The following is a 60,948-nucleotide window of genomic DNA, read 5'->3' on the forward strand; positions in this document are numbered from 1 at the left end:
TGTTTTGCGTGGGACCTCATCTGGTCTCCCTCAGGTCAGTGCTCAGAGAAGAGGAGTTGGACCACCCATGAAATCTTCTGGAAATCCCATTCTTTCTGTAATACACATTTGAGCTTGTTCCCATTCCAGGAGAGCAGGAACTTCACTTATTAGTTTTTTGAGGCTCTTTGAAGATAAAGAATGTACTTATTCTGATCTTTTCCACATGCTCCTTTTATTTTCATCACCAAATTTAAAGTCTGATTAATCTTTCAGGAAAAATGTTTTCCAGTTCTGTCAACTTCTCTATCTAAGCTATCTTTCCGTTCAGTTGAGCAGTTTTCACAGGGTTAATGACAGTATTTATACATGCACCAAGTGAAGAATACATATTTAAGCCAAGCAAAAATGCTTTGTAAATGACATTTTTTACTGTTCAGGAAGAGGCCAGTTGAAATTTTACTTTGCCACTCATAAAAGTGCACCAAGATGGTTGCTGAAACATGCATGTCCTCGTACACATGTGCACGCACTCACTAGAGACATAGAAGTTTCTGTTTGAAAACTGCCTCTGATTTTATGTGTCCAGCTTGCATTTAGGTAATACTTTAATATATTGTTAGGTGCTTTACAGCAATGTGCAAAGACACTGTTGTCCTTTTACAGATGAGGATACATGGACACAAGGTCACACGAGTTCCTCAGGAACTGATGTTCCTGCAAATCAGGAACCTGTATCCCACTGACTTCAGTAGAGTTTAGGTTCCTGTGAACCTAAATCACTCCTGAAATCAGTTTCTTGCTTTGATGAATATTGCATTGTTAGTATTACCAAAGTGGTTTTGTTTGTCATCAACACTGTTGGTGGGCATGGGAACATTAAAATTTGCAGGCCTTATTTTGTGTTATATTAAGAACTTGATTTGCACCTGGAAAGAGGAATGAACCAGGTAGCACTGAAACTCACTAGACTTTTCCTCATGCAGATTTTTCTTCATCTCCTTTCCAGTGACTAAATTGAAGCCTCTTTGAAAGTTTCTGCAAACTTCGATAGCTAAATAAGCATGACGTTCCAATGGTATAGATCAGTAGCCTGCAAGCTGTTTCATTTAACCTGAAAGGACTGATAAACGTTTTCTTGGTAAAAGTTATTAAAAGTAATTCAAGATATAGAGCAGAAGCAGAGACGATTCACAGTTCAGTGAATAAGGACTGTACCCAAGTCAGGACGTGTTTTTATTCCTACAGATACCACCCTTGGGGAAGCACATTATTTTCTGTGCCTAACTTGCCTCTCTGCTTTTGTTTGGTTCATGTGTTAGCATGGGAAAAATGTCTGTCACTTGTCTCATACTGTGGATTTCAAAACTGCCTAGTACAATCTCAGCAGGGCTTCTAGGAATAAATGTGACACAAATAATAAGAAGAATGGTTCTCTTCAGAGCAATAATGCACTAGAAGTTTCTCAACTTTTAAAACATGCTTGCCGCAGTGTAACCAAACACAGCACAAAGACATTAACACTGTAATAGCTTTCTACAACACTATAATGTGAATTTTTATTCAATAAGAGAAATAACTAATAAAACATAAACAGCAACATCAGATAGAAGAATACATTTTAGGAGATGGCAGTCCATTTAAACTGTTCTGGGAATCAGGCAAGGAATGGAGGTAGGGATGTACTTCAGTAATGTCAGGCGTCTTGTTCTGTTCTGAAAAGTATGAGTTCTTGTCATGTGTTTATGTCTACAGGAGACCAAGAGAAGTTCCCACTGATCCTGAGAGAAAGTTTTCTTTGTGAATGTTTGTTTCTGAATGATAGTTTGGGATCTCCAGTCAACAGTTTTGGTCAAGATAATGTTGGGTTTTTTTAATTTATTGGTTTTCAAAGGAAAGAGAAGAACAAATGTTGGTTTTTTTCTCAGCACTTTTGTCATTTCTTGACTGGCTTGAGTAACAGGAACACAGAGTCATGACACAATCTGTAGCTTTCCCATTTATTTATTTGTGTATATACATATTTTAATGACTGCTCTATGTAATAGCTTTATCTGCATATCACATTTTAACAATGTTGTTTAAATTTGTGTTTTATTCTGAAAAATAATGTTTCCTTCCTGAGATGTGTGCTTAACCATAAGGCAATTTGTGCTGATGTTGCAACAGGAAACTTGAATAGTATCAGCTGTCATGTTTTCAGTCCAAGCCACAGGTCCTGAGGTCATTCTTGCCTCTCCAAAGCCATAATACACTGAAAACTATGGAGCGACATAAAGTTCTGCCTCCATGACAGAATGGTACATAAAAGATGTACAACTGGTTTGCATCATGAAGCAAGCACCACTCCAGATGCCCAGCCAGTTTTTACTCCCTGCTTGTGAGAATTAGCGCCGAAGTGAGGGTGTCCTCTTCAGGCGGGCAGAAGTGGTCTACAGAAGAGATTTTTAAGTCTGAAGTTAAACAGTGCAGTTCGCTGTTGTGATGAAAACTTCTTTTTGCCCTCTGAGTTTGAAGTATTACCTTTGTGCTCTGGAATACAGAAAATTGAAATATCTTGGAATTTCACCCTTGCTTCTACTCAGATGTATGCATGTAACTTTGTCCTGCCAACCTGAGTATTGAAAACAGTGTTTTCACAACCTGAAAATAGTGGTTTCAGTCTGTCATCAAGCTTGATAGTTTTCAGATCTAAATTTGTTGTTTTAATTTTTTAATATCTGTGGACAAATAAAAACAAAACAGGTCAGATAGCACATGGTGATAGTATGCCAACTCTAAAACACAGAAGTTAAAAGAAGAGTGTTAGTAGTAGAAAATCCACATGCAACCAGGTGTGCACCTGAGCAGCATTGTTAATGATCCTCCTGCACATTACTGTCTCACCCAGCATGGCATGCTGCATTCAGCCCAGGGCTGGCTCTTCATACTGCCTGAAATCGAGCTGGAAGAAAAATGAACCAAATCTTGCAGCTTTTTTCTCCCAAGAGGTGCTTTCAGGACTGCAAGTCCCAGATCATAACCTTCCCAAAGAGCATTTGCAGTCACCGTTCAATCACGACTCAGAACGGGTCTGCCTTTGCATTGATTGTGATGGCTGTGGTTTGTATAGACACCTCCTGGGCTGTCTTTTGCACACAGGAGGCGCAGGTAGTGCTATGGGAGTAGCCTTAGCAGTGGAGCACTCAACATTACTTGCACATCCATCCTGAGAGGATAAATATAGAGACTGAATGGTAAACATATTCTGAAAGCTGCCATTGTACACTGGATCCTGAAGGTACTCCTGCAGCACTTCCCTGATGAAGAAATCCATTGTACTTAGGGGAAAAAAAAATAACGTTAAGATTTCATATCAGTCCCAAATACTTTTCCCCGCTCAAGCCTGGCTGGTTCCTTTCCTTTGTGCTTAAGTTCTCAGCAAAGCGCCTGAGTTGACAGCATTTAACAGGTCTAAATGATGACAGACTGGAAGTGGAACAAGGCATGCCTGAAATAGCAAGATGCTAAAATATCTCTGAAGATACCAACACCAGTGTCAGTCCTTAAACATATGTGTTTCTTGACCAAATTCTGGTCCAGGAGCCTAAGGCTTCATCAGCCCTAAATAAGGCTTATCACTAGTGGGTGTTCAGGCTCCCATCCACCTCCTTCAGCTGTGTACCCTATGCCCCGGGGCAAAGCCCCTGCCTGAGCACAGGACCTAGTGTTATCTGAGACAAGGTGTCACTGAGGGTTGTTAGCTGGGTTTTAAATTGTTTCATAACAATGAGAATTCAAATTAATATATTGTCTTTGATCTCCTGTTGACATAGGTTTTTAAAAAGCTGGTTTGTCCATTCAGTTTCTAATAACACCTTTAAAAGCAGTCCCACCATTGTTACCAAGCTATAATTAAGCAGATAGGAATAGCTCTTTTCTCCCAGTGCTTAATATCACAAGAAAAGATGCCAAAGTTTATAATTCTGAAAACTTGCTCTGTCAAATAGGTGTTTCTTGGTAGTAAGACCACATATGCCCTCTGCTGTCCCTTCAAATTGTGTGAAGACACATTATCAGAATGTTATTGTTATTACTGATATTAATGATTATATGGAAACTATTATAAGGAAATTATAAGGAAAGAGGAGAATTCTGAACCAAAACAACATTCTTTTATTTAGAAATCAGTCTGAACCAAATGTTAGTTTTGTATCTAAACCTTGATTGTTGGGTATTAGGGAATGACACTGAAAGCTCATTGCTGTAAAGTTTAATAACTGAATCAGAATGAAGATATCAGATACTGTTTTTCCTTGCACGTGTTTCCCAAAAGTTTATGCACAGAATGATGCACTCTGGTACAGTATTGCTGTCACATCTCCCTTCAAAGTAGCAGCCCCACCAAGCTCTGCCTCTGCCCTAATGTAAGAATCAACAAAAGCATCATTTTTTTAACGTAATTCAAGCCCCTGAGAATTACCATCGTGTTTTGTGAAAGAGCTGTAGAAACAAAGGATCCTTGCTGAGTATTTGAAGTCCTATTTGTCAGGGAGTACAGAGCCCTGTTTATAGCTGATGAAGGGACCCCGCAGACAAGTTGAAGTTTATATCAGTCTGATCTAACAAGCCCAAGAGCCCAAACCTTTGCATTTGCAGAAGCATGCACACACAGCACAGACCCTTTTCAGCCCTCTGTGGTGTTTCCCTGCATTTTCAGAGAGGAGTTGGCTCTTGCACAGGGCTCGCTGCATGGCTGCCTGCCCCAGGGAAGGTATTGCATTGCAGGGAAGGGTTCAGGTAGCTCCATCTTTGAGTATGCAGGTGGGGTTTCTGGGCTTACACTAGGTGCAGAATTGTATAAGGCAATCCCTTGGGAAAGCTCTGCAGAAATAATGCTTTTTGGATTTTGAGGTTTTGTGCTTCCTAAGCACATAGTCTGATGTGCTTTACAGTTCTGGAAAGTCATTTGCAACAAGATTGTATATGCAGAACTGCATGTCTTTAAAAATCTACAGCAAAACCCTAGACAAATCTCTAAATATAGTGAATGTTACATTTTTTTTCAGTAAACAAACTGCTTGCTCTTCTTATGTGCTGAATTTCCTTGATTTTTCAAAGATGGCTAATCTTGAGAAACTAATTTCTTGGTAGCAAGCAAGCCTTTAACAATCTTGGGTAAACTTCATATGGTGCTTAATTTACTCTAGCAGCACATAATGGAAACAAGGTGTTGACTAGAATGCACTTTTCCAAATTAATTCCTGTCTCCTGACCACGCACACTTTTCTTGACAAAGGTACGTTTCTGAGCACTACTCAAATTGCTCCCTGGTGTTTGAACAAATTGTACTCACAGTATTGGTTTAACCTGTGATGACAGCTGAGTGCATACTCGACACCCTACTTTTAAATTAGAGCCTAATCCAAATCTCATTGGTTTCTGATAACTCTCATTTTGGATGGCACATGAATAACATGGGGAACATGGTGAAATTCTAACAGAACCTAATTTTGGTAACTGGGAGAGGTCACTCAAGAGGCCACCAATTTTCCACGGATGGATGCTAGTCTGACACAGGATGCCACAGAATTGGGTTGAAAAGGTTTTGTTTGAGATATTGTGATTACTTATGGGGACCTTCCCTAACTCTTGGATAGACCCAGAAGTTAATTGCCATGCCTGTCTAGCTAGCTAGTGTGTGATTGTGTGACTACATGCGTGCCTTCATACAGATTATTTCCACTAACACTCTAATTAAAATGCTTCCTAAGTCACTGTTCTCAGTGCCTATATTGGAAATACGCATTGAACGCTCAGCCAAAATTATCCGTTAGAGTGCAATTATCTGTGAGCAGAGCACTGAAACCTGGAATATTTTTGACTAAGAGGTCAATTAGTGCTGGAGGCAAAGGAAGCAGCCAGCCATAGTATGGTCAGAGGGAGTAATCAAGTAAATTGAGCAGTCAGCTGATTAGAAAATAACTAGCGAGAGCAAGATGAATTTTCACCCTGGAAGTGATGAATGTAGACCTGTCTGGAGCACTCAGCTGAAATGAACACTCAATCAGCATTTGATTAACCTGAGCTGCCCCCTAGGTGAAGGCATATAGGTAGGATTTACATACGTATATATATCTCTCTCTCTCTGATAGTCTCATCATATATGATGATCCCAAGAGCTGTCCTATATATAATAAAGCATTAGCAAAAATAGGGAATAATAACAACTCAAAAATATTAACTAAAATTGAGATAACTGTGTGTTTAAGCAAAATATTTTTGTATCAAACAGATGACTCCTTTACCTTGTAACTCATCTGTCCTTAAATTACATTTGTGTTTCAAATCTAAATATCAGAAACTTTTCTATTGTCTAGCAATAAGTCTTAAAGTAAAATAATACTAGGCCTTGAGGTTAATTAAAGTTCACTAGAAATGAACTTTTTACCCTCAGACCTATGCCTTTGTAATTAACATTTAGGATGCAGGGTTAATTACTATTGCCCCCTTTGTTAGTTTGCAATCTAGAATGAAGAAATCAAAAGCTTTGAGTTTGATTTCAAGGGGACCTTTTATTAACAGGAAAACTAACCTGACCCATGAATATTGTGGAATCTCCATTCCAGGTCTGGAAGAAGAGAAAGATAGGTGGGCTTAATGATTTCTTCACTCCCTGGCCTTACTGTTGGTGTCACATCTGCCCCGGAGCCTGGGGACAGTCCTTGCATGGTTGTGGCACTGGGGTGATGCAGTAGCCACAGGTCACTTTCCCCTCTGTGTAGGAGTGGTTGGTTTGGTATCTTCACCAGCTTCAGGTGTGAGCGCTGTGGCTCAGGGGCCTGCAGCTCTGCCCACCCTTCAGCTAAGCAGTGGTGTAGGTGTGGACTGAACTGGAGGATGCTGAGCAGCACAGTCTGGTACCATCATTCTGTTCTGGTATTCAGCTGCAGTCAAGTGACAGGGACAGCATTTCCGCAAAACTGGGGATTTCTTCCAAGCGCTCTAGGCTTGACAGCAGGACCTGGTGGGCACTGTGCTTCCAGCTCTGCCACTGTTCCCACAAGATGTGCAGTGGCCACACAGATGGAGCAGGGCATGCTCTTCTGCACAAATTCCTCCACTTCCTCTGCACAGCACTTTCAAACCCAAACGGAAATGCGTCTGGCTGGTCAAGCGAATGAGTAAGCACGTGCAAGGAGAGGCCTGGCAGGCAGTGGAGCCAGCAGGCTGGAAACTCCTCCAGGTCCCTGCAGCAGATACAGCTGTCGACAGGGCTTGCTTGTCTGAACGTGAGCAGTGAGCCAGCTGGGCCCTGAACCGCTCCTCCCACAGGGAGAGGAGTCTGGCTTGGTGACGGCAACATTTCAGCTGGGCCTTTGCAGACATGCTGTCATTATTTTGCAGAAGGAGCATCAGGAAAACCTCGGGGAAGGAAGAGCTGGAGACATGCTCTTCTAAAGGCGGTCCCAGTTAGTTTCATTTGGTTTACCTCCATGACTCAAAATGTATGAACAATAGTCTATTTGTTTTTTTTAATGAAGTCATAAATGGCATCGCGCCAATCCGAGCAAACGCAACACTTTCTTTACATTAACTGGCTAGATCATCATTCCTCGAAGTGAAAATCATGACTCTCTGTATTTATTTCTTGTCGCTGTTTATATGTGAAGAAGCATTTGTTTAGCATTTGGGATATGTCTTTTAACCCAGACTAGTTCTCTTTGTAAGTGTATTGTGGCATTATTGGATTTTACATTGCAGTTTCCTTTATTAGTACCTCAATCCAGACCAAAGTTGTATTATTTTAGCATGGAGATGGTTGTTCTTTTTTTCCAAAATATTTATATTGCAATGCTTATGCTCCCAAATCTAGTGCAGTGTGGCAGTCACAAGTTTGCTTCTCACATGTATTGATTTGTCAGTGATGAAACCACGTAGATGTTAGTAGACCTACTCATTTCTTTGGAAAGGGCTGTACAAACAAGTCTGATTTAAGATAACAAATCCAGAAATGTTTCAACTGCTATGTACTGTGTGTACATAATTAATATGGAGCCTCTTAATCTTCGAAACCATAGTCTATGTTACTGATGGCACAAATCATCTGGGATGCTACTGTAATAAAATTCTGGAAGGTTTTTCTCATGGTAAAAGGAAAATGATGACACTGGAAGTGTGATTTTCAGCAATGGGGCACTGGCCTGTCCTACTCAAGCTAAGAAGTAGCTCAATTTGTTTGCAAATTACAAGAATATTGCCTTCTACACAGAGACTAAGGAAGGTCAAAACGCCCAGTGAGCAAATGGTTCCTGCATGTCAGATAATACACGGGAGTAATGGTTGTTATGGCTTTCAGGATCCAGTCCATGGCAAAGCTCTGCAGTGTATTTTTTGATTGACACCCATTGCCCACTGTCCCAATTGACCCTGAGATTTATTGGCCATGCCTGGGTGAGGTAGACAGCTTCCCAGCTTGCAGTGTGTCTGGAAGGTTGTGTGGTTATGGGTGGACTCAATGATTTTAAGGGTCTTTTTCAACCTAAATGATTCTATGCTTCTATGTGCTGCACAGAGGCTGCCTCATGCTGCTCTCCCTGCTCAGTAATGCAGAGCAGTAATTTCCCAGGAGCCAAGGAACTTCTTTTCCCAATGCATGTGCTTCCAAGAGCAGTGGTATTAATCTTCTTCAGAAGTGGTCAGTGCATAACTTGTTGAGAGATGTCTACACATTTCTATTGCATGTCCAGTTACTCAGTGCAACACACAGTGCATGTTTGGGTGTGCATTTGAGGAGCTGTACCTGACTCACACTGTCCTGTGGGCAGCGTCTTCCATCATAGTTGCGTAACTGTCCTGTGTGCAGAGATGTCAATTCTCCAACTTTTTCTTGGCTGAGAGTCAAGGCCACTTTTGAAGGATTGCAGTTTACAGGAACACTGTCCTGTTTGGTTCATTAAGTCAATGTTATAGGTAGCCAAACTTACAAAACATGTGAAGTTCCTTTGGCACAATGATCAAAATATGAAGATTTTGTTTTTCAGATCCAAAGTCCATGTTAGGTTAGCTGGTGTGATGATTACAAACTTCAAAAACATTTGCCCTCTGATCTCATGCAATTGTTTTTCTAGGAGGCACAAGATCTTCTTGACAAGAAGGAAGAACTGAAGGGGGTTCAGGAAAAGCATGTCTTCCTGGAAAGTGAAAGCAAGTCAACCAGAGATGTGTCTAGACGAAGAAAAAGGTGAGAGAGTTACTAGAAAAAATCAACTGCTGTTTATTTTATCTCCTCTTTTGGCATACAACTCTTTTAAATCTGTCTTTGAGTGGTCACATTCCAGATTTTTTGAGTTTTACAGTAGGCAAAGAAAGGTCTGTGCCACCAGCCCTCTAATTAGTCCTTTACCTCAGAAAAAAGAATATCAGGTTTGTAAAGGCATCAATGGAAGAGTATTACACCGAAATTTTCTTCTGCTATTGTAATGTTGTGCTAGACACAATTTTGCCTCCCAAGTTCTTAGCAGTTCTTCCTTTCTGGAGAGGCCCATTATTACCCCATCTGATTTCCTAGAGCAGAACATGTTGTTCACATGCTGTTCACTCTTTCGTCCATATCTAGTTCAGAAGTACCTGTGAACCTACGTGGTGAAGCTTGCATTGAAGCCCCGTTTTCTCAAGCTTCCAGCTTGCCCAAGTCCAGCAATTTTAATTCCAGTATTACGTGTACTTTAACTCTTTGCCATGCTCCATTTCCCTTCCCCGCTCAGTTAAACAGGTTTTATTTTGTGGAACCTTTGTTAATATCTGTTCCCTTTGGGGGAAGTAGTTTTGTAAAGCCTAGAAAGGCCCCAACCTGCTCTTAGCTTCTTCCCTCTATTCTTTCACGGAAACTTCCATTCCCCTGCATGCTGAATTACCAGGAATCCTTTGTTTGGGAGACACAGAGACTCCCCAAAGGCAAAGCAGCCTATGTAGTCTTGCCAACCCAACCTCACCCCATCTGTCTGTCAGATACTCCTGACTGAACTCAAGGAGCTCTTTACCTCTCCAAGAAGACTCAGAGTGGGAACCATCACCTGACACTGCTGAAGCTCATACCCAGCCTCCTAACCCAGGCCATCTCACCTTATTTTGTTCCTTGCACATAAAATATTAAAGACAACTGCTTCCTTCTCTTAGAGAAAAGCAAGACCGCCACAAGCACCTGCTGGAAGGGCTGTGTCTGAAAAAGGCAGAGGAAGAACAGTTGTGAGAGAAATTAGTGAAATGACCACGTCAGTTTTCATTCTGCTTTCTCTATCCACTTAACAAGAGCTGTTTGCTCAGGTACCACCTAGCAGTCAGTAGCTGAATTGTGTTGCAGGTTCCTGGAGTAGGCATGAATTTCACTCGTGCAGTTCTCCTCATGCTATTCCCTGTAGTTTGAAACTGCATATGCTTGAAATCTGCAAACCAGAGTGGAAGGAAGGGGATTCACTAACCAGCTGTAGTGCTAAAACCCACAGAATAAAAGGTCGTGTTGAAGGAATGAATAACTTGAAGGAAAATGTAATGGTTGCATATATATCAGTAAACATAAACCCATCTGATCTCTTTGGATTAGAAAGTCTAGAGGAACAAAGAGCAAATTCTCTAAACCTGCTTCAGTGGTCTGATCCCCCTGTCACAAATAGTGTGTTTTACACTGACATAACTTGATTCGATGCAGGAGTGCATGGCCCGCTGAATCTTGCTGACCATTCATTTATTCACAGACATATCTAGGTATCTGTTTGCATAGATGCATAGAATCAGAAAACAGATGTAATGTAGCATAGCATAACATAGTATAATTAACATATTATAAATCTAATTTATGCATTATATAAAGCGAGCCTTAAAGTCTATGCTTTGCTGGAGCCATTCGCTAGCTGATAAACTAAAGACGTCCCTAGCCATTTTAATCAACACAGGCTCATCTTTTACCTTTCTGGCTGGAAACAGCAGAGATTTATGTGGAAAACAAATCTGAGTGGTTTTGGTTGTGATGTGTCATCCCCAGTACTACTGCTGTCATTAGCTGCCTCCTCTAATGCAGGGAGACTTTGGTCCACTCCTCTGATCACAGCATGTAGTGCAGGCATTTGTACTCTAAGCAGTGACAGGGTGGGGTGAACATTTTAAGATCCTCTTGTTCTATCTAGTATGAAGACCACAACCACTTTATCCGTATTTTAGATTTTGTAATGTGTTTTAATGCACAATGCTTGTGGATGACATCCATTGCACAAGCAGGGATTCTGTTTGTTACTAGAATCAGATTGCCAGTCTCTGTGGATGTTTTCTATGAGCTGGCACTTAGTAGAGCCTTGCTCTGGGCTCAGCTGTGCTCTCACTGACACCTGTATAAACCCACAAGTAATTCCACTGAAGTTACTGAAATAGCTCTGGACTCATACGACCGTAGCTGGAAGCAGGAGGTAATTAAGTTCATTTTGTAATTCTCCAACATACAGCAAATGCTCAGCCCTACCCACCCACACAGGCAGCGGCATAGGTACATACATGCAGGTGGAGTTCATAAAATAAACGGCCTGACCAAGTGTATCCGCCCAGATGAAAGCCAGATGCTTGGGAAGGAAACTCTTTTCCTGCCAATGTGGCCTGAAAGCCAGCAGCTTGTATGCTGTCAGTCTCAACTGTGTTGTGATGACCAAAAATAGTGTTCTTGAGAATATTTACAAGGATGAGTACACACACATTTTTTCTTCCTTTGAGGCTTTCAACACATGCTGTTAAGCTTTGAGTTTTCTAATTAAAAGAAGTCCTACATGTGTCAGTACCATATGAGCCGTGGCACTTTTTCTGCTATGCTCTTTCATAGCGTAGATCCAGGGAAGTCCTTAGAGTGCTGGTTGCTCTGTGTGTGCAGGGGGTGCCTCTACATTTACAAGCACATTGTCTTTAATCATGTAAGCTCCTTTAAAAAGTGCATGGTTTAACTTACTTGTCTCTGATAGATAAATGCCTTCATGTTTTCACTGGCTGCATAGGACTCATGGAGCTGCAGTGGCACAGCCCATTAGAGAGGCAATGCAAAGAACTGATGCCTTGAGCAGGACAGAGAAATTATGCTTCAGAGGACAGTAACTCTTGCTTGGGCACCATGCTGTCCTCACAAGACATCAAACTCACACCCTTTTTAGGCTGTTGGAAGAACCCCCACATCTTGTCTCATAAGGCAAGGCTGGATGAGGGACAATACCATGCTTCATCTCCTACCTTCCCTAAACCTCTCCTGCTGTCCTGACTCTGCAGCAGCAGCTCAGTGCCACAGTAAGGAATTTACAAGGTCTCCTGAATGACATAAGATGAACCATGTAATTATTAAAATTCAAGAGAAGGACAAAGACTTTCTTCTGAAAGAATATGGGGAACTCAGCAATTCCTGTGAGATTGTAGTGGAAGATGTTTGCAAACCCAAAGGCCCTGTAGGGTAGCTGCACTGGCAAATTATCAGGAACCTCTCAAACCACTGTCTGGTCATCCTTCTAAGGGAGCAGTCCACAGAGTTGGCATCTAGAAGCATGTCTTGGTTAAAAAAAGTGCAGACAAATCCAAATCCCTTTCGGTGCTCCCAGCAGGATGGATATAAGCCAACTCTAGGCCAAAACCTGATAAGCAATTATATGAGTTAGGATGGGTGCTGTGCTGACTTGGCAAGGTAGCTTCCAGATGCTAACTGACTTAAGTTCATTTGGCTCAGGGAGAAGACACTACTTGCTCAACTCTTGCCTGCTCCTGCCCATGGTGGCATGCAGAAGAGAATTAAGAGTTACAGATTTCAGCCAAAAGCTGTCACAACCTGCCTACAAGAACGCAAAGATCTCATCACAGATATGGACCTGCTCAGATGGCAGGATGTGACAGTCAACCGAGCATGAAGGCACATTAGATAGTACAAGCATATTGCTCAGATCTGAAGATAGGTTTGTTGACTGTATCACGATGCAGTATTGCTCAGTTAGGACTGTGTCCACTTTAAAATGAGGAAGAGGTTGAGAAATCATTCTCCAGGTTAACAGTGATATGACTTGTCCCCATACAAGATCCTGCTCTCATTTTCTTTTTTATTTAGTAGACAAAGAGACCAATGTATGCTTTGGTTTGGTTTTAAAGGTTGTTTACTTGACAAGTTACTGAAGGGTCATTTTTTCATACAGCAGAGACATGATATTCTCCCGGTGGTCTGAGCTATCGGTCGCAGGCTCCATCACTCCAAGCTCCACAGTAGATGGGTCACTGAATTCTTCAATCATGACCTTGGTGGGTTTACCTAATCCTGCCTCTGACAGAAGGACCACAGAGATGCCCAGTCTGGCACAATCTTCTGGCCTAACTCAGGCTTTGCAAAGGAGGTCCATAGGTAAGCCTCTGGAGACTCGACTGCTTTGTCCATACACACACAGTATAAAAATACAACCTTATAGCTTGAGAGGAGGCTTTGGTTATATGCCAGCTATTGGTATGGAACGGCTCACATTCCATTTCACGTCCTACTGTCTGGCTGGGGCTGCTCATGTCTCCAAACATGAGAGTGATAAGTGAGGCCTCAGGTGGTAGAGAATATGCCTGTATTCCCTGGACTAAGTGGTGTTATTTCCTTGTGTTTCACAATGGGTATAGCTGCAGTAGTACTCCATATTGAAAAAGAACTTTTTACTTTCATGCCTTATGTTATAATAGGCTTAGCTTTCCCATGTAGAAAAATCCGCATTTGTGCTCCAAGCAGTACAGAGATGTCTGATGGAGGTTTGTGGAAAGATGCATGCACACGTTCTGGGAGCCATGACTGGCCCAGATTAAGCTGCTGAACAGTGAGCATCCAGCTTTTCCCTGTTGCAGACTTTGTGATTTTTTCCTAATCACAGTCAAGGCTGAGAGCAACACCAATGCCACCAGAGGTTCTGCACCCTCTGCCTCTTTCCCCATGTCATTTTCTGAAGTCTTATGCTGTGAAGCAGAGGGCAGTGACACCAGCCACCTTGCAGCAGGGTGCTGTTGATGGGGCAAAGGCGCAAGCTTTGCACTTGGCCACCAGATCTTTTGGCTTCCACAGAAAGACATGGCAAATCCAAGAAGAAGTGGTGCTGGGTGGGGATTTGTGTGAGTGTTGCTCTGTGTTAGGGAGGCTTATGAGAGGAGGACAAATCTCTGTTACACACCTCTGCAGCAAAATAGAACATTTTTGTCCCCATTTTAAATGCTCTTTAGTTACTTCAACACAGACCAGAGTAATGATGTCAATCGTATCAGGGAGTTTGCTCAACATCCTGCTAAAAAGGGGTGCAGCACAGTCTTGAAACACAGTTATGACTAGACTTTCTTGGCATGGACAATTCTGATACTTTGGCATTTGGTTTAGACCTGAACAATCATAAAAATGGAAAGACTGACATTTTGGGGAAACAAAAATATTTGGATAGTGTCCTCAGGGGTGAGGCCCTATAGATTTTCTAAAAATAAATGGTCAGACATGAGAGATATAGTTAGTGCTTTTATTGAAGAAAAGGTTAGTATGTCCTTTCCTCCTTCCCATTCATTAACCATCAGAGAGCCCACGATGCCAGGGCAGGGGTATGGGGAAGCAGAATGAAGGAGAAAAGTCATTATAAACTTCATTAATTCAGCTGCTGGGGGAACAGCATGTTTGGAAAGGTCGAGATGTTTCATTTGACCTAAACAAAATGCTTGGACATTCTTTAGTTGAAATGTTTCATTCCTGCCTATTGAACCAAATCAAAACACTTAGCTTTGGTGAAGCGCTGTAATGAAGAGCTTGGGAGGGAGCAGCTGCAGCTTATTCTAGCAGCACTTGTCTGCCCCAGGGTTGGGAGAGGGGGTTTGCCAATGTTGATCACTCCAGTGTATTGATGAATAAAGATGGATTTCACCCCAGGTATTAGAAAACAATGAAAGACCCCAGTCTGTCTGCTGTCCAAAAGGAGTGTATGTCCTCCTGCTATGAACAGCTGTCTGAAGAGAGAAAAGGCTGTGAAAATGTTTTAATGGCCTGGTCTTCAAAGGAAAAGGGGCTGATGTGACCTCCCACAGAGAAGTGTGTGAGTGCACATGTGTGTACGTGCTCACATTTGTTTGTCTGTCCTCCCGGTCCTGTCTTTAGTTAATGATCCACTTCAAACAAATTAGGGCATGTTTATACATATGATACAAGGTAGGTATGTGGAAAGCAGTGGGCCTGTTCCACCCTTTGGAGTGTAAACTGGCCACTAACCTCATGTCCTTCCTTCAGGTTCCCATATGTGTATCAGTGAACAATGAAGCATGTTAGGCAGCAGGATTTGTTGTCAGATCCTTTTTCCCCTCCACACCATTGCCTGGAAGTTAAACCAGCCCCCTAAGTGGAAAACTGCTTAAAATCTTTGCACTGATTCAGATACGGTTAGTTTGAACTGAGTGCCTCCGCTCTCTTAGGAAAGCTTTCTAAGCACTCCACTATGAATTTTGGGGTATAGATGTCCTTTGCTGTGGCACAAAACCAAAGCAAAATGGAACCAAAAAAAAAAAAAAAAAAAGGGAGCGCCTGCAGGGCAGAGATGGTGCTCCAGGGTGAACTACCTGAGGTAACTTCATGGCTGAGGGAGACGAGGTTTCTTGGAGTTCGGGGTGCCATAGGAGAGGAGGTTTTGTCTGCCCAACAGATGCTTTCCTGGAGGCTTCCACCACAGAATTTTCCCCTGCTGAGTGTTTGTGGAGCACTACCACAGTTTAGACAGTAGTTAACAAAGGAGCATAAGGGAATTAGTCATTTGATCCCACAGAATTTCAACAGTATCAGGGCCCCTCCTAGAGACTCCCCAAAAGCTCTCTTTAAGGATGCTAGATCCTAGCAACAGCAAAAGCAACCACCGGTCTGATCTCAGAACAGACTGGCTTGTTGACACATCAGTGAAAGGCAACTTCAACACAGTCTGTTCACCCTGCGGCTGCCAGTTCGGCTGTCGCTCTGGGTGTTTGATCTACCAAAGGCTCCAACCCAGAAAAACAAAGCCCAATGTTTCTAGTTCCTGGCTTAGGGAGCTCATTGCCCCTTGCACTGTTTCTCTGCTACCAAAAGCCCAAAGGCCATTCTTTAGTATTTCCTAGTTCGGTTCTTCCTCAGTCAGTCACACATTCAGCTGTAGACCAGCTGTACCTTTCTCTTTAGACCACTTGTGCTGTAGCATTTCACATTTCACTTCTTATTACCCCTGTGCTATTACAGTTGCCTGCCACTAACTGGTAGTTTACGCAGGCAAGTGAACCATCAGCACTGTTCCAGGGCTGGAGCAGTGCTTCCCTAGGTATCCCGAGAGAAGCGATTACAAATGACAGTAAAGAGGGTCTGATGCTGTGCCATCACCATGCCATGATGAAATGCACAAGGAGAAGGGACTACGGAATTTCTAGCACTCTTTTTGGTAATTAAAAAAACCTCTTATGGAAAAAACTAACACTGTAGACAACACTCCCAGGGATCTGGTGAGGCTTATCTGCATTGCAGTAGTGCTGTCTGGCCCAAACACTCATGCAAGTGAAGCTGCACTCCAGTCATTTCAGAGCTAATATGAGCTGAGGGATGCATCTTCCCCCAAGATTAAGGCTGCCCCACCAGATCTGATTAGAAATAGATTTCCTGGTGGAGTGAGCCTCATATAATACATAACATAAAATATTGAAGGACACCTCAAATGTATAGTCTGAGAAACAGGCACTGAAAAGGATTTAGTTTGTTGGAGAGACTTTGATGTGAGAGTTAAGTTTTCCTAGTTGAAAGACAGGTTCACTGGGCATATTCCCCCTTTCTGGTTCTCCCTGCCTTTGCCAGGATGGGGACTCCTTCATAGTCTCTCTTGAACACTTCTATTTGAAAAAAGGAAAAAAAGATGATCAGGGGATGTTATTGCTTTCATTTTGTAATTGGAAGGGAGCCTTGATATATTCATTATCCACTCATAGATGATGCTATGCTGTCTAACAGCACTGAAATTGCAGGATGACAATTACACCACTGATGGCATAATTTATTGTTTCTTCGTTACCCAAGGTAATTCCAATGAGGTAATAAATCTACACGTCAGTAAGAAAATACTCAGTTTACCAGCTGTGCTCTACTTTATAGCCATAGGTTTAACACTTTGAGAGGAGCGTTTGCTAAGCATCACTGCAATTACAGGCAAAGAGGAAATAAAATATTCCATTTTTGTTACCACAAAAAAAAAAAAAAAAAAAGATTTGTTTCTCATAATTTGTCTTTCTGTTAATATTGCATAACTCAGTGTCATTGTCTTTTGCTTGCTCATCAGCTCAGCCCAAAGATGGTACTGAAATACCGAGCTGGAACTCTGCTTCATCAGGAAACCTTAGCCTTTTCATGATGGTGCCAGGACAGAGGTGCTTCAGCTCTTTGTTTACTGACTCAAGGAAAATTGCCCAGAGCCTTAGACAAATGCAGAATCCTAGAAGGAGAAGTTCTACTCACGAGGAGTACCAAGAGTTTGCATCCAGGTACAGGCACGGTTGGGGTTTTCCTTCTGGTTGTAGGGAAGAGATGGTGTTTGCCGTAATGTCTCCTGTACAGGAACTGTGAAGCACAAGCAAACCCTTGATAAGAGACTGAGTTATTGTTTATATTGTTTATATGTTGTTTATATATTGGAGAACATCAAAGGCTTTCAAATGTGAGGATCTCTCTAACTTCTTTGGGGACAACTGGCCCCAAATTGGACTTGACTCTCAGAAAGGCTTAATTACCCTTCTTTCACCATGTCCCTTTCAATATTCATTAACACAAATTCAAAGATCCCTCCTTTGTGAAGGTAGTCCATAAAAGGAGCGAAAGCACAGTACCTCATGGCTGGTTTGGCCTTGTCTTCAACTGATCCCACCTAACTTTGAATCCAAGAATAGAACTGATACTGCAGGGGACTTCAGAGGGTCCTACTATGTGTCCTACATGAAGCTATCTGAGGCGGTGAAAGGCAGCTAAAGGAGTAACTGGGCTGTATGTGGTTTATACCCACCTAGAAATCCCATTAAAAAATAGTTTTGTCTCCTGGAGAAGCTAGCTGTCCTCAAAAGACATTTGCCATCTTTCATTTAGCTTCACATATACTCAGGGTGGGAAAGCCCTACCAAAACAGATCCTCAGCTGATTTCCATTATCTTGAATCTGTCTGCTTCAGAGAAATGACAATGGTTGACAACTCCAGTTTTAAGGCTAGCCCCTATGTGGACACTGTCTGCTACAGACTACTTCCTACTGCGTTGTTCAGTGAATAGGCCTGCACGTGCTTATTGCTAAGGTTGCTTTCACAATACTCAACCTACATTTCCCTTTTACAGTGATACTTAATTGGTGATAGTTCAGCTGCACAAAGCCTTTTCCTTTTGGGGATTTTCCACCCGCATGCTATACCCATTCTGGTATCACATGTCCCTGTGATTATCTATTTAAGACAAGCATTTTAGCTCTTTTACTTTTTTCCCCCCATAAATTAGTCCCTGGATCCTTCATAATTTTTGTATGCTTCTATAGTTCCTTGTTAATTGTCAGTATTTTTCTGGTAATGAGATGTCCTAAAATGAAGCCAGTACATTTTATTCTGGTTTCATGCCAGCCTAAACCCAGAATTTCTAGCAGAGTAGTACTTAAAACAAAATATTATGGATGAGGTCGCATGTTTGGTGCCTCAGGCAAAGATGTGATGAGTTGATGAACTCTATGCTCATAGAATCATAGAATAATTAGGTTTGGAAAGGACCTTAAGATCATCTAGTTCCAATCCTCCTGCCATGGGCAGGGACACCTCACCCTAGACCATGTCACCCAAGGCTCTGTCCAACCTGGCCTTGAACACTGCCAGGGATGGAGCATTTATCACTTCTTTGGGCAACCCATTCCAGTCCCTCACCACCCTCACAGTAAATAACTTCTTCCTTGTATCTAACCTAAACTTCCCCTGTTTAACTCTAAACTCGTTAGCCCTTATCCTGTTGCTACAGTCCCTGATGAAGAGTCCCTCCCCAGCATCCTTGTAGGCCCCCATCAGATACTGGAAGGCTGCTAAGAGGTCTCCACGCAGCCTTCTCTTCTCCAGGCTGAACAGCCCCAACTTTCTCAGCCTGTCTTCATATGGGAGGTGCTCCAGCCCCCTTATCATCTCGTGGCCCTCCTCTGGACTTGCTCCAACAGCGCCATGTCCTTTTTATGTTGAGGACACCTGAACTGTACACAATACTCCAAGTGAGGTCTCACGACAGCAGAGTAGATGGGCAGAATCACTTCCCTTGACCTGCTGGTCACACTTTTGATGCAGTCCGGCACATGGCTGGCTTTCTGGGCTGCGAGAGCACACTGAAGCCAGCTCATGTTCAGTTTCTCATTGACCAACACCCCCAAGTCCTTCTCTTCAGGACTGCTCTGAATCTCTTCTCCACTCAACCTCCACCCAACTATTATGCCTGGTGTTGCCTCGACCCGGGTGCAGGACCTTGCAATATGCATATGTGTAATATGTTGCCTATATTAGAAGTGGGACAACTCTATTTCCTTGCATTTACTCCTAGGAGGAATTTTCTCACAGTCAGTGAAGCCTGGTCACACCAGGCACTGGTGCTTGTGGACATCAGGATCAGTATTTCCAGCTTCCCTTCTCTGCAAGTGCACAAAGGGAATCTTCCACTCTGCGATCCCTCCTCCAAAAGGACAGTGCAGCCTCTTTTGTTCTGTCACATTGCAAATGCACCATTGGCTTCCTCCTAGCCTTCTTTCAGTGTTATTGCTCCCAATACTTTTACCTCCAGTGAATGCTATTTCCCCCCTGTTGAATTAGTGTACCGTTTTCCAAGAGCTGCATCTCACTTATTTCCTGCCTGTATTTCTAAGCTCTCTAGGGCTCTTTGTATTATTTCTCTGGCTCTCATTTGTGTTCCCCTATCCTCTTCTCTCAACTTGATGTTATCTACATATTTTATTAACCAGCTGGTTTATTCTCCCTTGCACAAGTGAAGATGCTTTGTGAAACGAGAGCTACCCCTTGTCCCTATAGGAAACATATGAGATGCAACCCCCTTGTCTATTATTATTCCTTGTTTTCAGTCCTTCAGACAGTTCCTGTGACAGTATTTATGTCTAAGCCAATGGGAGGTAATATTTTGAGAGGCACTTTATCAAGTGCTTTCCTGACTTCCAGCTCTTTGATGCCTGCTGGTCTCCCCGCTTTCATTCATTTTGTAATTCTTTCGACTTTATATGCACTTTTCTCATGGACTTAGTCTTTGTAAACCCATGGTGCTCCTTCCATATGTTTCCATAAAGAGATCTGTGTAATTCTCAGGACATTACACAGAAAGCCATGAAAAGATACCTTTGAAAGCCAGCATGAAAGCTCCAGTTGTGTTCAGAGCTCTAAAGCTGTTTCCAAATAATGAGAGACGCCATAGTGTTTCACTGGGCCTGAGGAGAATAACTCTAGATAAATATTAGGAGATAAAAGAGATCACCTTCCCCTTTATGCATTTCCTTGTATTGTGTGAACTGTTTTCCAGTGGGGATTTAATCACATCTTGTCTCATCCAGAAAGCAAAAGAAGTCATTAGCTCTGCTAATTGTTGAAGATAAAGAGTAAAAGGCAATGACAGTTTGTTTTGTGTGTGGTTAAACTTGTTTAATGCATAAATTAAGCAATTCTTTTGATTTTCATTTGATTCATTACTACTATGATATTCCACTATGCTAGCACACTAGCAGGTTGGGTTTTTTTAACTCTACCCAATTTGTATTTAAACTATACCCTTTCTTGTTACACACATTAGATAAACAAAATTACATTGTAGTACACAATATCCAATGTTTTAATTTTGTATTGCATTATACAACATCGTTTCAGTGTACACAGTATAAATACATAATTTAGTAATACTTCTATAGAGAATTGACAAGTAGTATGGCTGGATCTGGTTTGTCATGAGCCCACAATACTCAAACTAGTAGAAACATGTGGGTTTGGCCAACTAGGATATTCTAGTTTTCTTGTTTATAATTGAGCTTAATTTGCATCCATTTGCTTTTGAGAATATGTGAAAATACTTAAAGCACCTTGAAGGCTATATATGTAATTAGACTGTTAACTACTGTCATGCTGAGAAATGGATGGGAGTTGAGGCATCAGGATTTTCAGAAGCATCGAGACTCACTGCATTAGGATTTTCAGCTATCAGCTGTGCCCTAGGAGGGTGATAGTAATCTAAGATGTGTCCTGGCACTGATGCCTAGAGACAGTTGTGGTGTCTATTCAACGTGAATGTTCCCTGAACCTTTCCCTGACTTTCGCGCCTGAGCAGTGTTAAATCTGCTCTATTTTTGGGGTGTCTGTTTTGCAGAAAACAAGAAAAATAGAAACTGATACTTGAAATTTTGTGCATGGCTATTGAAAATCATCAGTATCTGTTCTGTACTAAGTGCATGTGCTACATACTAAGGATGAATTAAGCTAAAGCCCTGGTCTGTAAAGCACTTGGGATCGCAGCTGAACCTTGGCATTTCAGGCATACAGATGTGTACAGCTATTATGGATGCAACATTTCACAGCCTTTCAGAAAGAGTGATCTGAGCCTTCTCCCAGGACTTTTCCTGTCCTGTCCCTTTAGTACAGTTAAATATGTTGGCATACAAAGAAATAGATTTGTACTTCTGGAGATAACCCTTTCTCAACATAATAATAGTATCAACCTGTGACTTTCTTGAAGACTTAGGAGCTTAGAAAGGCTTGAATTCTTGATGGGTTTTACAGTTAAAATGCCTTGTTGCTACCTCTGTCAGCTCAGAGAGGAGCAGCTCAAATGGCATTCTAATGGCAGGTCATAGGTCCCATGGCTGATGCACCCCATGGTACTGAGAGTACCAACATTTTTTCCTCTCTGCAACATGCAGTGCTGTGTACGTTACAGAAAACTTTGAATTCTGTGCCACCAGAGAACATTAGCATGTAGCAGAAGAAACTACAGCATCAACACAATCCAACCTCTCCTACACACTCTTTAGCACTTTAGCTCCTGTCTCACAGGAACTGGTTCACTGTTTGAAAGGTAAACTAACTTGCTAAAAAAAGCTTTGAAGCCTTCAGTGAACATCTCCTTAGAGAAGTTATTCCCTCATTTAAACTCACAAAAGTCTCTTTCCATCCAGCAGCTAGCTGCCTATACAAGCTTTTAGAGAAATCCTGCAGGTCTCACTTTGCACACAAGCTCCCTCCCTCCTGTTATGCATAGGGCTTTGGAGTGGGACTAAGAGCTCCATGTACATTTAGAGAGAAAGAAAAACCTGAATGGGTTTGGGGAAATTAGCTCAAATGGTGGTTAAGCATTTGGGATTTTAAAGGTCGAGGGTAGGAAGAGCACAGGCTAATGTCCAAATTCCCAATGACACATTCACATGATGTTCATAAATTCAGAGTCTTGTTTGGCAGAAAATAATATACCGGAACATGAAGGCACAAGCATACATATTTTATGACAGGGTTCTTTAAAAATATTTGCTCGTAAAACAGGATTTCCAGTTCAAACAAAGAATCTTATCTTTAGTCAACCTTTAGTTAATTTAGTCACTCTGAATTTCATCAAATGGCAGTTATACCCCCAGGAATTCGTCTGTCAAAGGGGTCCCCAAAAATCTGGAATATTGTCCAATTACAATTTAAAGTCACATACAGCAAAGATGACTGACTGAAGATAGCAGTCTCTGAGGAAAAAAACAGGAAAGAGTGTGAAGATGCCTGTGTGAGAAAGCTTTGCCTTCTCTTAGGAGTAACATGAGAAGAATTATACCTACTCTTAAGTTTGTGGTGAGTGGAGTCAAAGCCCCTGGTTTTGGTGTGGACCTGCTTTCCTTCCTTCCTTCTTTTCTTCCACTTCTCTCTTTTTCGCTATGTGCAGACCCCATACCCATATGAAAAACTGACCTCGATTATTAAGGTTTTTTGGTTTTAGATTTAAATGTATCAACAAAAAAAAAAGGGGCTTTTGACTTCTAGGCTGTGTTTCAGGTGTATGGGCAGAGAATAAATACTGCTGTTAATCCTGGGCTGAGTCACGGATCCAGGACTGGTGGATGGCTTCTCCCAGGAACAAAAGGGAGATGCCAGAGAGCCATTACCTTGGGAATCCCACTCAGAACAGGGTTATCAAGAGCTAACAGCTCCTCCTAGGCCTTTCTAGGTACTGGGAGTTGTCTGCAGAAGGAGGCTGTATTTTTATGCCTGTAAGAATTGTATGATGATGCATTCACATTCCATGCCCACCAAAAGTACTGTGCTCGCTGAGCTGCCGCAGGAGCATGCCCAATTGATTCAGAAGCATTTGATATTGAAGGATGATCAAACCCATTTATTCTTCTTTATCACTAACAGCTCTTGCCATATTCACCTTTAGGCATGGTTGAACTGACCTTTCTGCTTAACTCTTGCAGCTTTAGATCTGACCTTCTCCCACAGCCGGCATGGCTGTGAGGCAGTGGATTGCCTGGACGCAAGCTGGCAGCTTCCAACACCAAATTTCCGTGTCCTATCATGAGCTCCTTTACCAGTCCTATGTGTTGTATCAAAAACTCCTGTCAGCCCCATCTTATGTTCCCAAGTCTCCTCAGCTTCAGTAGGTTCAACCTGAGGTCTTGTTTAGGGAAAGTTACACTACCCTGGACCCTCATTATTCACTTCTTTATCAACCAGGATTCTACTATTTACAATGTTACATCATAAAATGGCCTTTTAAGACCACTTTAGGAGGTGTCTTTCTTCACCTGCTTTTTCCTGTCCTCCTCCTAGATACATTTTGGCACCCAAACTTTTCTTTCGCTTTCCTTGCACAGATAGAAAAAAATGGGAAAGCTGGAAGATCTTTGTCTTCTGCATGTTTTGAAAACCCTCTCCCAGTGACTTAGCTGGCTCTACATCTTTCCAGAGGGTAAAAATATCAGCGATTTCTCTTTGTTGCTGGTGTCATTCTGTTTCTAGAGCCCAGTACAGCCCTAGGGCACTGCTGGAGCTCCAGGACTGCAGTGATGTATGTAGAAAGCATACAGGATTTGAGTCACAGCATTTGCAAAGCTTCTTCCCTTCAGCTGCACTGGTACAGCAGCTTGCAGAGACTGCCAAAAAAGCTCAGGTTAAAATAACATCCCCCCAAAACCTTTTACGCTGAGTTATTTCAGCAGTCCAGCTTAGAGTGTAGTCCTATGAGCAGAGGGGAAGGAGAAACGTGCCAGACTGTGGCAGACAGATGAAAGCAAGCAGCCAGAAGAGGGGGGGAGTCTGAAGACGAAGAGCCCCTCAGCCTGGCTTTGCTGCCAAAGCCCCTCTGAGGCTCTGCGTCTCTGGTGAGCTGTCTCCAGGTCTCTCCTTGCTGACGTGAAGCACAAATAGACCATGAGGGAGTGGTAGGAGGGACGCTTTGAAGTTCCCAAAATTTTCAGGAAGGCAGAGGAGAAGCAGCCAAGTGTTACGTTCGCTATCCATGTCGTCTGTGGCCAGGGAGGGGGCAGTTCCCCACGGCACTGCTTCCAAATCTGTCAATGCCAGAGGCAGCCTGGAGGCAGCCTGGCTGTCGCGAGCAAGTGTGACTCACTGCTACACCACACAGATGAATTATTTGGGGTGGGTGGGCAGTATTTGTCACATTGTGGATGAGGATTTGGCTATGTTAATCAAGCACACAGGCTGTTGGGTCAACCTTCACTATACACACAGAGGTCTATGACTTAAACTTACTGGGACAAGATGAATGTGGCAAGGGCAAAAGCACTACACACACAGAAGACAGACAGGACACTACACCAGTGCTAAATAATTACATTTATTGCAGAAGATGCTGCACCAAAAGCTGAATGATTCTTAGATTTCATTCACAACCTGTCTAAGACTACCTATGATGAGTATTACAGTCTGGGACTGAGTGTTTAAAAGTGCTCCCTTCACATGTGCACTACTTAAAGGAACACTCAAGTGATAAATTTGTTTTCCAGTGCTTAAGGGAGATTGAGTGTTCCCCTGCTCACAAGAAGTCCCCAATCTTACTGCAGATGCAAACCAGACCCTGCGTTGCTGTGATTCTGAAACTAGGGAGGGAAGAAATCTGAGTCTTGTAGCATGGAGCCTCTCTGAGTTAATAAAAAAGTGTTAACAATGAAGATCTGTCTTTCTTCAGGAAGGAAAAAACAATGAGAGGCAGGAGGAGAAAGATATACTGATGGATGAGATGCATTTTCTAGACTTTCAAAGGGAGTCAGCTACACAACTCCCACTAATCATACCAGGCTAAGTACCCAAGGCAGCCTTATGTAGCCTACATAGGTTTAGACAAAACCAAATTGAAATGGTATACTGATGACTTTTGCCCCACAAAGAATCTTTTTATTTCTGTTGGTAATGGATGTTACCTAAATGTGAAAGAGAAATAGAATATTCAAATTTTCATGCAAATGGACTTTTTTTTTTTTTTTTCAGATGAAAGGCACTGCATAAAAGTCGAATGGCAGTGCTGTAAATATTCCGCAGGCAGTATGTTTACTTACTATTGATTACTGACATTTAGGCTAGTTGTTATAAGGAAATACATGTATATTTTCAATTAAGCAATGCTTTTACGCTTTCAACTCAACTTCTGTTCTTTCAGTGCTATTGGAAACTTGAAAATTGCTGAAGTTGATCCAGACGGTCGTTTTGTAAAGATCCGGAACCATGCCCGTGAGAAAGATGAGAACATTGGGGGTTATCTCTTGAAGCAGGATGTCAAAGGTCAACCTGTAGCTGTATTTAGGTTTCCCTCTGAGACCAGGATGGAGCCCAGTTCTACCGTGACAGTGAGTGTGGGGAGTTTGAGTGCCTTTTCTCAGCTGACAGACTAGGGTACTTTCTTAGCCTCATAGTATAGAGTCAAACCTAAGTCTGTATTTTCAGAAAGGCTAACACAAATAATAATGAATTCAGAAGCTGCTGATGTTCATCATCAGTACAAGCCTGGCATTACAAGCCTGGCATTTGCATGACTCATCCTGTATTTTATGTTGCTCAGCAATGGGAAGCTATCCCAGAAAGTTCTTGTTTGATACATTCCTTTTTCCAACCACTGTTCCTGTAAAAAACTCACCATATTGCCAGAATATCAAGTTATGCCAGTGTTTGCCAATGAAGGGTGTGAACCTTGGGTCAGAAACCTACAAATAATAGAACCTGAAAGGAAATGAGTGTATGTGTTGCTACTGAAGCAATTTTGTGTATAGTCTGAGGTACCGCTATAATAGGGTCTGAACTGAAAATAAAAAGAAAAGTGATGCTGCTTTCCAGACTGTGCCCACTTCCTGAAGACAGCCGTTATCCAGCAGAGAAAGCCATAAACCACTGTTTGTGCAATGAGGCTCTGGTGTGGCTTTGCCTTGGATGACTTTAGGTAAAATGATGAGACTCTGTGCCTTCGTTTCGTATTCTGTAAAATGAAGATAATGATGTGCACTCCTTTGATGTTGTGCCAGAGCCATACGTTAAAAATTCAGTGCATGGGCTGCTGCTCTTCAGAAATTACTTCCCCTCCAGCTAGTTCAGATGTATCTTTTTGCCTGTTTGAATAAGAGTTAGAGAGGTAGGTAGGATCTAAGATGCAAAGAGTCAGATGTCTTCATCATACCCCAGAAAAACTTTAAATAGGTAACAATAAATATATGCATCTGATATCCGTGGTTATGAAAAAGGCTTGAATGTGTGAACTAAATATGACCAAGGCTAAGTTGTAGGTGTAGCTGAGGAACATCTGCTGGTGTCTGCACGCAACCTCCAGCAATCTCTGGGAGGTACCCACACTCAGAGCAGGCACAGCCTTTGCTGTGCTGGGTAAAGATGCTGGCTGCTTGGTTGGCTGCAAGGTACCTTGCAGATCTCCCCAGAAATGGTTTCCCGTTAGTTGGCTTTTGTGCCACCCACCCCGAAGTTAGTCCTTTCTGAAGTGCTCTGATCAGTGCTGAAGTCATTGACAAGGTTGCTGTTTCCATTATAATTAAAGGGCTCTTGGGTGAACAACTGACTAAGGTAGAAGGTCCACCACAGCTTCTGTTTCAGCATACACAAGCAGAAAATTTCTGCCTTTCTATTAATTTAAAAGGGTTGTATTGGTGCTGACAACTTTGGCTTGTAAAATTCATGTACAATACCGTCTGTGTCAGATAGCCAGCCAGGGAGGACTTCCAGGCCCCAGCTCCCCAGGAGAGCAACAGATGAACCAAGGCAAAATGCTCAAGTTAGATGCCAGTGTAGATGCTTGTAATATGGCCTGAACCTTTTTTACCACTGGTGCTTCTTTCATTTTCTGAGATGAAAATTGAAGCTTCTCAAAATAAAAGGATGCAGAGTCTACGTTCATCACCAAACTCAGTGCAGGTCAATGCAGCTCTGTGTGAGCCCTCTTACAAGAAAGCTGGAAATGCAAGCTGGTGGGGGCTCAAAAGAGCTACAGTCAATTCTGTCTTCTGGTGTATGTGTGGAAAAACCGCAAAATACACCTTAGCAGAGTGCTGTATGGTGAGCGCTTTTGGAAGAGAGCATTTTATACTTTTTTTCCCTTAAAATTGAATGAGAATTGTTTTGGCTTCCAGGAAATGGTTGAAGCCATTTTCTCACAGATGGCAAATGCTAAATCCTTTAGGAACAGTGTTTGCAAAAGCATGTTGTGGTTGTCTTATGTAAGAGAAATGTTTTCATAACAGGTCCTTTTGCTACTGTATTAGTGATAAAGGTCACAGATAATTGTGTTCAGTTTATAAAGCACAGTGTTGTTAAATCTTTTGTATAAAGATAAAAGTACATAAAATTTCTTGTCTCCAGTAGAGACAGCTTCTCCCTGAACAGAGGGAATCCAAAATCAAGCAGAGGCTGGAATTTTAAAGCTGATATCACAGATCTCTTCCAATGCCCCTGGTAATTCAGAAAATAAAAGAAACTGCCTATTTTTAATCTTACTCACAGCAAGCCAGACCAAAAAGCCCAGGATTTACTATCACACCTCGAAAAATGTGTCTTTGCTAATCTCTGTTAATCCACAGGAGATGTACTTGAAAATAATCGCTATAACTAAGCTGCAAGTCTTGAAATATAGTTTTTTCAGCTTTGATTTCACAGATCGAATAGTGACCAGTGTTACAGAAATCAAAAAGAAAAAGGAAAACCTCATGTTTTTAGTAAGTTCTTATATTGTATAAATATCCAGGAGCCATTTTGTCTTTTATCTAATGACTGCTTGAACTTTGCAGGTTTGGGCAGCAGACACTACAGTGCTTCACAAATTTCCCTCGGATCTTCTTTGGAAGGACCTGAGGAGATTTAGGACAAGCCTTGACTGTGCTACCATTCTCTGTGAGCCTAGTGGCCAAGTGAGTGAAATCACTGCATTTCCTTACCCAGACAGCTGTATCACTGGGCTTCTTTCAGAGATTTAGGATTATATTGTTAAAGTCCTTGTAGAATCAAGCACAAGCAATCCAGACATAGCAAAGCTGTGATCTCTCTCAGTTAACCTTGCTTCAGTGTGGATGTTAATTATTAGGAACTGAAGAATTGAAATAAAACACCACTTGTTGAATGAAAGGCTAACATCCTCACAGCAATTGAAGCAGGGGCTCCACAAGTGTGAATTGCCAGCCCACTGTCCTTTTCCACTGTGTTTCAGCCATGAAAGATCCAGCTATGCCCCTGGCTATTCAGCCCATGGCTGCTCATTAGTAGCTGTCATTGGCTTGGCAACCGTGTTGAATATTTTTAGGCAAACTTGTATTGACTTGGAGATGAGAGAGAGTCCAAGATAATTTTTTACCCTATAGTTGTCCAGTGGCAACTATGGTTTTTGGCCATTTTTATCTAGACAAACTCGAACTACTGACAGGAAAAGACCTGTGGTTTTCATCAACAGTGTAAGTTCTACAGCTTCCAAAAGGCAGCATAATTTACCCCTTACAAACTGTTCAGTGAATGTTGACTTTTGGTCTCGCCTTTTCACATTTACTCCTCTTCTAGCTCAGTTTGGCTATGGTTGTTATTACATCAGTACCAGGGAATCAGAAGCTGAAAGGGAACTTGAGATGTGATTACCTCTGCCAGGGTTGCTCCTGGCTGTGGCTTGCCTAGGTAGTTCTGCAAGACTTTCAGTAATGGAGGCTCCACTATGTCCCCAGGCAATCTGCTTTAGTGCCTCACTCTGTATGCTCAGAAAAGCTTTCTTAGTGCCTAAACTGAACTTTTTCTGCCTCAAGTTTAGTCCTTTCCTTCTTGTCCTATCCGCTGCAGACATGGAGAACAAATTGCTTTTCCTTCCTTCACCAGTCTTTGGCGTACTTGAAGAATCGTCATCTCCTCTTTTCTCTCTTTCTTTGTTTCATTTACTTAATTGAAGCAGTGGAATTTCAAGGCTCTTAGATGAGTCTAACCTAAATATATTTAAAGACTGGAACTGGATTTTAAAGACCAATGAAAAAAAGACAGAATTTGGTGGTTGTGATTAGTATTTAGCTTTCTAATGATAAATAACTCTGAAATACATAGGAGTGTATTTCACTTTCAGCCCTTCCAGTTTGTCTACAACAAACAATTATCTTGATGAAAAGATGTAGAGTATAAATCAGCAGTGATATGTTGGTGGGATTTTTTTCAGGCTGTTGCTTGGTATACTCCTCTCTACTGGACCACCAGGCAAGGATTGATGGCGACAGAGGAAAGCGAAGAACCTGAGAACATTGTTATACCAACTTTCTCTACAACAAAAGAGGGATGGGAAAATGAACAGGAATCTATAATAACTGATACAGAGTGGAACAGGGCTGACTCATGGCAAGCAAGTAAAAAAAGACAAAGCTTCATCAAAAGGTATCTAACGTTTATTGTGTGTACTCTAATTGCAGCATTGTGCCAGACTGGCTCTGTGAGTGAACAGTTTTAAGTGAGCATCTTGGTAAGCAATTCCTGAAAAGCTGGGGAATTTTAAAAATAGGAATTAACCTTAACTTTCAAACAGGAATCCAGACCAAAACTTCTGATAGGAGTGCATTCATTCTGAATCAAGACTAAGTGGAAGGTAAAATTCTTCTTAAAATATACTTTGTTATTATATGTTACCCTTTGAGTCCCAAGTTTTTGGCTGGCACCACTTGGACACCACAACTTGGAAAGCTTTCAGCCAAAAATGTTAAAGTTGGAGAACTGTTTGCCTTTGTCTTGAAAAGGATGGGCCTGGACTCAGTCTTCTCTCAGCCCACTGCACTCTGAACTGAGCTAAGGACTAATAACCATTGCTTTCTAAATTGCTTCAGAACTGCCTTCTGGCCTATGCATCAAACTTAAAATTGGCAGCACTATGAAAAATCGTGTCCATTGGTCTAGCTGCTGCAGTAGTTTAGTTTGGGCACCCAGGTCTCAGTCAGGAACCCCTGAGCTGAGCCATTCAATGTTTTGAAATAAGGAATGCAATATTGATGTTGTTTTCCAAGTCTCTTCCAGAATATTGGTTCCAGGGGCTTTTAAGCCAGGTTCACAACAGAAAAACATGTATTTCAGAAATAAAGGATTGACCAATCTGGATATATTTTTCACAAAAAAAGTGGGTGAATTTTCTTGTGTTCGGGGTAATCGTTCTTCTCCAAATTTCTTCTCCACACTGTGGCTGGAGATATTCAGAAGATGAACAGTTTCCAGCATAGGTTGAACTGGCTGTTTTTCACAAGCTTTGTATCAAAAATGGCTAAATCACTTTTGCTCAAACTCTCCAAAGAACCTAAGTCAGAAGAAGGGAGAAATGATGAAAAAAATCAGTGCAAAGAGTTCAAGGCTGGCAGAATTACAACCAAAGGCAAATGGTAAATTATAATGCATATGTCAAACAATATAGAAGTTACATTTCTTCCACCTACAGCTAAATGCAGAATGTGTCAAATATATGTGTGCTGTTTGTTAGGTATATCACATAAATGTTATGTATGTGAGCATTAACCATGGTAAACCTATGCAAAATACAAGAATAAATATGCTAACACAATGCAATAAATAATGCAGTAATACATAAAATATACATCTTTTTTATATCCTGTTCACATACATGCATGTGCTAAATGTGTGAAATACATAAACTTAATTGAATTTCTATTTACAGGGAAAAAAAGACCTTTGCATCCCTTTTCCCTAATCAGAGTCCCTGGTGCCAAAGTCCAAACGCTCCTACACACCCTCACTTTTCCCTGGCTAGACCATTAACCATGGGGAATGATGGCAGCAGCTTGTGCAGGCAGTCCCGCTGTCAGTCATCAAGGCCTGACCCTGTGCCAGGTGAGTTCAACAGCAGATGTGGTATATGCTGTAGCATGCATAGGGGCAACAGGGTGGACTTTCTGACCCAGACAGTATAAGACTAAAAATACATGCATGTTACCACCTCTTACTTCTATAGCAGCAGTCTCCAAACTTATAATTGTGCACCCATTTCAGTAACAGCATATGTACATTTATTTATTTGTAAATTATATACATTTACAACTGCAATAATACATGATGTACATTGTAAAACATATACACAAATAGAAATTTAAAGGAATAAAGATTTTTTTACACCTATTTTAAAAGTATCTTTAAATTTAATTTTGTTTATTAATATTACAAAAATATTTTCTTCCACACTCCAGTGGATTGTCTTGCACTCCCCCTCGAAGCTGTGAGGTAAGCTGTGAGGAGGCTATTGTTACTAGTACTGATGCATTTGGGAAATTAAATAGGAATCAGTAAAAGACTCTTATATTGGCTGTGAATTGTTAATTAGGCAGTGGTGAGAAAGCCAGTGTATAATTTGGGTACATCAAACCCAGAAAGCTGTGGACACTGCAAAGAGTTCAGGAGAAGATGACAGGGTGAAGAAACATCTGAAGAGATTGGTTCAGGGAGATTAAAAAGAGCTAAATGTGTGTTAGACAAGCGAGGTGATTGTCACGCGAGGGGGTTCAATCACCACAGCAAGAAAGGAAACAGTCTTAGATCCAGGAAACAGAACTAGAAGGAATAGGACCAAGTGAAACACAGAAAGGCTTAGCTTGAATATCTAAATAAAAAGGGGCTTTAATGATCTATAGTACAGTCTTCCAGTTGTGCTTATTGCTTCACTTAGTATTTTAAACCGCTGGCAAGTTTTAAGTGCTCAGCTGCCATTAATTTTAAAGGAACTAGGTATCCAGCTCCTGAAGACAGCTTTGAAACACTCGTTCTTTCTTTAGTGAACATTTAAAACCAGACTAGTTAAATTATTTATATACACTAAGAAGGTGACCCTGTGACTTAGATAGGTGGCTGCACAGCTGTCAGGAGATTTTCCCCCATTTCTAGGAGTGTTAGCCTAGGAAAACCTTTCAGCTTGACCCAGGAAAGCATTTATGCACCTGCTTAGCTTTACACACCTAAATAGTAATCCTACAACCAGCGAGGGCAGTCAGGAAGATCCTTCTCAACTGTTAAATCCAGACAAAGCAGATTAAAACCTGACTGAGCCAGTTGTAATAGACCTAATTTCGTGGTTTGTTTCCTGCTCTGTCTTAATCGCTGGTAGCATCAGCTACCAGGTGTCTATTCTGTATAATCCTGATTTGTCTCATTTACTAAAACTTAGTTTGTCTCATTCTGTGTTGCTCTGGTCTTCTGCAGAGCTGGGGCCCCCATATCTGTTCTGCTAGTTTCCTGGACAGGGAAAAGCTGGGGACAGAACGGGTGCTGGTGGCATCACATGGCTGTGTTCAGAGGTTGTGTTCAGAGCAAATGCTGTGGACTAATAGGAACAGTCTATAGAGTACACTCCTTGATGCTGCAAACCTGGCATCCACCCTGTACATATTTCAAGGGTAATCTACTTTGTCCCAGCTCTAGGCTGATCCAACATGCAATGAGGGGCACCTACTTCTGCATGGCATAGGTATGAAACTTCCCAGGCTGCTATGTAGCCCACTTATGCTCACCACTGGACTGCACAAGGTGGTTTCTGTCTGAATACCTGCTTACAGCTAGAGTGCTTAAGGAATGTCTCCCGAGGACATCTTCTGGCTCAGTTTCATTCAAGAGGAAGCCAGCTTGTGCGCTTGATAGTGGTCTGTGATGTGAACTTGAGCACAGCCAGTGGAAGAAGTGGCATCTCCACAGGTGTACTCCTTTTTGGACCCAAAGCGCTATGGACACATGCAGGACATCCCCCAGTACTTTCCCCAAGCCAAAGGGAGTTTGCAGGTATGACATGGATGACCCGCATGCATGCCTACATTCCCAGCTTCTGTCACATCTCCACAGATGGATGTCCATGCTCTTGCCATGAGATGCATTTGGTTTCAAGATTTATTTTTTTTCCTTGCAACGGTTAAGACTAAAAAGTTTTCCAAAGAAGCAACCAGTATGAAACCAAACCAAACCAGCTCCTGAGACTGTAATGCAGTCACATTGTTCCAGGACACAGGGATGCAGGCAGGGAGAGCGGGCCTGCCTGCAGATTTATCTCCTGAGTGTGGGAACAATGAAGACAGCACTCTCAAAGCAAGGTGGTCTGTCACGTGTTACATATATCTGGGTTTTGTAGGTTTTCACATACAACTTGCATACACTCAGTCTCTCTTTCTCAGATCTTTGCAAAAGAGAATTCAGCTCTATTTACTTATGGCTCATTTGCAGTTCTTTTCACTACCGAATCATGAAATTATTCCTCTTAATACTGCCAGGAAAGTTAATAATATCCAAGATCTCAGATTAAAAATTACGTATGGGTCTTACCATTATTTTCCTCTGATAAATATTCATGTGTAGTACATATTATTGCCAGATTTTTTCCAGAAATTAATGTAGAGATATAAGCATAGTTTTTATTTTATTACAACACAAAAATTACAAGTGCTTTAGTCAGATTTATACAAGTATGCCACTAGACATTATTACTGGTGGTGGTTGAACAATGCTTTTCAAATATATGGTGGAATAACGATATTGAAATGTATGACTACTTTCTTTTTCCCTTTTTGATTTCTCTTTCCTTGCTCAAAAATTTTTAACTAGCAGCCTTATAACTGACAGGAACAACTGGGGTCCACAGTCATATCATTAAAGGCAGTCTTGCTTAGGTCCTGGTCCAAGAAAGCTTCCTTATTCATTAAGGACTCATCGACGTGTTCTTAAATGCTTCATAATATCAAAACTTACAGAAATCAGTATTGTTAAATTGTTTTCCTCTGCAAGCACATTTTTAATCACCATTATCTTTAAGTATGGATAGTTATTTTCCTAATCCCATAACACAGCACAGTTAGATCAATGCCTTTGAATCGAGTTAGTGATTCAAAGTATTTTTTCATTTCCCTTTTAGATACTTAATTTTGCTTTTCAAATCAGTTTAGTATATGCTCATATTTCAGAAGTACAAAGACCCAATCAAAACTGCAGAGATAGGCCTCACAAAGGATACTGTTTGATGGTATTTGCTTATTAGCTTAAAGTATTTAGTTTCTCATACACCTGTTGTATCCTTTCTAGCTCCTAGCTCTCCTCTATAATAATGAAACATTATCTTTTCAATCTCTTTTTTGAGGCATGTTAATAGCAGCAGTGCACAATATTCCAGTAGAAAACAAAGTGTGTTTATTGGCATGATGGTGTTTTGACAACTGTTTGCCTCTCCTCTCCTTATGCAGCTCAGCATTTTACTTTTATAGCTGCTAGAGAACAGGATTTTCTCTACCTGGTTCCAGTGACTCCTGTCACTTTACTCTTGAGTTGTTGCAGTTGAAAAGATGATGGTAAGGTGTGTGATAGCTGTTCCTTTACCCATCCATATAAAATTCTAACTGGCACGTTACTGTTTGTCCTCTTTTGGCTTTTAAGTCCTTCCTGAGACCCTTCTGAACAGTTTTATTTGGTGCTGACAACAAAAGACCTTGCAAGTTACCTCCAAATAGCTTCATTTCTCACTATCTTTAAATTATATTCTTTAACTGTTGGGCTACCTATTTGGTTTCCTCTTCACTCAAGTAGCCCCATTTTCATCTTGGACAGAGAGATAAAAGGGGAAGAACCACTACTGGCATAGGTCACAAAGTTCAAGCTGGGCTTCTACCTCACATTTCCCTCAGAAATGCATCACTGATGATGGTGTTTTTCTGTCGTTAATGAATTTCACTCTGAATCAAAATGCTCAGCTGTGAATTTTGGAAGGAGTTTAAAAATAATGGTGGAGTGTATTGTGAAGAGAGCACTTTGAAGCCTCAGCCAAAACCAGCGAGTTCTGTCAATCCGAATGTTTCCCGTTGCTGAGAAACGCTAATTAAGCTTTCAGTGGCAAATTGAACCTGCAGACAAGGAACATATTTAGTACACATTTCAGTGAAAAAGAGCCAATTCCTACCATCATCTTCTCTAGCCTGCTAGCTTTCTGTTCTTCCCACTGGTTCGCATGGTTTTTGACCCAGAAACTGAGAGTTGAATGAGAGAGATGCACTTATACCATGACGCATTTGTTTCTTGGCTTGTCCCAAGGCATTCCATTGTCTGTGGGACTGCCCACTTAATTTTCTGTGAGCAGTGTGAAATGTTTGCGGATTCTTCTCTTTTGCCTTAGGAGGCGGACATATTACAGGCAAGACTAGGCAATAACATAAGTGATGTACAGACACACAGATGCTACTTTCTGAGTACCAAGAGGTCAGTCAAGATATTACAGTGCTATCCCATTGTAAGAAACTAAGTCAGCTGTTTTCTCCAGTATCTCAATCGACCAGTGTGGATCAATGAACTGTTCCTATCATTACAAAGACAGGAAGTGAAGCATCTCAACTTGCTCATGTCATTTACTCTGGCTGACAGTCAAGTGCTCCACTAGTCTACACCTTTGAGTGTGTTTGTGCCCTCTGCCAGCTTAAGTTCCTCTGTAGCCTTCAAGACCCTAAAATAATTTTTCAGTTTCTCACTAGGTGCAGATTAATTATCTGGAATTCCAAGGTTCTGTGGTGCTAAGGAAGAAGATGATCCAGTAAAGGACACCACTCTGGTGACAGAAATCTATCAAAATACCCTGGCTTTGTCTATTAGGTACCAAATGCTGTACCATCATTTTATGAGAAGCGCAGTAATTCTGGTTTCTTTATCGCTGCTTTCTCAGCCATGATATCTTATGACCTGACACTGTGTTTCCTTACCTGCCAGGAAGGATGCCAGTCTGTCAAAATTATTTCCTTATCTATTTGTTGTTTACTGCTGAAAAACCACTTATGTAATATGCATCTGTGTATTTTCAGTGCTCCATGAAAAACAAAACAAAACAAAACAGATCATTCTGACGTGTTTCTGAGAGAAAAACTTAGGAAAATCAAGGGGATGAATAATAATTCTCTGTGGCCAAATATGGAAATTGCGAAAGGAATTAAAGATTATTGCCAACATCTTCAAATAATATAAACAAGCACAGCTCTTTCAACTCACCTCCTTCTATCATGGTCAAATAAATTACATTATGAATACTTCAGTGTCACTGAAAACAAATTAAAGATTCATCAATGGTTTGTTGAGAGAGAGTGCCTTGGTAAGAGGCTTTCTTAAGAATTCAGGAAATCAAAATACCTCTGCTACTTTTGATGTGGGTAACCAGAGTTGACAGTAGGATATATGTAGCAGGGTGTCCTATGAACTGCCTCAGAAAGTCTGTAGAGTCAACCTGTTTGGCGGCCGTTAGCATCACCTACTAGACAAAATGTTGTCACCATGCTGAGATGTGATAACACATTTGGCATTCGCAAGCTCTGGTTGCCACTGAGAGGAAAATCTGGAGAGCTGCAGTGCTTTTGAGATGTGAACACTGCTAAGCAGAGCTGTCTGAATGAAAAGTACATTTACTGCCCTTTGCTTCTCTTGCAAGCTGATCGCTATGGAGAAACTGTGGTTGGAAGTGTCAGGTTGGCCTGTAAAAAAGCAATTGTCTCCCAGATAATTTTGGCAGAACAACCTGACCTTCAAGAAACCATGACTAAGGATGACCCTTTATCTTCTTGTCATCCATTACAGCATACAGTCTGTGACCGAGTCACATAATGGAGTGATAAAATGAAGTCCAGAGATTCACCTCTGAAAATTGCTCTCATGTAATAACAATACCCAGCACTTATGAAATCTCAAAGTGAACTTGCTTAAAGGTGGTGTTCATGTCAGTAGAGATGTGGAGTCATTTAAAAGCTGATTCTATGGTAAAAGTATGTCCAGGGCTGAGATTAGCGTTGAACACAGCTCAAGGAACTGACAGAAATCCAGGGTCAAGGAGTGAAAATGCTTGTTCCCTCCCTGCCAGGAATTTATGGAGAAGTGCAGGCAGCGAAAACAGGGAGCCAAAGACAATGATTTTTACGCTGAGACTTATGGAGATGGTATAAGGCAGATAGTCTGAGAGCATCAACTATAGGGAAAGTGACAGCGGGGAGGAAAATGATGTGATCTCCATTCAGAGGCTGCTAAGGGTTTGGAAAAGCACATGTTGTTCATGGACAGCCAGCACAACTGTGATTTTGGCCAACCAATGCTTGCTAATATCCAAGCAACTGAAAGTCTACAAAAGAGGATTTGATCCTTTAAAGTAAAGGTATCTTAGTGACAGCTAGTGACCTTGCATGCAATTGTATATTTATCCCAATGTGGCTTTTATTTAAAATGTTCTTCCATAGAGCCAGAAGAAACAGAGGGTTTTTGTTGTTAGCATCCTTGTTTCCTAAACTGACTTTCTTTTTAAAGTAGGTATGTGGAAATAACGACTGTTGTCATCAACAGGCACTCTGTATGCAGGAACTAGCCAGAAGAAAAATCCTTCAGTCCCCAGCTGCGTGAGTGGGAAAGGCAGAAGTCAGCCTCCTTGGTTAGCAGTGGTGAGTAGAGTTGGTACAATACAGTTTTCAAAACAAACACACAAAAAAACAACAAAACAAAGAGAAGAACAATAGAGCTTAGGGAAACCCACAATTTGGAATGCAAGGACTTCTTTGTTTTGTTGGCAATTATTTTAGTCTTCTCTCTGTGAGAAAGGCCTATGCCAGACCACAAATACAAAGCATCTGGATTCAGGAACTGCAATTTGCTCACAGCAATGTACATCGAAGTCTAGACAACTTTATGCCTGCATCTTAGGTTTGCTTTAAGTTGGAATCTATTTGCACTGTTCCTTCTAGGAAAAAGAAGGTTTAAGTGCACACCCATATATATATATAAAAAAATAGATAAAATATAGACAAATATAGCAAAAAATAGAAAAATATAGATAAATAGATAAAATATATATATTTTATCTATTTGAAGACTCTGTTGCTTGCACTGCCCCACCTAAAGACCTGGAATCTGGGGTCAGTAATGAAGGCCTCACATGTAAATATGTAGACGCTCAAACTTCAGTTGCTGCAAGTTCCTCTTTCAAACTTCTTGATTTCTAGATCCTTCCTTGGGAGTTGGTTGCTTGATTTGGCTTAATATCAGTTGCATGTTTCATTGTAATGCAGAATATTTTCTCTATATTTGTGCTACAAAATATCATTAGATACGCAGACATTGAAAATGTCTTATGACATGTTAAATATCATTCCAATTTCCAATCTCTACTTCTTGGGTTCTGTTACAAAAGCTGTAAGAATTGATGGATTTTGTCCAGCAAACAACTTATATATACAACCTAGTGCCATAATTATTATATCGTGCAATATGTATTGATGTTACTTACCATGGTTAGTGTTCTCCAAAGTGCTATATACATTTATATATATATGTATAAGTAATAAGAAGTACAAGAATAGTTAGCCTATCTATATCAGAAAAGAAAGTGGAGGATTATTGCTTGTGTCTATCTGCTCACCGTATGCGTGAAATGGGGTTCTTTGCCCAGGTACAGACTTTATATAAATATATCAGTGCTACAGTTTTACCTTATGTAAAATGAGAGTAATAAGACGTATATCCTAGGGGCAGTGTGAGCCAGCAGTGTTTGTGAAAAAGCTTTTCTATCTTTAGATGAGAGGCACTTTAGAAGTGCAATGAATTAGTATTTTTATCAGCGACACTAGATTAAATGCTTTTTGATTAAGCATCCCACAGTTCCAGAGAAACTTGCTGAACACTCAAGGAAACCATGACCAAGTAACTTGCTTTCTAATCTCTACATTTGCTACATGATATTCAGGGTTCAGTGGAACTATTTCAATAGCCAAATACAACTATGTGACATTTTACAGCTTTATGGAGAGGAAGTCCTTAGCACTATGGCTTGATGCTGGTTCACACTGAAAATTTCACGGCTCAGAAAACAGCTCATCCTGTGACCCGTAATGTTATCAGCAGTAACCAACTCTGTGCACGCAGTTCTCTCAGAGCAAATGAAAACAACGATGTTTACTTTATCTTCAGAAAAAGAGATTTAAAAGAATACTTCAGATTACAGTATGTTAAAAAGTTTGGCTTGACATTAATGTAGCTGTCTTGTAGCAACTCATTAAACCCTGATATCATGGCTGGGTTGTGGAGCCTTAAATTATATCTGCTTCACAGCTGAGTCAAGCTTTCATTCAGGTATTCCTTACAAAATCTTTTTTTCTGATAGAGTTATGCTTTCAGTCAAGAGGGCTAGATCAAATCCCAAGAGAAACTCTCATTTGGGCTGGCCACTTGCCCATTTTGTCATGAAGAGGTGTCCAAACCAGCTGAGACAGGGAGATGCAGATCTGTAAGTTCTTCCAAAGGGTAGGAAATAACAGAGCAGCCAAGTTTACTGCAGCTTAAAGGACTGTGGTACATGCTTCTAAAAGCAAGGTGCATACAGCACCTGTGAACTCAAGTGCAGCTTTGCAGAATGGCCTCTCAAGCACAAGCAAATTCACATGCTAATTCCTTATAATTTTATGTGTTTTACTGCTAGTGATTGTTATAGGCAGTTGTTAATGATTTTCTCAAATTTTGTATGTATTTGTAGTTCTGTAACAATTATTATTAAGATAACATTTGGGTGTAAGGTCTTTTGACTCACTATGATCTTATAGGAACAGTCATAATGCTCATGTAGTCCTAACTTCTCAGTCATGAAATCTCCACATAGTAGACTGGAGATTCTGAGACCAGAAACTGATGACTCAGAAGTACAAAAGACTTAGTCTCATTTAAAGGGGGTTTCAGTGTGGGAAACTTGAATAGGTAAAATTAAACCACTGAGTGCATATTATATGGATATTCCAAACTAGAGCATGCTTTTTCTGGCTTAATCTGTTTAATTTTCAAAATTACATAAGCTAAACAATAACAATAAACAAACTTCTTGTTTGGAATGGAATATCTATAGAGGCAATTAAACCCCTGTGGTCACATTGGCTACACTAGTAAGTTTTCCCATACAGACTACCTTAATAAACACCTTCACAAAGAATGCTATAGGCAACATGTCCTGTACTATATATTAATTGTAGAGGAACATCTGTATGAACTGAGCTCAGATAACTTAATAATGACAGTAAGCTTCTGGTTTCCCAATGAAATGCATCTCCAATTGGTACTGAGTGGCTATCTGGTATTGAGAGGAACTGTGAGTTTCCTGCCAATTCCAACTGGGCAGTATGTGCCAACACAATGAATGGGTTTCCTTCATCTGATGTCTTAGTAGGCAACCAAAAAATGGAGTGGGAAACTCTGTACTGACATCTGCCCCCTTTGTCTCCTGGAGGTAGTTCTGAAGCAAGATGGAAGTACCATGTTAGGATGGAGTGAAGAAGCTTGAATATGATCATAGGCTTTAAAAAATCACTTAGAAAAACTGCACATGTGAGGATCCCACCTGCCTTGCCCTTTCAGTCCATTTCAGAGAGAAGTTCACATCTTAGTACATGCTGCAATTTTACTTTTCTCTAGGAGGAGGAGAAGTCACATATACCTAGTGAACAGTATGATTCCCCAGGATGTGGTATCCAGTCACCAGCTATTAGGAGGAAGGAGAGACAGCAACTTTTAAGACTTGGTTGGCTTAAATAGTAATAACTTGTTGGACCTCAATCTTTCAGCTTCTCAAGACAGGACAAGAGGCATCAATCTGGTTCAGGTGTTTCCTAAGAAGAAAAAATCTCAAAATAAACCATACCAAGGTAAAACAGTCTGCTGCTTGCTACTCACCGCATTCCTAAAAGACATTCATTCCTTTCTCCTTTACCTTTGCTACTAAGCACTGCCTGAGTAATTTCTGTTGTTCTCAAACTGGGGCTTTCATAGCATTTAATGTCAAGAAAATCTGACTGCAATAATCAAGAGGGCTTCCCCTTGCAGTCAGTTGACCAAAACGTGCCTTTTTCTAGATGGAAAATAAGCATTGGGAAAGCTTAGAATATTTGGGAAGTGAAATTTGATTACTTGACAGGGCCAGATCAGAAGTGTAGCTGTCTGTCTAGTGCAGGTGTCTGCTTGGTGGGTGAGAGAAAGCAGGATAGAGAGGACAATGCTGGCTGCCCTCCAAACATTTCTGTGGGGCTCAGTGGGAACCGGAGGATGGGAAAAGAGGCTGGCTTATCTGTGAGTGCGCTACAGGAGTTGGGGCAGAAGGAGATGCCACCTGACCTGCCTCTTTCTCCACTGCAGTGGTCCTCACAATTCTTTCCCATTGAAAGTCTTAGTGAACTGGTGCATATACACTTAAAAACCAGGTTTCAAATCAGCAAGGTCCTGTGGCTGATAAGCAATCCTTTTGCCTTTCATGTTGGTTCTTCTGCACTAGCTACTGTTATGTTCCAAGGTATTGTTTTAAATAATGAAATAGAAACAGTACAAACAATCTGTGTGCAGGCACACAGTCAACTGTCAGAATACTAGTGCAGAATTAATGTTGATATCCTCCTCACTGCATTTCAGGTCACCTGGAATAGCTCAGGAACAAGTGACACTCTACATTACCGTTAGAGAGAAGATGGAGCAGGCAGTCTCTCCTGGTACCCTTTTGTTTTCTCATTTTCTTCCACAGTGCTGAGACTAAATGGCTCCAGCAGTGGTGATGCTAATGACTGGGATTTAACTGTAAAGATTCTCTCACCTGTGTGTCAGCAATGTGATTGTTATGACCCAGTTGTTGTCAAAAGCAGATTGCAGCCTATGTGGGGGCATGTTCGTAAGTTTCAATTTATTCTCTAGGAGAGAGGCAACTGCTTTATGTGCTGCTAGTAGCAAACCTGATAGCAAAGACAGCAACTGCATGGGCACAGAAGACAAGCAAACCTGTGGGACAGTTTTAAGACAAATTATACGGGTAGCATAAAAGCACTCCTTCTACTACTACCCTGTGTTGTGGATTTATGAATTTCTAACATTTAGTCTCCAAGGCTAGCAATATTGCTTCTTTTACAAGCAAAGTGAATGTCAAACACCCCAAAATGGACCGAAACATTTCTAAAGATCCATGAAGACAGGCTTGGTGTAGTGTTATCCCACTCAGTTCTTCACATCCCCCTAAGGCTTCTTCAGACACTGTAGGATAAACCAGGGTGTTATAAAACAAGAAAATTAAATCAATCTGCATGTTATCTCTGATCCCCATATTCCCTATGGCTTACAGTTTTCATGGCATTGAAATCCTTTATCCAGATTTATCCCATTTAACTAATGCAGGACAAGGCCACTACCTATTCTGTTTTACCGTTTAATGAAGGAGATTGTTTCAGAAAAAGCTTAAGAATTAGTTGAGAAAAAAAGTAGTTCTGAAAAACAAGCTGATAGCATGTGGAGGGCTCAATTTCATTCTTAATCCTATGCATATATGTTACAGCTACAGGCAGCATATCTGACCAGGTTACAATACAACTGCCCATCAGCCTCCTTACACGGTGGTTAGAAACAGCAGCACAAAACTGATGGTGTCCCAGGTGATGTTTGTGCACTAACTGCACTCTGACTTCAGAAGACATGAGAAGTTGTAAACAGGTCGCCTGGCTTGTATACAGGACTTGACAGAAATAAGGAAAAGGTGAACCTAGTGGCTATTAGGTAGATTTTAAGTCTTACTAAGAGAATACAGTTATTCCCCTTGGAAGTGAGTTTCAGGCTCTGTCTAATGTGTTTTGATGGGAGACAGGAGAAAGCTGGATTTTTTCATTATGATATTTTAGTAGCTTGGCAAAATGAGTCACTAGCAAATATGGGGCTTGGGTGATGCTGTATTCTTGCATGGAAGGGTATGCGTGCACAGTAAGACAGGTGCAGGGGCCTCTCCAGCATCCAGGTACCAGTTCTTACTTCCATATCATATCACATGCACCAGCAGTTTTTGACCACGGTTTTAGGTCCTAAGCACTTTGTGGTGCAGGACCATCAGGTGCAAGTACCAAACAACAGAAGCACAGACATGACCCTGCTCTGGAGTAACCGCAGCGTCACAAGAGTGCACAGGTAACACATGGTGGATGGAGAGTGCCCTGGTTTTTTTAGCCTGCCTCTTTTTCTGTTAAACAAAATACTTGGTGAATCACAGTTTTGCTGCATGCTCCATCCAGGAGACATTGTAACACACAGTGAACCCCCTACATGGACTTGATGTGAATTTTAAAAATTGGTTGCCCAGTCTGTAGGTTGATATTACTGTGTGTAATCCCAGAGAGTCGGTACATGTCCATGTGTCACTGCACATTTTCTTTAGCTAGAGCTCTGAAAGCAAAGTAGAATCACATGCTATTTATACCATAGTTATTAGAAAGGCAGCAGATGTAATAGAGCTTAGAAAGACAACAGGATTCCTGTGAGTCTCAGGGCACTGTAGAAGCCTACTTTGTAACCTTGCTGAAAGAAAAGGCATTCCCAAAACCTTACAAAAGTGCTGTACTTCTGACAAATCCCTTTTTCTTCCCCACAGTGCTGATAGAAACTTCCCTAACAAAACTTAAAGCCAAAAAAAATTTGTTATCGGGTACATCTCTACAGTTTCAAAGCTCAAGCCATAAACATTGAAAGGATGATTCTATGATAGTAGTCCACACATGTATTTTTATGACTAAATGTATGTACTACCAACTTCATCTGTTCAGCTCAGGGCCCATTTTTATGTTTCACTGACAGTTTTAAGTGGGATGTAACTAAGGGAGAAAATAAGGATTCAGTTCTGACTATATTGCCAAAATGTCCTGATGCATCCCATCAGGCAAGCCCAGGGCTTCCCAGTGTTATGGTGGACTCTACTTAGGACCGTGAAGTGCAAGTGCATAAAACTGCTTGTAAAAGAACTTTAAATGAAAATATATTCCTTGAGTTCAGTGGGGAGAAATTGCACCTTATTCATTACTTCAGTGAAAAATTACGTTACACAGAAAAAGTTACATTAAGAGACTGTTCGTCTTGCAAAACTGTGTGAGCAAGAGCAAAAACTTAGAAATGCCAGAATTAGGACATCCTGTGCAACCTCAGTTTAGATCCCTGAGGAATTACAGCTCTGTCCTTCACCCTGTCGTGTTCTATTCTCAATGCATTGCGCAATTTACGCCTGACCCAAACTTTTCCTAGCAAGGCCCAGTATCCTCCAGGTATGTTTTCCAGTGTTTTTGACCAGACGTTTCCTACCTCTGCTAGCTGGCTCCTGTCCTAGATTCCCCAGTTAGTCCTCCTTCCTTGTTTCTTACCACATTGTTATCCAACTACTCCATCCTCCTATGGGCAATTACTAGCTCCTTCCCAAGTGTGTATCTCAGTCTCTTCCAAATCTTTGTTGAGGTCTCTGCCTTCAAACGTGACTTACACCACATTTTCCACATTGTCTTTGAAACAGTTTATGCAGACATGTACAAAGCCAGTGCCTGTGTGTATGCTGGAAATCCTGTATGGTCCTGGAAAACAGGTGACGCAAGTTGCTTTGCATTGTCACTGGCAACCACTGGGAGGTCACTGTGGTAACTAATGGTAAAGACATAGGAATCCTCTGAAATCAGCAATCCTCTCTATGGTAATTTTTCAAATTAATTGCCAAAAGTTTTGTTAGTTTATTTTGCATTGTCACTTGAAGGGAATCAATATGACTCAAGCAACAGGAAGCATGTTATTTTTCATGCCTCTTTGACTTTCAAAACATGGGATTTGTGTTCATCTGTTCTTTGTCTGCGTAGGATGACATTGGTGTCTTCTTCCATCATAACAAAACTGTATTTTTGTTTCCATTTATCCAAAAGTAACTGAACTGCAGCTTGTGAAACAGCTGGCAGGTAAATACATGCTGTTAAATAGCTTCGTTTCGTTAGCTGACATTAGGCTTTAAGGGTGCCATGTTGTCATTTGCCTTCATTGTAGCTGTTGTAGTGTCTGCTGGACCATTTCACAGTGTATGCTGAATATGAGCATATCAAAAGGCTTCAAGGTAGAAACTAGGCAGAGGGTAGTTTCTTCCTCTTCTTTAATTATGAATTATGCTTTGGAAAGATAGGTCCAATCTGTCTCGGCTTTGGGGGCAGTTCTTGCAGAGCTGTACAAGATCAGTACATGCGTGCGTGGTTCAAAATGACATGTGGGGCAGGAGGTGTTTTATTAAGCCTGCAGCATTGCATCACTGGCCTAGTGACTGTGAGGAGGTGATTGTGCTGGCTAATGATGATTAAATAAATTGTGAGCAGCTGTTTCTTTAGCATGTGGAATTGCAAGAACAAAAGTGAGAAGTGCAGGCAGGAATCCAGAGTGAGCCTGTCACAACGCAAGGCAGAAGGCATAAAGGACATGCAGTATGATCTCTGCATGTGCACAGGAACAGAGCTTGAGAGCTGCCTTTAAAGAGAATTGATTTTTTTTATTATTGTTATTGACAACACTTAATTTTGTATTATTTGATTTTCCTCACTTATGGTCTTATTTTTGTTTGGTTTATTGTTTACACATGCTGAGTCCTACAATCTAAAGAGAGTTCATCTAGCCACAGTACAATCTTGATCACTCTCAGTTAGCTCTTCTGCAGACCCAGTGATTTCCATCTGGGAAGTCAGTAATGAATTCAGAATGCTGTAGTCAGATCTCCTGTCATTCCACTGCTTTCACAACACCCTGCTACAGAATCTATGAAGGGTTATTACAAATATATAAACCTAAACTTACAGCTCAAAATAAATGAACTAAATTCTTCTGGTGGTGTAGTATCACCAACTGTTTTAATCACAACGAGTTGCCTTTCTAATTCATAAAGTTTGTTAAACTTTAGTACATGCAAAACCGAGGGCTCCCCAGAGTGTCCAAGCTGATTTTCCTTGAGACTTCACTTTTATCCACAAAACAGAGGAAGCCTGAGAAATGACAGGATGAGTTTCCTTTCATCATCTTGGCAGTGTGCTGCAAACTGTCCATGATACTTTAGTCTCTGCTGAGAGTGTCAAAAGAGATAACAAAAAATGCCAGCTGTGTAAGAAGTTTATTGAGGGTAAACAATATTTCAGTAAGGGTGGGGTTAAGGGCAATTAATCATTCACAGAGGTCACCAAATAAGCACATTACATAACATTTTTATAGTGCTGGGTAAGTTGTTTGTTTTGAGTGAATTATCCAATAAACTTTGGCCCTGGCTGATTATGCACTGGTACATTACCATGTATGACTTATAGGTAGCCTGTGAGCTTGCCCCTTTTATTCTTTATCCTCTAGGGAGCCAGATTGTTCATATGAGTTTCAAACTGTGATTGAACCTTTAATAAAAAGTGGCGAGCAGCAATGAAGCTTTGGGAATCCTAGGCAATACTGCAGTCTATAGGGCAGCACACAAATTTGGGGTCATTTAGAGAGACTCCCTGACCCTGCCTTGTCCCAGTTCCCCATAAATCATGGCTGGGGGTGTTCCACCCCAGCCAAGCAGTGCTGAACTGACGTGTTATGGTGGGCTGGAACTGGCAACACAAAGCGCTAGGGACTGGAGTGAAATAGAGGTGCAAGTTGGGTACGGTCTGAGCTCTGATCTGGAGGGTGGTGGGGAGCTTGAGAAGGTACCTTCAGCTCATCTCTACCCATTCCTCACTTCTACAATAACATGTAAATCCTGCTCTGCCTCTGACAGTGTGAAGGTGCAGTTGCTGAAATAGAATAAAGAAAAGCTCAGAGCAAAGGCATAAACAGTGCATCAAAAATCATGTAAGTTCAGTTTCACTCAGTCTAAGTCTGATTTCTCCTATGTGAAGCTGGCTGCAGCAGACCGGCTGATCATACGCGACAACCTCAGTGTACTGTACACTCACAATTTTCTCACATATTTTATGAAGTGAGCAATGCACTATCAGACACAGCAGAAGTAACCCTTCCTACACTGTGTGCACCATCACCTTAACTAGACATCAGGTCTCTTGATGCCCATGTTGTGCTTTTCCTGCAAAGCCTGGGGAAAGAGTACAATTGTGTTTTCTGGGGAAGCACAGCCCTCCATGTCGCCCCATATAGGCACCGGTGCTCAACAGATAGTTAAGTTACATTAATAATGCATATGCAGTCATGCAGCCTACAGATAGTTTAAATTCATTCTCAATACCTTGTAGTGTAAAAGCAAGACATAGTTGCTCTTCCCTCTTCTTTCCTGAAGGAAGCAAAACCCAAGGCTGTGTTTCTCAGCCGAAAATGAGCTGACTTTAGCGTATGTTGTGTGCCAGCTAGGAGGCTGGGTCTGGGCTCTGAGTTCAACGGTTCCAGCCTATCCCTGAAAAAAGCTGCTGCTTCTGTCATGTATGGATTCTGATTTCCTTTCAATATATACAAAAAACAACTATAAACTAACAAAACAGTGTCCTTGACCATAGTATCAGTTGAAGGAGAAGCAAAGAACAAGAAAGCTTGCAGTATCATTTATCAAGGCATGCTTCTATCGATCATATTCACTCTAAGGAAAATATCTTGATCTCAGGCTTTATTACCAGAACTTTGGGGAAAGTTTGGGTAAATCTTTGCAGTGGAGGCTTAAAACTTTGAAATCAGTTAAGAAAGTCTGCTACTTTACAATCTTTCTTCTCCGTAGTCCACAGCAATTGCCACGATGACCACCCAAATATGCAACACACTGACTTCCCTTGCTGCATGATGCTTCCCAGTTGCTGCAGTCCCACCTCGTGGGCAGTGTATTTCAGACAGTGACATGTCTCTGTGCTCTAAAGCACCTCTGAATGCTACTGAGACAGAGTTGTACAGACAGTATAAATTCAAACCCAACATAATGAGATCTCATCCTCCTTGTAAATCGGTGATGTTCTGCTGGCTTCAGACGACAGATGCTTTTTTACCTTGGTTGAGGAGAAGGTGTATAGACCATTAGAGTGTATTTGAAGATTTTTAATAAATAACCTCAGAAATTCAAATAGTAATTGCATGGGAGCTCTCAAACTATTTTTCAAAACCCCTAATAGCATAAAAATACATATATTTATTGTTGTACAGATAAAGATATACATATACTTAGAAATTGGCAGGAGAGAGAATGAGAGAGAGTAATTCTCAATTAATATTATATCAGATTTTTCTTCTTTTATGGACACTACCTTCTCAGAGCTGGAGTGCACCTCATTTCCCAATTACTGCTTTCTCCTTCCTCTCTCACAGTTGGCTTTTAAAAAGGAAAATGACAACTGAATGATCTTCCACCATTTCCTTGCTCTGCTTTTACAGATATTGTTTCCCTTCGCTACCCCTATTTTTTCATTTAAGCTGTGCATAGACTGATCTGTCACTTCTTACACTTGAGAAATATCTGCACAATATTTAGGTCCTAATCCAAGCTTTATTTAAGCCAGTGTAAAATTTCAGTAGACTTTGGATCAGGTCCTAAACATTCATTGCACAAAGATTCTCCCCAGTTGGGAAACCGCTTATTTAAAGGTATGCCTCTATGCTCTTAAAATCTTGGTTCCCCTTTCCTCAGAGCAGCTTCGTAAAACTGAAATGTGGCCAATGTGTCTGTGTCAAGAACATACTGTGTTTTCTTATAATGTATTTTGATGACAGCATTGATTTTTCACTCCAGAAAACTGGGCGATATTTAAGGATCAGCAGTGTGCTAGTTAACACATTGGACTTGTATATTCAGCTCAGCTTCTCAAGGAAATTTCTTAGCTGCCCATTTGCCCCAGTTTACCCATTTGAATCCAGAGCATAATGCCTTTGTGAAGTTTAAACGATGCTTGTTTTTAAAGTATCTGAAATGAAGGAGATTAAGAAATAAAAAAAAAAAAAAGCTATTTGTTTAGGAAAAAAATTAAATCTACAGCATTATCATAGGTCTGAGGAACAATGAAAAAAGGATTTCCTAAACACAAGCTTAAAGCCAACCTTGAAAATGTCCTTTTACTCTTTGTTTTGGATCTCATAACAAATGCCAGGTTCATCATTTCAACGAAATTATGTAATGAATGAGAATCTTTACCCATACTCTAATCTGCTTCATGGTACATAAATCAAGCAGATTGCCTATTAGACTCATGTCTCTCCAGAAGAGCAGATGCAGTCTCACTCTAAATGTATTGCGAAGACACGTCCTTTTGGGCTGGAACACTGCGTCCTCAGCCAAAGCCTGAGCCTATAAAAAAAACATTACAAATGGGAAAGTAATGTGCAGCAGTGAGAAACACCTAGTCACGTTCATCCTACAGAGTGAGGGTTTACTGCAGGAACCTGCAGACGCAGAGTTAATTGATTCAGCAGCAGGGCACTGCGCTGCGAAGAAGCCTGAGTGCACAAAAAGATGTATGATTGCTCCAAGCATTTCTACAGCACAACAAATATACTTGCCTTATAACTGTGCCACATTTCACTAGATTACATGCTCTGTGGTTTGCTTGGGTTGTATGATGGCATTACTTGCTACAACCACAAACCGCAGGGAATTGACTTTGTCTCCATGATTTCACTGGTTTTGTCCTAACCATACCCTTTGGCATTGCTGCCATTTCACCAAAAGGAAATGCTAAACTAGCTATACCATAAAGCATTTCTACAAACGCTTATTTCCAAACTCTTTTAAAGGCACATCTCTACAGGCAACGCTCCTGGCTAGTATAAACCTCCTTGTGAATGCTTGTGAACCTAGGCAGCTACCTGCTGTCCTCCCCAGTGGTGGCGTTGGACTCCAGGTCACCCAGAACTGAAACACTGCACACTTTGGTGGAGATCATGGGCCAGCTAGCCCTTCCAACTAGCAGATTTAAACATGTTTGTGGCTGATAAGGAATGAAGCCTAGTAGTTGCTCAGCCTGTTATTTAACCTTGATTGCTATAGTTGAAGTACATGGTAAAGATACCTCCCTGTGAGATGAGTTGGCAAGTGGAGGCCAGGAGACAATCTTCACAGTTGGCTAATTTACATGGTACAGAACTGAGAAGATCTGAGGACCAGAATACCCTGTGCATATTATAGGCTTCTCTAGAAGAGAAGAATAATGTCACTGGCTTACAGTGAGAGTGGCTGTTTTCATTCCTCCAGTCTCTCCCTCTACCCAGAGATAATGGCCTTCACTTGTCCAGTTTTTCAGTTTTGACGTCCCTTTAGGACACTGCATGTATTCAGGCAGCTAGAAAAGGAGCTTTCAATTCATTATTTCGGTGGCTATGGCCAGTATCTCCTGGCACTTGAAAGCCCTTATAAAATAATATTGACAATCTGTAGGGCTTGCAGTACTTTTTAAAGACAGCTACTCCTTAATTATGTGTGATAGTGGAAGTCAAGGAAGATCCAACTAATAGACTAATTGAGGTTACACACATATAATAGGTTATGCTGGGGAACATATTGGAAGGATATCCGAGTGGTGCAGCAGGGAGCCAGCTCAGGCTGTTTGGAGTGATGCTGCACATTAGTATATGAGTTCTGCCCATCTCAGGCAGGCTTTTCCCTGAGCCATTCCAGTACCTGCAGCCTGTCCTCTTCAGGCAGGTACCTGAGGCAGAACTACCCACACTAGCACCAAGTGATGCCAGCTCAGCTTTGTTCAGACAAAACTGCTTGGTCTCAGCTCTTGGCACAGCTGTGTTTCTTCTAGAGAAAGCAGTATAGCTTCATTCAGTATAGCTTCATTCGTGGAGACTGCCCTGCAAAGAACCAGAAGCCGCTTGGATCTCACATGGTTCAACCTGTCTGTGCCAGATAGGATGCCTGCAGGAAAGGGGGAGCTGGCTGTAACGCTGTTTCTGTTGGCAGGAATAACACATAGTCTCATTGCAAGAGTGAGAATGCGTTGCCATTTCTTAGTTAGATCTGTTCCGTGGAGGAACAGAGAATTTCAGTTTCAAGTGCTATCTATCTGGCACATTTTAATAGTGCTGAGATTACTTCTAAATGATGGAGGAATGGGCTGAACAGAGGTACATCGGGGTGATTTGTTCCAGACAGTCATGGCATCACTAGCTTGATTAGTTTTCGTATCATCCAACCGCACTACTTCAATAAATTAGAGCATTTTTATGGCTCAGTTGAGCACTGTGGTGCTTAGTCCACTTGTGCCATATAGACAGTTCCGTATATATCTCCTGCCAAGTAGGTAGTAAACAAAGGCTATGAATATCGACACCCTGCTGGAATAGCTCTGTGTCCCCACGGTAATTTGTGACCAAAATAATAAGGTACGTTGTATACTAATGTTATGGCATATATTTAGCTTGTCTGAAAGGGAGGGCATCCTCTGAGATTTTGCATCCGTACACACACATACACACACTCTCCCACACTCAGATGCTCTCCCGCTCTGTGGGGTTGTACAAAGAGATGTGAAGAACATAAATCTTCTCATTCCAAGAATCTCCTGCTATAAAGAAATCCTTGACTAGAAGCAAGCTTGTATACAGTGGTTTTTCAAAGCAGCAGAGTTCATGTTTCAACTAGATAAATGAATCACAGGCTAGATTCATTTTTGACCCTCCTCTGTTTGCAAATTTAACTAAAAAGAAGCAGGAGAATCACTGTAAGTCTTTTTTCCCCTAGGATTTAGCATACTACTTGAGAATCTGGAAGAAATAGGTGGGCATTGTCTCTAATCTGGTCCAAGCTTCAGAGTTGCTTTAATTTCAATGAAAAATCATCCATCTTTTAGTCCTGATGATTCCCATGATAGGTATTATTAAATACTGAGTTGTTACCATCGGCACCTATCTTCTATGAATGTATCAGTCCCTATTTTGATGTAATTATTGCTGAATGAACAAATATCTGCCCATTTTCGCTTTAAATCTAATGATGTCCCAGTTATGGAGAAGCTAATGAGTGTAGAAGGCTCCCCAAGGATCCCCGTCTCCGTACCACTAGTGGGACAGGACTCTGTTGGGAAAGGAGGAAAGTGAGATTGACAATTCTTCCGCCTTTCTATCAGGAGTGGAAGGCTGCAGCTGCGTGACCTGTTAACCTCATTATTTTTTGGAAGTTCAGCATTTATTTAGCAAACGAAGGCAGGATGAAACCTTCAGCTGGTATAAAACAGCATACCTCTGTTGTCAGAAATGAACCTTGCCAGAGTACTCCATCAAAGGAATTGACCTGAAGTCATGGGAATTTGTTACTGGAATATACGTCCAATGTTTTTGGACTGTATTCCTTCTGCTGAAAACTCACTTTAAGTTTGGTGATCCTCCAGAGGCAACTGCAAAGACTGTTTTTTAATTAGATTGAGATCAGGTAGACAGGAAAAAAAGACTGGAGTTGGCTGGAACTCCAGCAAGAAAAGACCTTATTTAGAGGAAACGGGGAAGAGAGAGGGGGAAGGAGGCTGTGAAATGAATGATTGGAGCCAAGGTGTTTTGTTTAATTTCTGTGGGTTTTTCAGTCATTGGCACTACTGTTGTGAAGCAACACAAAGACTTAAGACAGTTCATGCAGCCACTTCAGAGGGGAGGTAGAGAGAGTTGGCAGACACTGCATACGGAAAACCACCTCCACGCACAAGGCAAGAGGTGCATAGTGGCTATGAGCAGATGGGCTTCTGACAAGAACTGCATATCAGCCTTGGAAAGCTTCTAACAGCTGGCTCAAGAGGCATGGTCTGTGTGTGTTGATACCTCCACATTACCTAACTAAGCAGTGATTAGCTTCTTAGACAGTTTCTTTTTCCATACCCTCTGTGCCCATATGCAGAGATGATATCTGTTCTGGCTACAATATCCACGGATCAGAGCGCCCTCTGTTATGGCCACAAGATCCATGGAGCAGAGAGCCTTCTGCCTGGTGACGAGGTTAGTTAGAAAAGGTGCGTGCACTGGCTTTGCTGTGTACACCTGTTTGGGATGGTCTCAAACTCAGTGTTGACTCTATGTTTTTTGCATAAGGAGGTGATTCAGAGGGGACCCAAAAGCTCACAGGACTGATTCAGTTACTCAACATACTGAAGGGACACCAAAAAGTTATAAGAATGTTAAGAACTTCAAATCTTGCACTTAAAGATTATTTTTGTTTACTATACTAGGTACCAAGCAAGAGGAATAGCAAGGAAACGCATGAAGTATACCCAGAGCTTTTGCTGTGTTTGCAAGGGGAGTGAAAGCACAGCACTAGCATCTGGCTTGCTTTACTGAGAAAGATTGCCACCTAGTTTTCCTAAGACTGCCCTAAGCTTGATCAGTCCTACTTTAAAATTGGTATTTCTAGACTAAACAGTGCTTCACATTTTATTATCAGGATGATTATCATTATCTCTGACTGTCTTTGTGTGAAAAATTGTTGGGTTTACATCATGAAGATACAATAACAAATTGGTTGGATCGAAACATAGTGATACTGTGATTCAGAGTAAAACTTCTTTCATTTAACCTTAGGCATAAAAAAATTTAGATGTTTGTTCTCAGACTGGGCTCTATCGGTAGCCAGTGAAGAGAGGTGCTTCCAGAAGATGATTCATCCTATCCAAACACAGGTGTCTAGGACTGACTGGATGATTTTCCCGCTGGAGGTGTCTTTATATATACAGTAAGGGAACCCATATAACAAACTTGGACAGGATGCCTGCCTTTTAGATGGTTACATATTTGTGAGAAAGGTGTGCTGAAAGGTATTTGGTTACAGTCCTTCTTTGTGGCTTCTCTACTACAGCCAAGGCTTTGAACCCAATTAGAGCTCTAATAAGGTTGCAGCAAAATTGATAGAAGTAGATACTAAAGAAAATTTAATTCCCAAGGAAAACAAAACCAAAGCAATGTGATAGCCGTATGCACTGTGGTATAATTTTGCCCTCCATTGAGAAATGTGGGTGTGTTTCACAAAACAGGAACTGAGCTACATGATTTCTGTCAACTGTCAAAAAACCCTCCACATATTATAAATCGCAGAACCGAAATGCCTTGGGGCAAACACATAGTGAGTGGTCATTAAGCAAGTTCTAAAGATAAGAATAAAATCTGGTCATCCAGAATTCATAGACCTGCCCTATCAGTCCAAGTAGATGCAATTTGTGTAATGGACCTGTGCTCATTCACATCTTTCTATAGTTTGGTATCCGGTTGTGTGCCCCAACCTTCTCTTATGAAAGGCCCTGTATAAAAGACCTGGCCTTGCAATGAAGTGTGCACGGAGTGACGCATGTGTGGATGAAAGGGAGCAGAAATGCCTTAATGCAGATGGACATCGCTCTCCACTCCAAAGATGTTGACTGGTTTGTGGAATCTGAGCTATCATGCAGCATGTTTTTGGATCTTGCGAGAGCCTCTGAAAGATGTGGTTTCATACTGGATCTTCTGAGATGACAAACTATAACTGTTAAGTGTTATCTTCCACATCCAATTTATTACATTGACTTTTTGGCACCCACAGTTTTATGAAAATATTCTAATTTCTTCCTTTTTATCAGTAATTAAAAGTGGAACAACCCACCTTCTAAATGTACTACTTAGTAACTACCCCTGTAAAAAACCTTTGCTGTCATTAATAGAAAGTCTCATTTGCTAGGCCAGCAGAACAATTAAGGTGATCCATATATTAGGCTGATGTTTGCATCTTCTTTCTGATTCATAGAAGAATAGCACAAGTGACTATCTCTGTCTTCTATTATGGGCATAAGCCAGGCCACCAGGACCACGCTGTTTCCCTCAGAGGACCACCTAATCCCTCTGATGATACCATGTGCAAAAATGGGGTAAATGACAGACAAATTGATAATGATGAAATAAATAATGCATGTTGGAACCCCTTACAATCAAACCGTTAAATGTTAGCACCCATCCTGAATGAGGATGCTTTTCTGACTCAGAGAGAGACATTTTATGAAGTTCTACTGCACCTCTTCAGCAGGTCTGTGAGCTCATCTGGTTGGGGACAATCAGCTGCAGTCACTGCTGCTGGAAAGAATCACAGCACAGCAGATATTCCCACACACAGCTAGTAGGTCACATTGGCAGAGCTCAGAGTATCGACTGTCTCTGCTGCATTTTCCAGAGGTGGGATACAACGTTGTGTCAGAATTTGTACGTTTTCATTTTAATCACTAGCCACACCAGACCTCCTCCCCCCAGAAATACAATTCTAGGAGAATGGTGACTTTATCCCAGAGTAATCACTCTGGCTTTAGAAATGCATTCATCATTCCAGAGCAAAAGCACCTCTTGTCTGGCTGCAACATCAGCATGGAGAGTTATTTTGGTCAGTATCCCACATAGAAAAGCTTTGCATCATATGAGTCTATACCGATTACAGATAACCCTGAGCTGAAATTAACTTGGTCCTGTGGATGAGAATGAGATATCCTTTTGCTGCCCTCTTTCTTCTGCTTGCAAAAATATCTCCTGCATGTGTTTAGACACTTCCACCTTCATCCAAGGAAGTCAACACTTCGAAATGAGGTGATATATTTAAAATCAGATTATTTCAGAATGAGGCAGTGAATCAGATTCAGTCTAGTCAAAGCCTCTTGAATCTATAGCCTTACTAAATCTCAGTGTATAGCAGGTTTGCTTTTTTCCAGGCAGTTTTTAAAGGTGGTTTCACAGATGTACAGAAATGATCTGTTCAGAATATTGGTCCCAGGAGATTTATTCCTAGAATAGATCTCTTGGTTTAACAGGTAAAGATAAGCATGTTTTTCTCATTGTATATAATGGAACTTATATTCCATCAAAAAACCCACTTAATTCTTCCCAGATATGTATTTAAGACTGCTGTGTTAATAAATAAAAAGTATATGAACAGTTTTAATGACCATATTGCATAAAAACAGAGATCAAAAATATCAGCAGGCTGTCTTTATATTCCCCCATGATACTGTGATTTTAAGGCCTAATGCAATTTGACAGTAGGAGCATAAGGAGAATAGACAGTATCAACATAAAATGAGAATCATCAGAGACAACTTTTCAGGCAGCAGTTCTTATTCAAAACACTTTTTATTTAATCTCAGAGTGCCAATATCTGAGAGTTATTTATTTGTTTTCTTATAAACTTCTTAAGCAACAGTTAATTTACTACTCAGGATTAAAAATTAGGTAAAACAGAGAAAATAATATCTGAAAAAAATGACTCACTTTCACAGTGGCAAAGGGTTAGCAGCAGGTATCTTAATGATCCACACTGGCACGTGTATTCTCTGCTATTTTTGTTAATGGTCTGGAAAACTGAATGAGCAGTGAGGTAAGAAATTTTGCAGATGATGCAAAATGGTTGAAGGCCACTGAGGAGTAGGGATGGCTATGAAAACTTATAGAATACTCTAGGAAAGCAATGTGAGAGAGAAATATGAGAGCAAGTGGAATCTGCTGTTTTAAATAAATACAAAATAATCAGAGTTGGGGAAAAAAGGAAACAAACCCAAATGACAGCTACTATTAAAAGCTGAAAATTACTTAGAAGAAACAGTGGGTCAGCATTGGTGACACTGAAAATCCCTACTTCAAACGCAGAGTCATCCAAAAACCAAATTGCGTGAGTACTGCATAGCCCAGGATGGAAAACAGGCTCTGTAAATATTGCAACACTGCTTTATAAATCATGTGTATTGGCATATCTGAAATACTCTATTCATTCTTGATTATTTTTTTTCTTGAAAGTATTTTTCAGAAAAAGAAAGTTCTAGAAATGGGATATTTAAACGCTGGATAAAAGTATTCATAGAAAGAAATTGAAAAGATTGGAGCTGTCATTTAGACATGAATAAAAGGAAAAACACTAGAGAGAGGGTAACTTTTTTTACTTCAGCTTATTCTTCCTTTACAAGAAGAATAAAAGGAATTTAATTAAACTGAGCATTTAAAACAGATCAAAGAGGTCTCTCATCCACAATGTACAATTAATGATGAAATCTTCTTACAACAAGGTATAATTGAGGAGTCATCCTTTGGGGAGGCTGCTCCATAAACTCCCACTTCTGCCTTGGTTTCCTCTTCTCTGGGAACTTTGGGTCCTGTCCACTCCCAGTGGCTGGATATTGACCTAAGTGAATCACTGCCCAGCAACTAACATTGCACTATTCCTAAATTCAACATCAGCCCCTTATACCTTACACTGGGAAATATTTGTGCTCTTTTGATTTATGCTGATGATAGGTTCATTTACAGCTAAAAATACTGCCACTCGGCAGGGAATTCCGACAGACAAACTGCTGGGGTGGCACCTGCCAACACAGTTTTCTTAAATCACTCTAGGTAGCTGGTCCTTAACATAACCAGCCAGAGGGCCCGCATTATTATAACAGTGATTTTCACTTCCCTTCTGTGGATTTCAGACTTCAATACTGTGATTAATAAAGTCTCTCAACTACCCTTATGTCCTAGGTATTATTAGACTGATGTCTAAGATAACCTTTTCAATGTCACAGTGTAGACAGCTAGTTCTGCCAGTGATACATTTCTGAAAACTACAATGCTTCTTTAGCCACATCTTTCTGCAGTAAACTCTCTTACTCCTCTATGAATTTCCAGTCACGGCACTACAATTGTTACAGGCATCAAAAATCATTTTGCAATCTCGCATCATACTTGGCATACCAGTGACTCTTGGCCAAGATGTTTTGACAAATGTGTCAACTCATCTGTGTCTTACACATCATCTTCTAAGTAAATGAACAATTCTAGCTGGGTTGAACATAGTATAGGAGAGAGATCTGGGAATTATGTGACTTAACATTATCTCCAACCTTAAAACTGCCTTATGGAAACCCCACTGTCTTAGACAGAGAACACAGCATTTTCATTTTTAAGAAGGAACACTATATAGTTTAGCAAAGTATGGCTTAAGCTGCCATATAAGCCAGTGGAAGATACTACTGATCTTGACAAACTCCATATTTTGGTTCTTCATAAGAGCTTTAGCATCACTAAAATTACTTCATAGTAAACCTTATAAACTACTGTCAAACCACCCACTGGAGTGGAAGCTGCTCATATATTCAAATGGGCAGGCAAAGCTGGTCAGTGGGGTGTTCCTCGAGGCCAGCACAAGGTAACAATCAGATTAGCTGAGTCATAATGGCCAACCACAGCTCTATCATAGAATCATACAATCATAGAATGGTTCGGGTTGGAAGAGACCTTAAACATCATCCAGTTCCAACCCCCCAGCCATGGGCAGGGACACCATCCAAAGCAGTATTTTTTAGATCCCAGCCTTATGTAAACCTAGGAATGCTGAGATCCCAAAGGCCCTTTTGATTTCACTCATTATGAGAACATTACAAAATCTAAACCCCAACTCTAAATGCCTAGTTTTCCTCCAGAAAGCTGTGGTTCAGCCTCAATCCGCTGCCAGCAAGGAAAACTGGCTCCAGTTCCTTCTGCCAATCATTGCAGATTTTTATTTGTTTTTCAGACTTTATTAAACTAGTCCCTTAGGTTTGAGCATCTTCTCTGGATTATGAAATTGCTCCCTTACATGAACGACAGAGAATAGCTGACCTGCAGGAGGCTACAGAAGTGTGTGGTATCTGCCACCAGGAGAAATGCCATCAGAAGAAATGCCTGTGTTTCTCCTCAGTGGCGACAGATGAAGACAGTTTTCACGGGCTTGCAGTCCGCATCCCCAGAGGTGCGTTGCTACCTCACTGATTTTGACATTCCAGTGAACATATAGCAGCAACAAAGCCAAAGAAGCTCAAAGCTTTCAACTGACGTCCCCGGAATGTGAGGACAAAGTCAGCTGAAGTCATATAGGAGGAGGGAAAACAATTCCCATTTCCTGCATCTGAAGTCCAGCTTTCTCCTTGGCTCTCTCCTTGCATCTGAACAACATTAACCCCAACATTAACCAGTGCAGTGCGATCCAGGTGATCTGCTCTCATCCTTTAGTGAGTAATGTGGAGAAATATGTGTGAATAGGTGATTCTGGAGGTTTTCCTCCAAAATCTATATGTGTATTGCACCAGTGCATCAGGTGAGCTCTCTTCTCCTTCCCAGGCAGTCTGTCTACCCCAGTTCTGCAGAAGCAGTGCTTCTTTCAGCTAATATGACAGAGCAGCAGTTCTGAGCCAATGAGCTCAACTTCTTATTACTATTTACTTGCAAAAACAAAGTCAACCTTTTTGTTTGGATTTTGAGAAGTGTGTTTAAATCCTGGATCTAACACGTGTGCAACTAAGAATGGGAAAAGACCCAGGAACAGTGAAGTTTACCCCAAAACCTATGGAGATACTTAAAGCACAGTTTTGAAAGCAGCTTTAACTAATAAGCCAACAAAAATCTACTACACTTCAATGACACAGAGGGAGGTGTACAATTACCTATAAGCCAGGGAGGAAAAGCACATCTCTCATCACTAAAGCCATGCCTGTTTGCAGTGTATTTTGCTTTGCACTGCATTTGTAGCCTTGCATTTGTTAGCTTTCCTTCCATTTTGTTTTGCCAGGCTGTTACTGCTGCATAAAAGTCTCAAGTTTCAAGAACTTTCTGGTTTGTGATTATGACATAATTTTGTTATTATATTCTTTTTCTCCCAATTCTGGCTCATCCAGAGGGATCTTTTGGCTTCTGCCAAACTCACAATTTTTACAGTAAGCCGTGTGGTCACTAAAAAGAGCGAGGACCACAAGGCTTCAGTTAGTGGTGGTGGTAGAGTGAATATTCAATACCTGAAAGGAACAGACAGCACGTGGTGCAAGATCTTAAATCACAGAATGATTTGGGTTGTAAGGGATCTTAAAGATCATCTAATCCCAACCCCCCTGCCATGGGCAGGGACACCTTCCACTAGACCAGGTTGCTCAAAGCCCCGTCCAGCCTGGCCTTGAACACTGCCAGGGATGGGGCAGCCACAGCTTCTCTGGGCAGCCTGTGCCAGCACCTCACCACCCTCACAGGAAAGAATCTCTTCCTAATATATAATCTCAATCTCCCTTCTTACAGTTTAAAGCCATTTCCCGTTGTTCTGTCAAGCTCGGCAAACCTATGACTGAAGATGCTCTTCCCCTTCTCTGACAGATAGACGCCATCAGCCCCCAGCAGACCAGGTTTCTCAAAGGGAGCCCCACAGTAGAAGTAGCCGAAGCCTGGCTGTAGCACCAATCCTGTTGATTTGCAGGATTCAACTGGCCCTTTCAAACCCCTTCCCTTTGGCTAGGAGGACTGGTGAAAAAACTGCGTGGCTTCAGAGCTCTTTGCTGCCACACTCAGGGCTTTGTAATAATCCTTCTTGATACCCCTCAGACTGCTCCTCACTGGTGCCCACGCGAAACAACAGCAGCAGATAATAGTGGACTGCAGGAGGCTTGGTAGTGTCTCCATTACACCCCTGATATGAGCCCCCAGTAAGCAGCACACTCCCCTAGAGAGCACGTCAGGTCAGCAAAGGGGTGCCTCTGTACCTTCTACTACTATCACCCATCACCTTTTCTTAGTCGTGCTGGTTGTTACACAGGCAGCAGATCAGGCTGCCTTACTCAGCTCCAGTATCTCTCCTGATGTGACAGGTCTTTCATCTTCAGTTTGCAGAGTGGTGAAGCGGTTCTGCAAGAGCGCCTCAGGCTTTGGGGGAAGCCTTTTCCTCCTGCTGGTGCTTGCTGCT

General features: G+C 41.3%; 1 protein-coding gene and 1 long non-coding RNA gene across 2 annotated transcripts in view; both read left to right on the forward strand.

The window, feature by feature from the left end:
- The window catches only part of LOC115605278, a 16,558-nt gene extending 3,233 nt beyond the window's left edge, over positions 1–13,325 (forward strand). Inside the window, exons 2-3 of the long non-coding RNA XR_003990562.1 lie at positions 9,090–9,202; positions 13,161–13,325. This is a non-coding gene — a long non-coding RNA (uncharacterized LOC115605278). The remainder of the gene's footprint in view (positions 1–9,089; positions 9,203–13,160) is intronic.
- Positions 13,326–17,316: 3,991 nt separating this feature from the next.
- On the forward strand, positions 17,317–46,740 carry LMNTD1 (lamin tail domain containing 1). The gene is made up of 11 exons (XM_030479580.1): positions 17,317–17,505; positions 25,666–25,852; positions 28,289–28,408; positions 29,683–29,894; positions 31,174–31,346; positions 37,839–37,933; positions 40,944–40,995; positions 41,093–41,173; positions 42,040–42,183; positions 43,352–43,457; positions 46,671–46,740. The coding sequence occupies exons 1-11, from the start codon at positions 17,372–17,374 to the stop codon at positions 46,738–46,740; spliced, it is 1,374 nt and encodes a 457-aa protein (XP_030335440.1). The 5' UTR covers positions 17,317–17,371.
- Positions 46,741–60,948: the final 14,208 nt, after the last annotated feature.

Source organism: Strigops habroptila, chromosome 3 (assembly GCF_004027225.2).
Source record: "Strigops habroptila isolate Jane chromosome 3, bStrHab1.2.pri, whole genome shotgun sequence".
Lineage (NCBI taxonomy): Eukaryota > Metazoa > Chordata > Aves > Psittaciformes > Psittacidae > Strigops > Strigops habroptila.

What these genes read in the sequence shown, in the direction of transcription:
- LMNTD1 (XM_030479580.1), top strand. Translation starts at nt 17,372, where the DNA reads ATGATGGTGCCAGGACAGAGGTGCTTCAGCTCTTTGTTTACTGACTCA. An exon ending in AGACAAAGCTTCATCAAAAG is followed by an intron (nt 29,895 to 31,173) that starts GTATCTAACGTT and finishes TTCTATTTACAG; the next exon opens with GGAAAAAAAGACCTTTGCAT. An exon ending in GCCTATGTGGGGGCATGTTC is followed by an intron (nt 42,184 to 43,351) that starts GTAAGTTTCAAT and finishes CCACGGTTTTAG; the next exon opens with GTCCTAAGCACTTTGTGGTG.